This window comes from Periplaneta americana, chromosome 2, assembly GCF_040183065.1.
Source record: "Periplaneta americana isolate PAMFEO1 chromosome 2, P.americana_PAMFEO1_priV1, whole genome shotgun sequence".
Taxonomy (NCBI): domain Eukaryota; kingdom Metazoa; phylum Arthropoda; class Insecta; order Blattodea; family Blattidae; genus Periplaneta; species Periplaneta americana.
The window spans coordinates 20,876,144-20,948,232 of NC_091118.1; the positions used below are offsets into that span (position 1 = coordinate 20,876,144).

Genomic DNA, 72,089 nt, shown 5'->3' on the forward strand with positions numbered 1-72,089 from the left:
GATGCAGAAGTGGGAGCTTTATTTAACTGTACAGAGTGGTAAGAGGCATTGTCCATTACTATAATGCTGTTCTGTGGAATGTTCGGAAGGAGTTTGTTTTCGAACCAATGTTTGAAATTAACGGCGTTCATTTCCTCATGGGGATCGTTGGTAGATTTTGACTTAAAACTGTGATAGGCTCCTGGTATAAATCCAGAGGAAGATCCAGCATGCACAATAATAAATCGTCCCCCTTTTCCTAAGGTCACATTCAGAGGAATGTCACCATTGTCACAAATCCATATTTTGCTCTTTGTGTGATTAATGTTTATCCATGTTTTGTCTAGGTAAACGATAGGGCAGCCGGTTATTCTTAAGTCACGCATCCTCCTTAAGAAATGAAATCGCTTAGCAATTATGTCGGGTTTCTCTATCAGAAGCTTCCATCCAAAGTTATTCTTAGTGTAACGGAAATTAAGTTCTTTTTAGTAATTCCCGCACCGACCATTTGCTGCCAGAAAATAACCCAGACTTATCGAGAGCATCACGAATATCTTCCACACTCTGAATAAAATCAGTCTTGTACAAGGAGTAAATATGCCTCTTGATGGTGGCCGCAGTGAATGAGTCTATATTGGTTTTCGTGGGAGTTCTTTGCGGCCGCTTTTTGCCCAGAGTTGACACTTTTCTTCCTGATTCATCTGCTTCTCTCCTTTCATTTAGGATACGGTAAACAGTGCGTTCAGATACTCCACACACAGCAGCAGTTCGCTTTGCTTATTGTAGGGTTTCCGACTTTCAAGGCATCATACTCCTCTACGAAAAACTTATGTACATTGCACACTATTTCCCTGTCGTCAGACTGCAGTGGCTTTCCTCTTGTTCCTACACCAAGAATCACAAACACAAGTAGGCCTAATATAAAGCACAACACGTCTAACATTTTAATTATAAAATGATTATAGGCACCTTCTCAAACTATACTGAAAAATGTTGTTAACACACAGTTGTAATAACATCCACCACTGACAACCTCTCCAGATGGACTGGTTTGGTGAGGGAGAGGGAGGAAAGAACGAGTAAATGCTGTTATACAAGTGTCTGTGTCCCAGGATTAGTTCAACTCACCCTCCCTGACCCTTCCCAAGACATCAGGTAGCTCTGCCAACATAGACCTTCCCAAGTATAATGAAATGGACTGTGATTGCAAGATAGCTCTGATTGTTCACTGAGGTCCAACCATCCATTGTATTAAGTTGGTAAATAGTGTCTTACGGTTGGGTAGGGCATAGGAGGGATTAAGCATTCTCTCAAACTCCTTAAGGGAACCCGTAGGTGAAATTTCTATATTCTACAGTTTTGGGGCTATTGATTTCAAATTTTATACACATATTGCTAACATCTAGTTAGGCATGTGTACAATTTTTCATTCAGATATGTGCAATGATTATAGAGATATTGATTTTTTTAATTTTTTTTTTTTTTTGGCGACTTTAATAATTTGCCCCTCATGATGCAAATTTCAAAATTTCAACATTTTTAAAATTGATTTATATTCACCTAGTCATGATAGATAAATTTATCATATCATTTTTTTTGTACAATCTTTAGTCTGAGGAAAAAAAAAATTGAATTTTGTGTTTTCAGTTATAAAAAAATGTATATGATACTAAATTCAGTATCTGGAAAAGATAAGATACTAAATTCATTATCTGAAAAAGTACTTGTTCTACAAAAAATTGATATGATACATTTCTTTACTGAACATTTCTATACCACTGTTCAAAATTTGATACCAGTTTGACAATGTTTGCATCATGAGGAGCATTTTGAAAAAAAAAAAATGAGAAAAAATCAGTTTTAAAGTTTAATTGTATATTTTTCTAAATTACATACCTCAGTACTGCTTAGAACCCACCAGATTGATATGTGGGATCTTCTGCTATTGCTTTCTGTCTGCTTTTTTAGCAGGCAACTGTTTCGTCGGGATGTCTGGTATGAACTCTTTCTCGACTTCGCAGCCTGTTCCAAGCGACATTTGTCTTTCTGAATACCAAGTTTGATCGTAGAAGCGGCTGGAGTCACATTTCTTTCCCTGCTCCTCACACATATGCTTGCCAAGCATCCCATATTGATCTCACTTATACCTGATATTACACCAATTTTCAGTTTTTTCACAGATACAAAAACTTCTTTTGGGCACCTTCTCCAAATAACACTATGTAGACTCTCATTTGCATTTTGTGTTTTTCCTTGTGTGCACCTACTAAGTAATTCATCAGAAGCCAAATGCTGATAAACAGGCATTATTTTTGCCACAACATCTGGTCTCAGTACTGTTATTGCAAGTTATCTTGAACCTTACATCCCCTAAGTCTGTCTTTTGAACTGCTTGGTACGGCATGTACTCATCAACGTAACAGCACGACAAAGATGCCCCTCCCTCGGGTAACGTGACTCTTTTCAGAAAACATTAGTTCTTTCACTTTACGGCTCTCTACTGTAAAAGAACTTGGTTCAATACGGACATCGCCATCTCACGACACTCTGGTTTTCAGAGGAGAACATGGTTTCGTAGCAGGTTTTAATTAACCTGTAATGAGTAAGTATTTAAATATAATCGTGTGTACACTCCTCCTCTGTCATCTGAGCTGGGGACCGGCAATGGCGGAGTTACTAGAACTACTTCTGTACATTATATAGGTCTACATGACTTACACCTACAGCTGATATGTACATATTCTTATAACAATATTTTACAGGCTTATTATTTGAATTTACATTACATATTCATTATTATCGTTCATTATATGCTGTGCTGCGTGAAGAATTCCAAATCAAATATGTTCCCATTTATCCTCAATTTATCTTTTATCATTACTGCTCTTAGACCTTTTTTCCGTGCTTCTTTCAGTATCGGTACTAATTTCTTTCTAATATCCCTAATTTCTTTCGTGTAGTCATTATCAATGTTTATCTTTGATCCCCGCAGTCGCTGAGCATTAGTAATAATGTGTTCTTTGACAAAATAGCTGTTGAATTTCACAACAATCAGGCGATTCCTTCCTATGCATTATTTATAGCACTTTGTTCCAAATTTAGCCCAAAATATTTTGTAAGGAACTCCAGCACCAAATAACACGTATCTATAGCTCTTTCATAATAGTGTTCCTCCATTCCGTAAATTACAATGTTATTTACTTTACTTTCACTTTCCATTCTACTTACTGCAGCCTTTAATATGCATTGCTCTTTGATGGCATTTCTCAATTTGATTTCCACCTCCGTGTGTTTGTTAATCAGTGTGTCTACATCAGTAGCTACTTTTCTTAGGAGAAAACTTACACAAAATTAAGTAATCATTATTTCGTGAATGGCATCATCCATTCTGAATTATCTTCTTAATCGTAGGTACTACTTTCTGAACAAGATAGAATTCTTCGATTGTATCCCGAATGACATGTTGATCGAAGTCGTCCACTTCAACTTTACACAAGTCTAATTCTGGAATGAAATAATATGTTTGGTAGAACTATAAGAAAATAATAACTTGCAGCAGTAATTCATTATATCGCTCACAGTACACACACTATTGTACATAACTATTATAGCAATAATTACATACCTATTCTTTCCTGGAGTAGTATGAGGTTCATTCTGTTGTAATTCAATATTATTCTTAATTCTCTTCACGGAACTAATACTTTTGCCAGAGTATTTAACCGCTCTCTCATATTCCTTGTCAAGAGGTTCCAGCAAACTTTTGTTCAATATTTGCGATAATTTCTCTTTCTCCGCTGTGGATAACAGCGTTACTTTTTCTCCGCGGTGGTGTGATTTCACCATAATTACTACCCTGTGATTGCTGCTCCAGATTAACACTACTGGTACGCAGTGAAGGAAATAGCTCTATGTTTCTTGACAAGAGATTATGATGCGGAGCATGCGCAAACAACTCAGTTGACTCTACCCACGTTACGCCCTTTCTTCCCTCTGCCCCTCGGTCCCCGCTCAGGAAGTTCAAGATAACTTGCAATGACAGTACTGTCTTCATGGTCGATCCGTCATGTTTAGGCAGTTCTTCTCCTTTGCGAGAGCTCTGTTGTAAAAGCAACATGAACTTGTACCACCAGGGCACTTTGAATGTTGAGGCAAGGCGTCAGTGGACATACAATGAATAAACAATGTTGTTACGTCACTGACTTAACATATCGTATATAAGGTATAAAACTTTTGTATTACATATTTAATTGTTGGTATTAACGTTTTCGTCACTACATGCTACATCATCAGATACCATAATTGCATTCATAATATAACCTCTGTTTTTGATGTATATCCTTGATATCAAAAGTTAAAAGCTTAAACTAATATACATAAATAGATATAAAATTAAAAGTCTTCATCATTTAAAACAAAATTAATTTGTTGGGAAATATCATGCTAATGTGCTGAGTATGAAGACTTGTTTACAAAGCAGATTTAACTTTTGTGTCATATTTGGTTTTCAATTTCGTTATTTCAAGAGACCTTAATTTAAGTTGATTAAAGAGTGAATCCTTAATATTATTCGTGTTGACATTATGACTAAATGTAGAAACAAAAAGGGATTTGGTTCTGATTCTCTCTGGAGCCATTTCTATGTTGCTAGTATTTAGAGTGCCAACTTCAGGATCATGTTTCTTAAATTTTTTACGAGTTACAGTTTGAAAACCATCAGAGTCAACGTTATTTGATAATGCAACAGTGCTATCGTCTGAGCGCATGACAGCAGAGATTACCTGATTACTGTTATGTTGAGTAAGAGGAAATGAAGTACTTGGTGCTGACTTCGCATGATTGCGAGATTTTACAGTGTCAGACAAAACACTACTGAAGGATTTAGTAACAAGGTTAACAGTCGACTGTTGACCCAATCTAGAGACAATCTGATCAGGCTTACAAAGATAGGATTTTTTGATCATAATCTCAGCCATTTGTAATTTGAGGGCAGTATTCTCACTCTTTAACTCACCCATTTCTTTTTCCAGGTTTTTTACATGTTCGAGAATAACAGTTAAAGTATCTAGAATAGTCACACTGTTGAGCCTCACTGTCTCGACGTGAACAGAAAGAGACTCCGCACATTGTAGATTAGGTAGATCCAGTTGTCTAGTAGGCGAGATGATCTTCTTTTCAGCCTTATTGTTGGGTTTCACAGGAGTGTTATCACCATGAACCGTCTTTGCAGCACTGACACACTTTGCACACTTAAAGGAAGAAATGCCTCCTTCCATGAAAAAATCATATTCCACTTCACTCAAATTTAAACAGTCCAGATGAAATCTTAGGCCACAAGGCCCAGCACACTTCAAAAACTTTTGTCTGCCGAAGAAAGCAGCGTTACATTTTATACATGTATCTTTGCTAGCCGGCATTTTACGGCGTTAACTATGAGTGCGTTAAATGAGTACACGGACGAATGTTGTAATAACTGAACACTGTGAAAACAGCGGAGCTACACAAAAAGTCGACTGCTCTTCATGATGACTACAAGCCGAAAATGATGGTAATAATAATCATCATCATCGTCGTCCTTGCAGGTATTAGGCCTAGTGGTCTGTTACGGTCTCCATCCATCTTTTCAGGGGACGTCCCAAAGATCGTCTTCCATGTGGTATATATAGCGGAGAATTTGTCTTGGAAGTCTGGAACGGTCCATTCTATTGACATGGTTAAGCCATTTTTGTCTATAGTGGTTGAGATGTTCATAAATAGGTGTAATTTTCAATTCTTTTGTAATTAGTTCATTCCTTTTGTGGTCAAGCAAGGTGTAGCCGGCAACCCCACCACTGAACTTACTACTACTCGGCTAGCAACCGATTAGTAGGACATTTTATGTGCTTTCAAGTCTCCGAACAGAATAACCCCGACTGACACAAACGATGACAACCCGGCAATAAATAAGGACAAGAGATGGAAAAAGAAAAAAGAAAAATAATAATAATAATAATAATAATAATAATAATAATAATAATAATAATAATAATACTAATAATAATCTGTTACATATCTTCTGATTCAGGTAGGCTTCCACCGCTTATTTATCAAGCCAAAAGCTTTGCTTGTTTGTTTATTCTTTTATTCTTTCTCTTCTTTGATTTATTTTGTAATCTATTCATGATTGAAAACGCGGAATGTAAAAATACGAGTTCAGAACAACTGAATGGAACGACCAAAACAGTGAATACTTTGTCTCACCACATGCGTTATAAATGTGTCTGTGCTCCTTTTTATAGGTTTCCCGCCTATTATAGGATTGCTAATACACAGAAATGCCAATAAAATTTCCTAGTAGATACATTAATATACTGTCAGAAAAGTCCGCTATTTTCAAATGTAAAAAATGTTGTTTGACAATTTGAGGCAGGGCGAATGGATTTAAAGGGAAGCCAAACACTTACGCACAGCCCTTTAAATAATCTCGTGATGGCTATTGTGTGTTCCAATTATAAACAACAATTGAAGATCATTAAACTATAAAGTTCAAACTTAATTATTATGTATGTATGATTTGAGGCTTTCTCGGTGTTGGTTCGCTAATATGTTTTCGCGGGATATCAGCCGAGTTAAGATTTTGGAATGCTCCAAGCTTTCGACTGCTATCTCTGCAGCCATCTTCAGGGAAGTGATGTCCGAACAGAAAGTCGAAAGGTTATATAGATGTTAGGCTGTCTCAGGTGAAACGGGATTGGTTGGCGGATCGGCCAATCCGGGGCCGGGAATTGTCATCGCTCGTAAGCTCCGCCCCTCCCGGGATTCCTGCATGAAGTTTGGCGGGCGGCGAGCCCTGTTCCGCCGGTTGGAATCGGTTGCCGTCCTCGGTCCGTGATCTTCATGACCTTGATTGTAAGAGGGCCTGAGTTGGTCTAAGGCCGGTGTCCATGCCTGACTGAGCTGGAGTCTACTGTCTCTGTTAAAGTTGTTTTTCTCCAGCTTGATCTCTATGGCCTCCTTGATTGTACGATCCCAGTAGTGGCTTGATTTGTTAATGACCTTGGTGTGGTCAAACAGTATTTTATACCCCTTTTCTATGCTGTGTTGCGCCACTGCAGATTTTTCCGGGTAATACAGCCTCAGAATCAAAGAACATAAGAGGAACCTGAGGCTGTATTACCCGGAAAAATCTGCAGTGGCGCAACACAGCATAGAAAAGGAGTATAAAATACTGTTTGACCACACCAAGGTCATTAACAAATCAAGCCACTACTGGGATCGTACAATCAAGGAGGCCATAGAGATCAAGCTGGAGAAAAACAACTTTAACAGAGACAGTGGACTCCAGCTCAGTCAGGCATGGACACCGGCCTTAGACCAACTCAGGCCCTCTTACAATCAAGGTCATGAAGATCACGGACCGAGGACGGCAACCGATTCCAACCGGCGGAACAGGCTCGCCGCCCGCCAAACTTCACGCAGGAATCCCGGGAGGGGCGGAGCTTACGAGCGATGACAATTCCCGGCCCCGGATTGGCCGATCCGCCAACCAATCCCGTTTCACCTGAGACAGCCTAACATCTATATAACCTTTCGACTTTCTGTTCGGACATCACTTCCCTGAAGATGGCTGCAGAGATAGCAGTCGAAAGCTTGGAGCATTCCAAAATCTTAACTCGGCTGATATCCCGCGAAAACATATTAGTTAATTATTATGATAAAAACCAAAATTAGCATTCTTGAAGGACAAAGAATAATCTTTAACTAGTGCTTCAGATTTTGAGACTGGTATGAAAGCATGTAGTGTTCTCTTGCCACTTACTGCTTTTGCCCTCTCATATCGAGCTGCAGTAAGTCACATTCATTTTTATGTTCATCATTGGTGAAAAATATAAAATCAATTCCACTCAAACAATTTTTTTGGTGTCGTAATGGGGTCCTGATGTGGTTGAAGACTTGCTGTTGTTGCTAGTCTTTTAGTGGTGCCGCCAATCCCATCACAAGGGCCCTTCCCATGTGAAGTTCCAAAAAAATGCCATTCAGCACTTATGCCAAAATCTTCTTCGTGAAAACACAGATTTACAAAATTTTTTCGATTTTTGTATTGGGTACTAGCCCCATCAGAAAAATAAATAACTCTTTTCACATTTCCTATTTCTTTCTTCAGAAACCGTATTAATTGTCATTCGAAAAGGTGGACAGCATTTGTGTCATGTTTAAGACGCTCTGAAATTGGTACAAAGTTTTTATGTTTTAATTCACTTCTATCTTTAAAATAAATTACAAAGGGATGGAGTGTGACCTGATTTTTATTCCATTGAACACTCTGTACTGAGACTTGAATCGCGCAGGCATAATTTTCGGAAAAGTTAGAAGTTACAAGGCATTCACCATCCTGGAGAGCTTCTTTCTTTTCTACCAGAAACGCTGCTTGCTGCTGAGCAATAAATGTGTGAGGAGCTAGGGCTTCTAACTTGGTCGAAAGTTTATCTAAAAATTCTTCTACTGAAGAATGCAAAATTTCTAAATTAGTTCGGTCAACAGTTACCCATTGTTTGTAACTGACTACATCTATCATTTCTGTTTCAAATGCTTCCTGTAAATATTGAATTAAGTCTGCTGTTGATGGACAGTTTTTACACTTTCTGAAATAACAATCAGGGGATGCAGATCTGTGTAATTTCTCAGTGGCCATTCTAGATTGGCTGTCAATTTCGCAGTGTTTCCACCATCAATTAACAACTATACATTCTCATGATGAGCACACACACAGACTGAATGAGTACCACTGGCTCCAGGAAGCACACATTGTTTTGGTCTTAATTTCGCAAATTTTGAAAAACTAATTTGTATATCTGGATATTTAACGTTAAAAGCCCAAAATGTTTCTTTTAAATTTGATAACAATCTTTTCTGTTTCTCTACTTTGTGGCAGTCTTCTTTTACAGAAACGAAGTTTTTCTTTCCAGCCATGACGCAGCTTACATAATTATTAGTGTAATGGTCAAGTACTTTTTTCACTATGGATGTGCCTAAAGTTTTTCCACTTTTAGATTCTGGAGTTCAGAGAATTCCCCTCTCTGCAGCTAAGTTTTTTGCAACACTGATCATGTGATTAGATGCATCAAAGTGTTCCCTAATATAACTGTTTGGCCAGTTCTCAAATATAGTTAAAATCTGAATCTTAAGTTTTCTGTCAATAGTGTTCCTGAAACACTCTGCTAGCTTATTAATTATGTCACTGCTACTCTTCTCATCTGGTGTTGTTTCTACTTCCTTTTTCTCAACGCGAAAAATCCTTTCCTTATGCGTTTGTTTTATTTTCTGATATTTCTGTTAGGGATAATTGTTCTGTGATAATTTCTACTTCTTAATTGGTGTTTCCCCCATTGAGACCAAACTTTCATTCAACTTATCAATGTCCGTCACTGACACCTCTGAAATACTTGACGCACTACATTTATCAGTTTATATTACATAGGAGATCTTTTAGTGCTATCTTATGGCTTCTAATTCTCCATCACAGTGTGTGGAGTTATTTCCTAGAGAAGCATAAAAGCAGAAAAATTGGCATATTACTCTTGCACCTGCTGGACTTTTTTTATCTGTAAGTGACCCATGTGTATTTATATGGAGCCCATCTTGTTTAGGATATCTAATTAATTTATTACTCTGACCTAATATTTATGTTTATTGTTTCTAGCACCAGAAACTTTTGTAATTCTCCACTCTTTTCTTTATAAACTGGAATGTTGTTCACTTCGGTGACAGTCCTTACGTGTTACACATCCCCAGTGGCGGCTGGTGGTGAAAATTTATGGATGTGCATTGTCTAACCTTGATATAAATACATGCATCCCATACTTCTAAGCACATTAGTGACACTTCCAGTCCATTTAAAAATAGTTGATGAAATACGCAACTTAAGTCTATTAAATGATGTAAAACAATTACAAAACCCTGAATAACATTTGGATCACGTCACATTTGAATCACTTTCCTGTGAATAAAGTTCATTCTTCTCTCCTTCTTTTGTGAAAATTTATCAGTTACTTTTTCGTTGAAGTTCGGGATTGATCGTAGAGCTGAGACGAGATGTTATGGCACCAACCTGCGCGAAGTTTTAAATTGCCGGCCAGCAGGGTAGAGTAGTGGGGGTTGTTTGGGTTACAGTTTTCAAGCTCAGAGCGGCAGGCATATCCGTTTCATCTCTTTCTAAAAACATTCGTCTTACCTTAGTATCACCACTTTCCTACTCAAGAGTCCGAAGGTACCTAATGGAATTACGCCCGCTATTCCATCTTTATATTCTTATTCTCCGTCCGATTCAGACGACTGATCTGTGCTGGAATCAGATGTCCCTAAGTTTATGGAAATGTTCTCCAAAATACTGTCCATCACGTGCTCACTTTCAATGTAATTGTTCTCTACTTTCTTCACATAATAATACACTGATATCCATTCTTGGAAGAAGCGATTGCAGAGTCGGCCTCTGCTTATGCGTAGCGGAGAAATTATAGAGGAGACTTCTTAGGACTTCCTCATCAAAACTGTCTACAGCTGCAACAATCTTCGCCTTCGGCTGTGATTTTTCCGGACTGGAGAAAGAATCTGCTGTTCCTGCCTCAATATTTTTCCCTTCTTTCCTGATTCTTGCCAAGGTTCGCTTTGAAATACCAGTGGCAGCCAGTACTCTTGCACACACGCTTTTCAATGGAATTGTTATTCCATTTACAGCTCTTCTGACAAGAATTTCCATACATTGTATGCTATTTCATGTCTTTGACTATGAACTACTCTATGATTTCACACCTTAGACAATGCCATAATGAGGGCGCTCAGAAGGACAATGTTTTCAGTATTAGTAATAGCGGTAGTAGCTGAACGATCTGAACACTCGGAATGCTAGTAACCAATTAACCCAACACCCCTCCAGTTGAGTGTGAGGGAGAGTCCAAGCAAACGAACTAAAATGCGTCCCTCGCGCTGGTGCCATAACTTCTCGTCCAGGCTCTACAAGTTGTTTTCAGTCGACAACATTGCTAATGCTGTTATCTCTCTTGTGACATTGTGTTGTGGAGAAAGGATTTAGTCATTGTTAGTGTAGAAAAACATCTCTCCGCTTCACTAGTGGTCATGGGTGTGGTAGTCAGTACTTTGAGAACTTTCAGAGCTTCACTGAAATTGTTCTGAATAATGAATTCAAACAAATCAACAGCACAAGCTACATTCCAGAAGTCCTCACGCATGTACATTATTTCTAATTCTGTTCTTAGTTTGGAAGTATCAACAAATGGATAGGCTTGGCACGCTTGGAAGAGGCTTTCTTCTGGGAAATTCTTATTAAATGACATGAAATTTTCTGTAGAAAAGAGGTGTGATGCCATAAGATGGCCTGTGAAGAGGAAACATTCTTTAGCTTGCGCAGAAATCACATCACACACTTCTTTAGCTGTAACTTTTCTTGAAGCTGGAGTATCCTGGTATCTTCATTTTGTTGAAGACAGTTCTTCTGAAATATCATCCACTGTATTCTTAACGGATTCCACTGCAGATTAAAAAAAAAAGTGATTGTTCTCTGTTAAAAAAAAGTGATTGTTCTCTGTTAAAAAAAAAAGTGATTGTTCTCTGTTAAAAAAAAGTGTTCTCTGTTAAAAAAAAGAGATTGTTCTCTGTTAAAAAAAAGTGATTGTTCTCTGTTAAAAAAAGTGATTGTTCTCTGTTAAAAAAAAAGAGATTGTTCTCTGTTAAAAAAAAAAGAGATTGTTCTCTGTTAAAAAAAAAAGATATTGTTCTCTGTTAAAAAAAAAAGAGATTGTTCTCTGTTTAAAAAAAAGTGATTGTTCTCTGTTAAAAAAAAGAGATTGTTCTCTGTTAAAAAAAAAAAGAGATTGTTCTCTGTTAAAAAAAAAGAGATTGTTCCCTGTAACAGTGTCTGTTATTCTCATTTGGAGCTATTGATATAAAATATCCACATGTGGCATTTTGTGGTGAAAAATTTCAAGTCAGAATAAGAACACAGACTGCTCAATTTTAAGGTACTCATCTACCCTTAATTTTAAATTTTCCTTCAAAAACACTATTTTTTTTTTATTATTTTTATGGCAGACGGGCTTGCTGTAGCCATTTATTAAACAGCCAAAACATGATACAGTATTAAACAAAATTTTAAATTAAACTATTGATGATGTCTTAGTTGTCCGAACTCAGGGTTGTATTACTCGATTGTGCTTGGTAGACGGGCTTGCTGTTGTCTTAGCGATCCGTGCTCAGGGTTGTGTTACTCGATTGTGCTTGGCAGGCAGGTTTGATGTTCGTCTTTCTTAATGTCGGCTACCAGGCCTTATTAACCTTGAGGCCTTCCTCTTTGCGATTGAAATTGTTATTGTGTTTATATATTTCAATTGCCTCTCGGTGTAATCTTGCATAGAAAAGTGGAGTGTCACTAAGGGTGTCAGTGCCCTCAAACCTAATTTTATGTTCACCTTATAGCCCAAAAAACTTTTCTCCTATAGAAGAAGTGATTCAGACAAAGCAGATGTATCCATCCCATTGAATGTATAATTGTTTGTCAAAAAAATGTTTTAGTAGCAGTAACCTATATGTTAATTGTAGTTAATTTGAATTTTTAATTACTACTTTTTCTTTTAGAGGAAAATCTCTACAGACCATCTAAAAATTTGTATAGGGACAGCTATGCAATAAATCCTAAAAAGTTTGAAAACCATTATACTGAAGCATCTTTCACATAAGTAGAGCCAAAGCTTGTGTATCATGACCACAAGGGTTTTTGAATATCCAGAACCTGTCAACAGGCTTTCCATTAGAGAGCAGGTAGCGAAACACTATGACCATTTGGTATTGGGATGAAACATCTGAAGTCTAATTGGCCGTTACAGAGAGGAAATCAGCTTGTTGGATTTCTGTTTTAATTTCATCCCTGCACACATCAAGCATACATTGTAATAGATCATTCTGAATTTCTTTAGAGGTTCCGTTAAACACTGTTGCCTTCTTTTAGATGATCTTTTAATGATGTATCTAATTCAAATGTAAAGTCTATAAATACCAGAGTTCACGGAATTTTATGTCTCATCATGTCCTCTCAGGGCTTACTCAATTATCCCACAAAATGTTATGCATTCAATTATTTGTGAGACAACGGGATTTCTATTTATTGGTGAGAAAGGTAATATAATTTATCTAATGTCGTCATGTGAATGCAAGAACTAGGTAACTCGAAATTTTCGTTTTTTAGTTATCTCTGTTACAGCATAGCAAAAATCGCACAGACTGTAATGCAAGAACTAGGTAACTGATCAAACGATACCAGCGACATCTGTTTTCAAATGTATCAAATAGGTAAAAGAAAACGAGACTTATTTCTCAGTGCAATAAATAAGTAAATAGGTAATATCTCAAAATAGGAAAAATTGAGTTACCTAGTTCTTGCATTCAGGTGACGATATAATAAATAGTATATTTGACTTCCAATGAAAAAGTTTATATGAAACAAGACAAATAATTATATTAACAAGTTATTCTTCGGTTCTTTGACACTTCAATATGTTTTGATTTATATTCCTCCTGAATTAAGGCATCCTGCCTAGGACTCGCATTACGGAATGCGTGCTGGTTCGAGTCCTCATGGAGGAAGAAATTTTCTCATGAAATTTCGGCCAGTGTATGGGACTGATGCCCACCCAGCATTGTGATGCACTTGGGGAGCTATGATAGGTAGCGAAATCCGGTTGCGAAAGCCAGCTATAATGGCTGGGAGGATCATCGTGCTAACCACACGATACCTCCGTTCTGGTTGGATGATCGTCCACCTCTTCTTCGGCATGTGGGCGTGAGGCCAGCAACCGGCTGGTTGGTCTAGGCCCTTCACGGGCTGTAGCGCCACGGATTATTATTATTATTATTATTATTATTATTATTATTATTATTATTATTATTCCTCCTCCTCCTGAATGCATAATCAAGCTGTTGTTGATTTCATATTTTCCTAATACTTGAAATTCTAATTTAGCATTCATATACATTTTTGATTGCCCGTGTTTGTCCATTTCGTCCATACTTCTTTGTCATACGCAAACATTAAGCATGGAAAATAATACAGGGTGATTTACAAAGATCATGCAGTACTCTAGGATGTAATTTCTGGCATCATTATGATGAAAAAGTTCATATAAACATATGTCATATTTTTTTAATTGAGCTACACCTTCCTGAATGTTAAACATAAACGTAGATATTATGAAGGCTTAAGCATTTAAACGATTCACAACAATGGTACTGAGTGTTTATAAATTCATTAAAGAACATTCACGTTATTACTTACCTGAAAAATCTGTATTAAAGCCGGTTTTCAAAGACCCCACCTTCTGCTGCAATACACGTAGCCGCCCGAGTGTGAGCTGCGTGCACTGCATTCTCTAACTTCCACTGTTCGGATATATGTTGTACCGGTGTTGAGTTATCTCTACCTTGAACGTGATGTCACGAGATTTTGTGTCGCTGCTCTCAGCTATATTCTAACATACTGCTTCGGCCGCGATTTTTCTTGGCCAAATTTAAAATCTCTTCCCTGTCAATTTCTTCAGGTCACTGTTGACTCCAATTGCGAAATGTTTTAATTATGCTGCCCATGTCACAAACTCGCTGGAAGAAAGCGATGATGTCTCTGCACTCGAAACTATCCTACCCGGAAACCTTTCTGCATACTAACGTTGAGCAACACGCGAGTTGCATTTCGTCTCTCAATAAATTAAAATCATGTCCAAATATTCCGAGTTAGATAATCTCGGCATTGCGATACATTTAGTTGATTGGCAATACAAGCTTCACTTAAGGGTTTAGGTACAGCTTACAGCAGTAAAATTTTGGAAATATTCAACATGTTTTTCCTTTATTACTGGGTCTTGTACAATAATGAAAATTAGTATGTGTGAAACACCGTCCTTCTGCTATATGAAAAAATATTTTTACATTTAAAAAAAAATTATTTACATTTTTTTTTTTTTTTTTTCAAAATTTAGTTCACTGTGCAGTGACGCGTTTCCCACATAACTCAAAAACTATCCAACATTTTATGATGAAATTTTTTGTGTGTATTTATGGATGTCATATCTACAATATGATGCAAGATCACTTCTCTACCTTTGATAGATTGTCCGATAAAAAATAAATTCATTTTAAAAAATGGTTAAATATCAGTATTTTCTTCTAACACAAAATAAAAAAAATATAGTATTTATTAAGGAATTAGTTGAAAGAGCATGATATTGTAAACATGACTTTCAGCAATAAAATAAAAGAAAGAGAACATGAAGAAGTTAACAAGTTTTTGAGTTATGAGGAAAATGCTACATCACTGCACAGTGAACTGCCAACATTTTGAATTGTGAAATATATATATATATATATATATATATATATATATATATATATATATATATATATATATATACATGAATAATTTTTTTAAATCGTAAAAATATTTTTTTCATATAGCAGAAGAACAGTGTTTTACACATACCAATTTTCATTATTGTACAAGATACAGTAACGGAGGAAAAAAATGTTGAATATTTCCATAAATGTTACTGCTATAAGCTGTACCTAACCCCTTAAGATCAGAAGACTCAAACACACACTTCCACTGGATATTCACGTAATACTGGCATAAGACGACTGACTACCAATTATCCTCTACTCCTGTTGAAAGAAAGTCGAGAACAGCTTATGCCACAACTAGTCATGTTAGTGAGAAAACAAATTTGCAATACTTTTTATTTAATTTACACGAAAACCGCCTATTCTATCGAAAAACGAGAAAGGAAAAATATTTTTTTTTTATTAAATTCTCTAGCATTGACAGATAGCATAGTGATTATCCACAATGAACTTTTCGGGAAAAAAACTTTTTTTTTTTTTCCGAAAACTATAAACTTTTTTTTTTCCCCGAAAACTATAAACTTCCCACTGATATGGTATGAGACTTTTTTGTTATTCTCAATATGATCAATTTGTACTGTAAATCTGCAGGGTTTTTTTCACTTTCACCCTGTATGTGTATATATATTCAACAAATCTGTATTATCGAGAGCTTGTTTTAAACACCTCATAGCGTAATCTTGTATCTGTCATCTATATGCCATACTGCATGCACATCTACTTTATATTGATTGTGTTGTTTTGTATACATCCTTTATAACAAAAAAAATAAATGTTTTAGTTAGTAAAAGTTATGTATTACACTGTATGTTCATAATTATAAGCAATTCTATTGTAATGCACATTTTCTTACATAGTGTTAAGTGTAATCAATTGAGGACCGTTTTTGCAAAACTTGCTAACTGCAAAATTTTCAAGATTGTGATTTTAATGGATTCGTTAACATAAGGCAGGCCTCTACATGATGTAAAAGGCGTCTTAGTAAAATTGGATTATTTCTCTTCATTATAGTGTGTCAAAGTGTGATCGTTTTTTAAAAACTTGCTTTCTCCTATAAGTAAGAGTTGCAGCAAAATTTGCTTACTACAGTGTTTTGTCTCTCCTGTAAAATTTAGTTTTTTCAGTTAGCAAATTTTGCAAAAACAGTCCTCAATTGTAGAATATGTCAGCTGTATGATTATGCAATTTTATGTATACTTCATAATAAACTATTTTGTTTTTAAAATGCAATGCTTTTATTCAGACGAGAAAGAAATTTAATATTCCATGTTTAAAATAAAAGAGAAAACAAAACTGGAAAAGATTAAGAGTTACTGAAGAGTTTTACAAAAGCGGTTCAATGAAGGTTGATCAAGAATTTTTATAACATCCTCGTGTGATTTTTTGAAGTCATTTTAACATGTCATTATGCTCAAGTGTAAGTAAATAAATTAATTGTTACTAAAATCTTAATGTCTGACATAATTTGCTTAACAATGGTAAGAGTTTCAGATGAAACACAATAATTTCATTACCTAGCAAGCTAGCTCTAAAATCAGTTACATGAACACAAGCCAGGCATAACACATGACAATAGAAACAGGAACTCAACAAAACAAAAACCGCCTACTGGTATACCCAAAGATTCTACACATGCGATATGACCACAGATGTAGAATGATCAATTTTTACAGTAAAATCAAACAGTAAAACTTTGTGATTGCATTATTATTTCATTTTATATCTTTAATTAGTTGTATTTTCAGATGTTTGGAGAAAATAATAAAATAATATTGCAATTTCATATTTTAACAATTCTGTTGCACCCATAACATATAAATATTCGGTATATCCTTGGTCAAATGCAAGTCCAGGTTTATAAAAGGTAATCTTGTTCTAAAAATCTTAGATACAGAAAAAAAGTCCCACTCTTTCAGAACTTACCAATTAGCAGAGTTACTTAATGAACTACATGAATGTGCAATGCCAATGGAAAATGTTGTCACACCTGTAACATTCAGTCTTTCCCCTTCCCATTTTCTTAGACGAAAGATATGAATTTTATAATTATGGATCAACAACTAGGTAACTAGAGCTATAATAATAATAATAATAATGGCTTTATTTAACCTGGCAGAGTTAAGGCTGTAAGGCCTTTTCTTACATTCAACCAGGATTAAAACTTGCTTACACAGTTGAACATAAAACTGGATCAGAATTAAGTAATTACATACTGATACAATTTAGGTACATAATGAGGTCAAAAGAGGTAGTTACATAAAATTTACCTCATAAAATAAAAATAAACATAGTGAAATACATATTAATGTTGTTAGAATCAAATACGAATCACATAAAAACAGAAGCTGATAATTCAATAAAAAAATGTACACAGTAAAAATAAAAATAAACACATGAGTATACATATTAGTATTAGATTACAATTAAGTAGGATTTACATAATTAAACCAGAAACCGACATTTGAATAAAATGTACACAAAAAATAGATTAATAAAAAAAAACAACACAGTGGGATACATATTGGTGTTAAGTGATGAACACGAGTTAGATTATAAAAATAAGAAACAAAAAATAAAAATAAATACAGTGGAACACATTCCATTAAATATTTGCAACGCGTTAGGTCTGGCAACTCCTCATAAGATATTTTTCTAATTTACATTTAAAGGAACTTAAAGTTTGGCAGCCCTTGACTTCAGGCGGCAGAGAATTCCAGTGACGAGAAGTATCAACAGTGAAAGATGAAGAATAAAGAGATGATGTGTGCAGTGGTATTTCTAGCGTGTTATCATATTGTGACCGAGTATTTAAGTTATGATACCGAGAAAGACTGTGGTATATACCATAGCTTTTCCTACTGCCTACAAGATAAAGAAATTGACATAATTTTAAATCTTTCAGTCAATATAACTAAATATTTGTCATACCTGTAATAATGCAATGACCCACAATCAACAATAGGCACTTGTATTCCACATATAATGAAAGAGCATCTGTGAAATTTTTTAATTCCTTACAGTAAATTTTGTTACCTCACCCTGCTACGTGATGACTCCAGAGCATAAAACTTTGTGTTCTGCAGCTCGCGAAGAATACAGTTTGTTAGTTATAGCTCAGCGAGCATTTCAACTACAATTTGGATGTCATATCTCATCTGACAACAATATGTGGCCGTGGAATAACCAGTTTGAGATGACGGGGTGCTTGTATAAGGGGAAGAGTATGGGACAGCTGCGTGCATCAGTGACAAAGTCGAAAGAGTCAGAAAAGCCTTTTGCGCACAGTCTTAAAAAATCTGCATGTCAAGCCAACCAAGAACTACGATGGAGTTCAATAAGTAATTTTCCCAAAGCTATGAAATTTATTGTTATTAATTTACACCCTCCTACTTTACACATCCTTTAACTCCACCAGTAGCCTACTTTTCCACGTAAGCGCCTCTGATGTTGAGGCATTTGTCCTTCTGTGTACCAACTTCTGAATGCCCTCTTCAAAGGACATAATATGACTGGTTGCATGAAAACGCTACAATGCTGTTTTGCTCTGCTCATCATTCTGGAAACAGTGAACTTCCAACTCCTTCTTCAGCATTGGGAACAGATGAAAGTCACTAGGTGCCAAATCAGGACTGTAAGGTGGATGATCAAGGTGCTCCCAGTGAAACTATACAATTTGGCATTGTGTTTGGTTTGCAGTATGTGGTCGAGCATTGTCGTCAAGGAGGAGAACACCTCAGGTGAGGAGTCCAGGACTAAGGTTGCCAACTTTTTTTTGAAGAAAATATTGGAGATTAAGGCATCAACAAAATTTCATAGAAAATAAACAAATTATTCGGTTCAGTTTCTCCAGTAAAAAACAACTTTATTCTACACTTCGCCAGCTAGGCTTGAATTAAGAGTATTTTGAGACAGATTTTGTCTCATGTAATAGTTGAAGTCGACTGCAGTTTAGATGTTGTGCTCATATTTCGAACATTTGTACAATTATTGTTCAAAAGATAAAACACCCTCCTCTTTGTATGAGCATGTGTGCTTAAGGGAATGAACAAGTGAAATATTCAAATTATGCATTTGTGATGCTAATGGACTGAAATTTTTACCACAGAGTGCTGATATGTATTTAAAACATCCCTATAAATTTCATCAATGTATCTTAATTAGTTTTGAAGAAATTAATTATTTACCAATTAATACTAATTAATATTTAAAAAATGCTGCATGATGAACGCTTAACATTATGAATTTAAAAAAAATATAGAACAGTTCCTCTAACAATAATAAAACATCTATCACATGATTTTTAGTTAGCACTTCTTAGTTACTGAGAAAAAAATTCAAAACTGTGTGAGTGCCAATTTAAAGAAAAAAATTAATTTCATGCATCTTAATCAATTTATATCTTGGCAAATAATAAATATTTTAAAAATCCATGTGACAGTCTTTTTCCTTTAGGTAATGTGGGCTTGTGGTAAAAATTTCATCACTATTGGTTAAGAAATGCATCATATGGAGCAATTTGAACATGTTAAAATGTAATAAAATTTAAAAGGGAGAAAATCAAGTTTTAAAGTACAACACTATGTTTGAGTACTTACACATTATGGAAATTGCTTAAAACCCTCCTGCCTGATATGTTGACCCCTCCTGCTGCTTTTTCCTACTTTCAGTGACACTTTTTGACAAACGTAGCTTCTTCCTGCTTGTTTTGAAGTTCTCACTGGTTGAAGTAGCCGCTTGCTGCAGTCGACGCTTGTCTCTCCTATTGCCAATTTTGTATGCTGCAGGAGATAATTTCACTGTTGACACTAAATCTCTCATGGAAATGTTTGCTGTACAACCCATGTTAAATTCAGTCACAGCAGAAGTAACAGCCACTTCAAGTTTTTTTTTTGATACAAAAATTTCTTTTGGGCACTTCCGCCATATCACACTATGAACACTTTCATTCACATTTTGAGTTTTTCCTGCAGTGCACTTGCTAAGAAGTTCATCACTAGCTAGTCTACAGTACACTGGCATGATTTTAGCCACAACATCAGGTCGCAACACTGTCTTCATGGTTTTCAAGTCATGCTTCGGAACAGCTTCTTGCTTCGCAATGGCCCGGTTGAAGAAGCACCATGACTTTTCACCACTAGGGCATCTTGAATGCAGGGGCTTGTCATCCGTGGACATTGCATGGTCAAGTGTTGCATAGATGGCTTTCTTCATCTTGTTTACATCGGGGATATTATCAATAATGGCCTTTCTGTAGTAATTTTGCAGTCGAGGTATCATTTCTGCAGTCAGACTTCCCTTTTTTTTGCCTCCGATTGAGGAATCTGTCCCTCTCCATTCCCTAACAATATTCTGTAGACCTTTACCTACTCTCTTAGCAACGTGGTTCACACATTCTTCTTTTCTAATGTCAATGCCTTCACCATAAACTTGAAGCTGCTGAAGGTGATGGTGTGTTTTTGCATCCCCGTCAGACAATAAGGTTGTGTACCTCATATTACACAACCTAATGGACCGGGTCCAGAGAATTTCTGCAGCTTTCATCTCCATGGCATTTGAAGATCCATCAAAATTTTTCTCACAAACACCAGCATCTTTGTGACTTTGATACCACTGTTTATATTCGTCACTTGCAACATCCATTTTTTTTTCTGTCTTTTCACAAGTACTGCAATATTTTGACATTATTTCAAAATCTAACACTAGCCCTGTTAAAATATCTATGACTAAACCTAAACCATACTTTGATGTATGTCCACGCTTCATCCATGTGCCATCGTATGACACACCAATATTTATAACATCACTATCACTAATAGAACTGTCCACTTCCATGTGAGCTCGTCTAACTGCAGAGTGAGCATTTCTCAACACATGTTGTCTAACAAGTTTGTTTTCTTCCGTCAGTTTTATCAGGTGAGAGTTGAAGGATGGTGAGCTCAAACCTGCCATACCCATAGCCATACAATGTTGTTCCATAGCAGAGTGTCCTTTTCCCATGGTAACAAAGGCGTTGACCATTCTCCTATTTACATCGAAGGGAGGTCGAGTTGACTCAGTGTTACCTACCTTAGGACTTGTATACATTTCATTCAACACTGTGTTGCAATTATAACACTTCACTATCACTTTAAATGCAAAGCCTGATGGTTCAGTAAGCTCAGCTTTTGCACTATCCATTCCACATTCACCACATTTTACTCCTTTATACAGTTCACTCCACAAACTTACATGCACTAATGTGTAGTCTTCACTACACTGGGGGGCACTTATATTTGAATTCTCCTGCAAGTTGCCATATTTTATCAACTTTATCTCACTAGCACTTTGTTTATTATTTGTTTCTTTTGACACTTGATCTTCATTATCACCAACTAGGCCTAACACATTTTCTTGTTGCACACATTCCACAATAGTTTTGGCATTCTTCCACCTTATATTTGCTAAATTTTTAGCCCTATTAGCATATTTTGATCGTTTCTTGCCCTTATTATGAATGTCACTTAGTCTATTCATGTTTAGAAAACTAAAACTATGCCTAAAATGCTAAATGTTGAGTTATACACGTGGTCTTGAATGTTATTGTGACGATTCCTAACCTAATGCACTTATACTAACTTATTCACACTAATATATACAACTAATTGAATACAAAATTAGTGTAAAACTTTAATAACATCCTAAATAACACGAAATCAGCAAAACAAGTATGAATATTCACGTACAAACGCACAAACTCGAGAAGAAACGGTCCACAAACAATATTTTGCCGTTCAGTTTCAAAACGAAGTATTTGCAGGGCTGACAGGCAAGCTGATAGTATATTCAGGAGTGACAACAAACTTAATTTCACTAGATACACACCAGAAAAAAAACTAGCCCGCTTTATTCAAATTACAAAGCTCAACATAAACTTTAGAGCTGACAGCTCGTTTAAAGGGCAACGAAGCACGTGCAAGCAGAATTTAAACGTCATGTGACACGGTTTAAAGGGCTCCCAAATAAAAAATGAGGCCATATTATGAAAGTAGAAGGTTTAAATAAAATTATGAACATAAAAACAAAAATTTGTATTTTTTTCCATTTTTCCACATTTTTTACTTGTTCGTTCCCTTAAAACAAAACTAGCCAGTTTTTCGAAATTTGTAACATCAACACTGTTTGATTTTAGATGGGTGAGCACTAAAACCCATTTCTGGCAAGCATTACTTTCTATAAAGACTGCACATTTTAATGCATTTCTTGAAAAACAAAATTTATCATATAAACAATTCATTCACAACAAAATGAAATGTTTAGAATAAAGATTTTTACATTATGCAAAAATAAGGGAGAAACATGGTCGAAGAGAAGAATAATATGGGATCCGGGATACCAGTATTGTTAAACATTAGGGGGAAATACGGGAGGGTTGGCAGCCCTATCCAGGACACTTGTGACAGATTGCAGATTTGAGATGTTATAAGGTTGAACAGTAACAATCAGCATTTACTGTTTCTCGTTGTTCGAGAAAGTCAATAAAAAGAACTTTGGAATTCTGTTAGCATGACTTTCCCTCCAGAGAGAGTGAACTTGAACAATTCTCTTACTGGTGAAGGGGCAATGTTTCCATTCCATGGACGTCTCTTTCACTTCAGGAGTGTAATTTTAGAGACTGGATTTTAAAGGGGAAAATTATTCATCAAAAAAGGACAAAAAAAGGGGCCTTGCCTTTAGAGGCTTCTGCCATAAGCCTCGCACTGAAATCTCCATTACTGGAATGACTGCCAACAGTGAATTTAATATATGGAAGGATCGGAGTGAAACCAAGTGTTAAGATAAGCATAGCGGATATTTTAAGTGCAGTGCGTTCACTGTAACGGCTCTATCTCATCGCCTCATCGGATTCCCTATCAGCTGTTTAAAACATGACGTCGTACGATATTGACATTGCTGAAAACAGAGGAGTTTTGAAGTTAGGTCTATTAATCATGAGTGTTAGCGAATAAGAATTTGTAATTTTTTCATGCTTTTTAATTGACGAGGAAGAAACGAAAGAGATATTGGTTACATAATATATCTGTAAGAAACGACTTAATTACTGTAATGGGAATTCCTCAAATTATATAATTCTTCGCAGTTTTTTACAAGCGAAATAAGTTTTCCTTCTGCCATTTTGGCGCGACACTGAACATGGCACAACATAATAGTAACAGTTGAGCAATTAAAAGTGATTTTTATTAAAGAAGGTCATGATCGCACGCATCGGAAAAGTTGCTCATCCGAGAAATGTGGACGGATTTACCGAGAGCCGATGCCTACGATACGATGCAGTGAACGCGGTTACATAACAATTACAGCAAAGATGGTCTTTTTCCGATCCGTGTGATTCGTCCGATGAGTGCGATACGATGTAGTGAACGCTTACCTTTACAATACATTCGTATTACGAACTTGTAGGCCTACTGTTACTAGGTATGATAACTCAAATTTCTGGGGTAGACTAAGCCTCAAAACCGTCTTAAGAGTTTCGCCACTGCTATTCTGGCCAAATGTCCCGCGCCGTAGCGTCGTGGCCTACGGCATTCATACTTAGGACTCGCGGTACGGAATTCGCGCTGGTTCAGTCCTTATGGGGAAGGAAGTTCCTCAAGAAATTTCGGCCAGTGCTTGGGACCGGTGCCCACCCTGCATCGTGATGAATTTAAGGAGGTACGATAGGTAGTAAAATCTGGTTCCGGGAGCGAGCTATAGCGCTGGAGGGGATGATCGTGCTAACCACACGATACCTCCGTTTTGGTTGGATGATCGTTCATCTCTGCTGAAGCATGTGGACAACAGCAGGCTGATCAGCCGTGGCCCTTCGTGAGTTGTCACGCCTCGGATTTCGGATTCCGAACATTCTCCATCGGATTAAGCGACATTGGTCTGGCAGTTGGCATTTAACCGTCTGAAATTCCAACAACACAATCAGCCCAACCGGGATTTACGTCCACGTCTAGGCGCAATGTAGAAGTATAAGATCCGCTGGCTACCCATAGAACATACCGGTGCATACAGATGGTATATTTCACTGAAGGAAAATTATGAGAATATGGTAGGAACTTCTGTTAACATTAAGAACGTAATAAAGCGAAGATGATGTTGCGTTTTTTTTAGATAGATAGCTGGATTTATTGAGTAATATTATACATACAGATTTTTATATTATCATAATTTTCTCTAAAATCCAATGCACGGGTCTTCTGACCATACGTGCTTTGTACGACAATATTACCACATACTATAGTATATACAGTCACGAAGCTCAATACGTAGTAAATATGCATCCATAGATAGTTGCTAACCACTAGGATCGCTACTATCGCATCAGTACAGACAATGCGAAATAGTACCGGCACAGTCTATTGTTCCTAGCACCCTCACAACTCAAGCTTCGTGACTGTATATACAGAGTGATTTATATAGAACTGACATATTTCTTTCATTAATTGTTTGAAAACGAATTGTGCTAGCGACAACTTATTATACCTAAAATGTAGAGGAATTTTGGGAGATTATTTACCTCTATAGCAAATGTTGAAAATGTCCTCCATCCTGCATAAGGCACAACTCAACACATCGTTCCATGTTACTGGTTACTCGTTGGAGGACTCTGTTGTCAATAGCTTGAATCTCCTTTGTGATGTTGTGCTTCAGATCATCCAATGTCTGGGGACGTGTGGCGTAGACCCTGTCTTTTAAGTAACCCCATAGAAAGAAGTCCGGCGTTGTCAAATCTGGAGATCTCGGTGGCCACAGGTTCCTGGAAATTATTTGGTCGTCAGAGAAACTTTTCGCAGCTCTCTGACACATTGAGTAGATGTACCCTGTCTCCTGCGACAAACGTCTTAATGATTTTTTGGGTGACTGCTCCAGTCGTGCTCTTACGTCAACAACAACCGTGGGAAGCCTAGATGAACGATGCTTGCCCTTTTCACTCACCAGAGATCCAATTGTTTCCAATTTGTTTACCAGTCCCAGTATTGTGTTTCTTTTGGGAGGATTGCGATCACCAAATTCTCTCTGGTATGCCCTTTGAGTAGCTGTAATTGAATTCGTAATCCAGTATTGCTTCACAAGGAAGAGTCGTTGATTTAATGTGTACTGCATTTTCACGTTGACACAAAATGTCGAAAACAGCTGCCAACAATAGGAATAAAACATAAACATCTGCGCATCTAGTGCTGCCAACAATAGGAATAAAACATAAACATCTGCGCATCTAGTGACAAGGAATCGAAACTCCAGACCATTCTGCTTAATTTGGTGCTAAAATTGGGTCAGTGCTGCCAACAATAGGAATAAAACATAAACATCTGCGCATCTAGTGACAAGGAATCGAAACTCCAGAACATTCTGCTTAATTTGGTGCTAAAATTTGGTCATTGAATGAATTTCCAACGGAATAATTAAAGAAAGAAATGTGTCAGTTCTATATAAATCACTCTATACTAAGCTGTGATATTGCGTTGGAGGTACTTTTTACAATTTCAGATTTTTAAGGGAGTACACATGATTTTTAAAACTTCCACAATTTTCATCCAAAATGTATGAAATTTAAACTACATAAACAGGCCAGAATACTAGCTAACTTTTTGAGCTGTCTAAATAGAAAGTCACAATAAGTTGTTTTAAACTTCATGAATTTACCGTTTCAGCATATTTTAATCTAAGTGCAATATGAATATGCCCCGAAGAAACTTAATATTAATATTTCATACAAATAGAAATGCTAATTAAATTTTATTCATCAACATTTAATTGACATCTAAGAAATTTCAGACGAATCTGACAATGACTATTGTGCAAGGAGGTTTTCTTTATTCAGTAAACTGCTTACAATTTAAAGTCGAGAAAACAGCATTAAAAAAATCGAATTAACATTTCTTTCAACTCACTCACGCACTGTATCTTTGGCCACGTTTGATTTTATGGCTATATACTTTAAAACAGTCTGTAATATATTACAAAAAAGAAAGTAGATTTTCTTAATTTTGCAGCATTATTTCATCATAGAGTCTCCTTAAATTAATAGTAGGCTTAATTCTATTTATTTCTAAAAGTAATACTGTACTTATAGGGTGAATAAGTTTGTGCACCCCTGAGTGCGTTCAGGCAATGGGGCTAGTTAATTTCTGTTCTACGTGGAAGGGGTCGAATGTAAAAGACTGGATATTAGAATTGGGTCAACTTCCGACTTATTATATTTATTACGATTATTTGTAAGTTTGTGAGTTTTAGAAGGCAGACATATATATATAAATGTTAAATAGCTGTGTTTGAAATTATTTTCAACAACATATACAAACATTTAAAGCTATTCATACCCTATATTATACGAAAAGTATGCTAATTTTCCTGAACAGCTATATTCTACGTAATTTCCGTTAGCAATCTCATTGGCTAAATCGAATGGCTTGCCGTTACTACGTGTTACCGAACCCTGGACTCGATTTAGTCTAACGTACGTCTTAGAGGAGAGCGGACGGTCCTGGGTTTGGTAAGGTGGCTGTTGAGTTTCCAACTTGTAACCGTGTTTTGTAATTATTCTGGTTTAATTCAGGTGGAGTTAAAGAATTATTTCAAAGTAAAATTTAATTTGTAATAAAACAAAAATATAAAGAAATAATGGTTATAACTTTCAATCAAGGCAGCGATTTTCTATTGTAGGTTAAATTATATTTTTTCTTACAGTCTTCCTAATGAAGTATTAATTTAAGAGAATGAAAATAGGCCTATTAAAAATCTATGCGGTATGGATAAGCTGTATATTTGAAATATATCTGCCTTCATTTAAAGTGATTTTTCGTTACAGACGAGAGAACCATTGGACTGTAGACTATTCTGGAAAATAGTGTTACGTCGACATCCATTATTTTACTCCTGAACTCCATTTTTGTTAACCGACATTTTATGCAGCCATGTTGGTTTCCTTGTAGGCTGTTTCGAATTAGAGCAAACCGACGCAAGTTAAATACACTTTAATGTAAAAGAAAATTGTATGTTATAGACATATATATTTCATACTGTTCGGGTAGGATTCTGGTAAATATCGTATCCTCGAACGTCATTTCGTTAATACGACGTATGGAAAGAGGAATCAAGTAAATTAAATTGATTCATGAGATTTGTCTTAAATGTTTGAATGCAACTCGAAATTTTATCGTGGTTCTTAAATAGTCAAAATGGCCATCTTTTGTATAAATGACACAAGTGCAGTAAAAAGTAGGAAAAATATATGTAGCATGTAGTTGCTAATTTGGTGAAGGTAGTCTGAATGTCAGCCATTTTGTGTTCGTGTGTCGGATAAAATTAACCGTAGTATGTGGAGGTTTAGAGTATTGTAAGAAAACTTGGTGGCTGAGAAATTAAAACTTACTGCACTTCTGCCGTTATGAAAATGTGGCTCAAATTTTTTAGTTGAAGATAAGATTATTCATAATATTTTAAATTGATACTGCACATAAAATTAAATGAAAATAACAAAGAATTATTATTTTGGAAAGTTTTATTTTTTTAAAATATATGCACATAAATTTCCAAATTTGAAATAAAATTTAAAGTATAGGCTACATTTCTCGAATTGTTTCTTTGTCTGTTCCAGGCTGAAATCACTGTCGCATTCAAAGTACGAAATTTGGAGCAAAATTGAAGCGTTTTAGTGGGACTTCCTTCGATAACATGCTGAAAAAAATGTTTTTAATTAGGTACCGCAAAATTTATTGCAAGAGCGCATTTGACTGTCTTGGTGTACCGTATTTTCTGGATACAATATTGATACAAATGAAACAAATATCATTAGTAATTCATGTAGATTTTCTCTATATATGTTGAACGAGGAAGTGGTAGAATCATAGCACAATATCAGTTAGGATGTGTCATTGGAATAAAAGTTACTCTGATATGGCCAACCAACGTGTTGTAGAATGATAGAACATAAAAGACCTTGATGCTTGAAGACTTCAGGAAAAAAGCGCGCAAGTCAAATTCCTAAGGCATATTTCACTACGGGTCGATTTCTCCACTTGCAATTAAAAAAATACAGTGTGGGTAATGAACCCTATTCTCTGGTCTGGTTTCTTCAGCGCACTTTCGACAGTAGGAATATTAAGGGAGTGCTTTTACCTCTAAAATAAACTTTTCTGGGATCTTAGTAGTAAGCTTTTCCTTCTTCTCATGAGGTCGAGAAAAATTAACACGATCAGAGTTGTCCTGCGTCGTTCTGTTCTCCAGGATGAACAGTCTGTAGATGTCGAAGTCTACAGAATTGGATAGGGTGCCTTGTAAAGAAAGCGGGTTGTGTCGACATAGCATGTTGTTGCGTGTAACCTTTATTTAGATATTGAGGACGTTTAATTCTTTATTGAACCATGACTTCCTTAACATAAGTTCTGCGCACTTCAATGTGTTCACACGATAGGTTTAGCTAAATACATCTGCATTCCCGGACTCCGAGGAGTTGAGAAGTGTGGCGAAAATAATTAGTTGTAATCTGTAGTCATGTTCTCATTAGACGATGAAATTAAGTAGGCTTCATCACATATTATGGAAATGATGGTAAAAATGTGTAACCTGTACAAAGACTTGGGCCGCTGTCACCCGAACGCCGCAGCGTGGTATAGTGGTTACAAAAAACTAGAGAGCTTAGTTAACGGGTGGGTCTTACGCAAACACTGCCTACCTTACTTTTAACTTGTATCCTTTTCTACTCATTTTATGGCTTGCTACTGTTAACCATGGCATTAGAAACATAATTACGAAATTGTAAATAGGATACGTATTGGGGACGGTAGGATTCAAAACGGCGAAACTGCTTCAAAATGGAAATTATAATCAAACCCATTAGAACATGTAGACATTTAAAAAATGAAAATAGTAATATTTACCCACTAATGTTCATTTTTGTTTTATAATTTTAATTTGTACTCGCTAGCTAGTTAAAATAAATAAATAATAAATAAGTAAATAAATGTTAATATGGCGTCACAACCGTTTTAGATTTTAAAAAATAAATGCCGACATGTGATATAAAATAAAAAAATCTCGAGTATTAAAACTAACCTTCGTAAACCAAGCCTATGCTACAGCAAAATTCGGTGAACCCAAAAATAGATTAAATTGCAGAAAAAAATTGCCTGAAATAACCAACAGACTGAGCCATTCCCCAAAAAAAACTCTAAATCTAAAATAATCTGAGAAAAATACACTAAAGAACTAGAAGTGACGAGCCGTTTGCACATGTCTTAAAACTGGATAGAATAAACGCGGTTGGGATAATAGTTGAAAGGTCATCCATTAGGCGTAACTGCTTGTTAGTCCAAGAAATTTCTGCACTTGTCGTTATTAAGCTGGTATTGCTAGTGTTGCTAGTAATTGAGATTGGGCCCATACTCGGACTTATGGTGTCTAATGTGGAAGGATGGGTTTCTTAATAGGGTCAAATTGTATGTTCACATTTTAGTAATAATTATAATAATACTTACTGGCTTTTAAGGAACCCGAAGGTTCATTGTCGCCCTCACATAAGCCCGCCATTGGTCCCTATCCTGAGCAAGATTAATCCAATTTCTATCATCATATCCCACCTCCCTCAAATCCATTTTAATATTATCCTCCCATCTACGTCTCGGCCTCCCAAAGGTCTTTTTCCCTCCGACCTCCCAACTAACACTCTACATGCATTTAATAATAAGCGGAATTTAAAAACCGCAGGCGAACAGATAAGTGAGATGAATTGTAATGGAATTATTGGAAATTAATTTGGTAATCTAAGACTCAGTTCTTACTCTGTAATACTCAAAGTATCTACGTGTTTGTTGTAGCAAGAACTTCACGTAATTTCCGTGTGCAAGGCTCTGGCTGAACTACACGGCTTGGCATTGAAATGTGGTGTTGGTGCAGCGCACCAGTGGAGCAGAGTGTACAGTAAGGTAAGGACTTGAAATAGTCTATCTTGAACCAAGTTCCGTAGGTATATTGGTGAAACTAGCGCTAAGGTACTTACGGTGAATTCGGAACTGAAAATCATTGAATTTATTAGTGTTTTCTTTGGAGGTGCAGTTGATTGTATATGCAAGGCATAACAAAAGCCTAACGTAACCTAACCTGATAAAGATCCATAGATATATGCAAGATGTAGGTATACCTCAGCGCTAGTTTAGCCCATATATTTAAACGTAAATTATGAATCTGTTCTAAGAATAAATTACAAATTTATAATTTACATAACAATAATATAAGAAGCGAGATTTAAAAAATCAGAATCTAATATTTTTTGGTGAATAATCTAAGCTACACCATTCGATAGAATGTTTAGTCACCAGATAGTTAAGAAAATGAAAGCACTCTCAGAAACAGGATGTGAGTAATGTTCAAGCTATTTCGGCAGCTAGTCCAAATTGTCTTTTGTTTCATAGCATAATATCGACTAGCAGATATCTACAGCAATAGTACAAACCCAGAAACAAAATTTGGACCACCTAATTTGACCAAGTTCCAGATACAACGCATTGCGCATGAGCAGTAAACAAAAGCGCCTAAATGTATGCTACATAGAGGAGGAGTGCTACCAAGATTCGGCCCATTTTAAAATTCTGAATCTGTACAAAACATCCGCGCTTTTTACTCCATATTTCAGGGCTGCAAACGTACGGAGGGGATTTGTCACTCCGAATAAGGATTGCAAAATAGTTCACTTCCGCATACAGAAGTTACGAGTCTCTGACATCTGGTGCATGCGCTTCTGACTTTTGGTATTTATTCCAGTGATCTCTGAGCTATGAGTCGCTGGTCCCTGCCTTTTGCCTAAGTAATCCCTCTAACCTTATCAAAACCCTCGGCATATTCCTATTGCAGATAATGCTTAAATATTTATATTCCTTTTGTAATACTAATTGATTTGCTCTTTTCGTCTTTCAGATGTTGCCACTACTTCCGCACCTATTACAAAGAAGCCTAAAGAAAAAGTTTTCAGCTCGATGTAAGTTGTTAGTGATTTATAATGGTGCAGTAGAACTTAACACACAATAATTTTTCTTTCCCCCATATATTCTCTGCTATTGTCTCCCCTATTTATTTCTCTGCTATTCTTTCCCCTATTTATTTCCCTGCTATTCTTTCCCCTATTTATTTCTCTGCTATTCTTTCCCCTATTTATTTCTCTGCTATTCTTTCCCCTATTTATTTCTCTGCTATTCTTCTATTTCCCTGCTATTCTTTCCTCTATTTATTTCTCTGCTATTCTTTCCTCTATTTATTTCCCTGCTATTCTTTCCCCTATTTATTTCTCTGCTATTCTTTCCTCTATTTATTTCTCTGCTATTCTTTCCCCTATTTATTTCTCTGCTATTCTTTCCCCTATTTATTTCTCTGCTATTCTTTCCCCTATTTATTTCTCTGCTATTCTTTCCCCTATTTATTTCCCTGCTATTCTTTCCTCTATTTATTTCCCTGCTATTCTTTCCTCTATTTATTTCCCTGCTATTCTTTCCCCTATTTATTTCTCTGCTATTCTTTCCCCTATTTATTTCTCTGCTATTCTTCTATTTCCCTGCTATTCTTTCCTCTATTTATTTCTCTGCTATTCTTTCCCCTATTTATTTCTCTGCTATTCTTTCCCCTATTTATTTCTTTGCTATTCTTTCCTCTATTTCTCTGCTATTCTTTCCTCTATTTATTTCCCTGCTATTCTTTCCTCTATTTATTTCCCTGCTATTCTTTCCTCTATTTATTTCTCTGCTATTCTTTCCTCTATTTATTTCCCTGCTATTCTTTCCCCTATTTATTTCTCTGCTATTCTTTCCCCTATTTATTTCTCTGCTATTCTTCTATTTCCCTGCTATTCTTTCCTCTATTTATTTCTCTGCTATTCTTTCCCCTATTTATTTCTCTGCTATTCTTTCCCCTATTTATTTCTTTGCTATTCTTTCCTCTATTTCTCTGCTATTCTTTCCTCTATTTATTTCCCTGCTATTCTTTCCCCTATTTATTTTTCTGCTATTCTTTCCCCTATTTATTTCTCTGCTATTCTTTCCTCTATTTCCCTGCTATTCTTTCCTCTATTTATTTCTCTGCTATTCTTTCCTCTATTTATTTCTCTGCTATTCTTTCCCCTATTTATTTCTCTGCTAATCTTTCCCCTATTTATTTCCCTGCTATTCTTTCCTCTATTTATTTCCCTGCTATTCTTTCCCCTATTTATTTCTCTGCTATTCTTTCCTCTATTTATTTCTCTGCTATTCTTTCCCCTATTTATTTTTCTGCTATTCTTTCCCCTATTTATTTCTCTGCTATTCTTTCCTCTATTTCCCTGCTATTCTTTCCTCTATTTATTTCTCTGCTATTCTTTCCTCTATTTATTTCTCTGCTATTCTTTCCCCTATTTATTTCTCTGCTAATCTTTCCCCTATTTATTTCCCTGCTATTCTTTCCCCTATTTATTTCCCTGCTATTCTTTCCTCTATTTATTTCCCTGCTATTCTTTCCCCTATTTATTTCTCTGCTATTCTTTCCCCTATTTATTTTTCTGCTATTCTTTCCCCTATTTATTTCTCTGCTATTCTTTCCTCTATTTCCCTGCTATTCTTTCCTCTATTTATTTCTCTGCTATTCTTTCCTCTATTTATTTCTCTGCTATTCTTTCCCCTATTTATTTCTCTGCTAATCTTTCCCCTATTTATTTCCCTGCTATTCTTTCCTCTATTTATTTCCCTGCTATTCTTTCCCCTATTTATTTCTCTGCTATTCTTTCCTCTATTTATTTCTCTGCTATTCTTTCCCCTATTTATTTTTCTGCTATTCTTTCCCCTATTTATTTCTCTGCTATTCTTTCCTCTATTTCCCTGCTATTCTTTCCTCTATTTATTTCTCTGCTATTCTTTCCCCTATTTATTTTTCTGCTATTCTTTCCCCTATTTATTTCTCTGCTATTCTTTCCTCTATTTCCCTGCTATTCTTTCCTCTATTTATTTCTCTGCTAATCTTTCCCCTATTTATTTCTCTGCTATTCTTTCCCCTATTTATTTCTCTGCTATTCTTTCCCCTATTTATTTCTCTGCTAATCTTTCCCCTATTTATTTCCCTGCTATTCTTTCCTCTATTTATTTCCCTGCTATTCTTTCCCCTATTTATTTCTCTGCTATTCTTTCCCCTATTTATTTTTCTGCTATTCTTTCCCCTATTTATTTCTCTGCTATTCTTTCCTCTATTTCCCTGCTATTCTTTCCTCTATTTATTTCTCTGCTATTCTTTCCTCTATTTATTTCTCTGCTATTCTTTCCCCTATTTATTTCTCTGCTAATCTTTCCCCTATTTATTTCCCTGCTATTCTTTCCTCTATTTATTTCCCTGCTATTCTTTCCCCTATTTATTTCTCTGCTAATCTTTCCCCTATTTATTCCCCTGCTATTCTTTCCTCTATTTATTTCCCTGCTATTCTTTCCCCTATTTATTTCTCTGCTATTCTTTCCCCTATTTATTTCTCTGCTATTCTTCTATTTCCCTGCTATTCTTTCCTCTATTTATTTCTCTGCTATTCTTTCCCCTATTTATTTCTCTGCTATTCTTTCCCCTATTTATTTCTCTGCTAATCTTTTCCCTATTTATTTCTCTGCTATTCTTTTCCCTATTAATTCTCTGCTATTCTTTCCTCTATTTATTTCTCTGCTATTCTTTCCCCTGGTTATTTATGTACTTACCTATTTCTCTTCGCTCCTACTCCTTAATTGCTTCTCTAATTGCCCTTTTCCATAAATTTACATCTATGATACTCCTACAGTTAAGTACCACTGATGCTACTCCCAACCACAACATTGATTCGCATGAATGATCTAATTCACTCAATCACACTTCTAATTTCTCTCTCTTTCACTTCTCATTTGTTGAGCTATTCTTCCACTTTATTTCTCTTTAATTAATTGTTTCTACGATATTGGACAAGACATCAGAGACCTCGGGGTTATACGCCACTGTCTTCGTGACTATACGCCACTGACGACGTGACTGTAAGACACTGCTCCCTGGACTAGACGAGACTGACTTCGGTTACGTTCGTCGCTGACCTCGAAGACGTGCTACTCTGACTACAGGTACAGACATAGCCACTGTCTGCTGACATCTGTTATATTACGAGTGTTCTTGACATTTAAAAATGAAATTTACGTGTAAACGTACCCTCTGGATTACGGTGAAAGATGGCGATAGAGTTGTAACACAATACTTCCTACACAAAATGAACACTGCACATAGTCGCTTGTATATCACATTTTACGAGTATAATGGGGGAAATGTAAAAGAACTTACAAATAAAAAACAGAAGAAAAAGAAGGCAAAATTCCAGGCATGTTCCTATGAAAATGAGGGCACAAGACCGCACGAACTGAGGAGGGGGAACCCGTGTTTGTGCCCCGCGGTCGGGGTTTATCTGTAATAACCGACTACCCCCAAAAGTTACCCTTTTTAACGCGTTAAAGTCACTTGGGTGGAGGGTCGCGTCCACTTCTGTTCTGCTGCTCTAGAATATTTTTCGTTATCTTAAAGTTTGCTTTGATTAACCGTCACTCTTGGCTAAGTTTTTAATGCATAAACATTCCATTTATAGCAAACAACGAAAACCAAATCTATCATTTAAATATTAATTGTTAATTATTCGTATTTTTAAATAAACTTTTGAAAATCAATTGGCCACGTTTCTTTGTCAGTATGACTCGAGGAAAATACGGAAGAGGTTTATTATTTCATTGTGGGTATAGGGAGAACTTGATGACAAATATATGATTTCGGCAAATTTTTAGATAACTAAATAAAAATAAATTGGTCAACACCTTACATTTGTCAATGGCAAAAGTGCAGTAGAGTAGTCTGTGCATGACAACTTTTCTGGCCAGTTTTGTGAACAGCATTTTAATGTTAGTCAATGTCTGTGCGGTGTGTCAGTGTTGTAGTTATGGTTGAGCAGTGTTGTTAAAATATTGGTGATGGAAGTTATTTTAGAAATAGATTTAAAAAATCAGCTGAATTGTAAATGTGATCCATATGTAAATCGTAATTAATGTTTGTGGTGGTGGTGGTGGTGGTGGTGAAGAATACTTACCATACTGCACTTTCCCCATTATGAAATGTGACTTTTAAATTTTAAGTAAATAGACATATATGCGTCTGTTAAATTTTTGGTTTATGGAAACTTGTGTTCACACTTACATTCTGCAGGAAAGGTTACCTACAAATAAATAACATTTGAGTGAAATTATATTCTAAAATGCTACAAATGCAATAAAAATGTATCTTACGTTGAAATTAAATATTACCCCTAATCAGACGGGAACTTGCATTAGACAACACGTTAAGTGTGGAAAACTGTAACGCATATTAAACAACACTAATTTATGGTTTGTGATCGAAATAGGTGAAAAGTTGTAATTTCAAAATTTTATATGTTTCGGTAACTTCTACACAAATTTGCTGGTCTACATGTTAATTGTCAGGTGTTACTTCACCTTCACTAGGTGGAGATACTTACAAATGGCTTTTAAGAAACCTGCAGGTTCATTGCCGCCCTCACATAAGACCGCCATCGGTCCCTATTCTGAGCAAGATTTATCCAGTCCCTACCATCATATCCCACCTCCCTCAAATCCATTTTAATATCCTTCCATCTACGTCTCGGCCTCCCCAAAGGTCTTTTTCCCTTCGGCCTCCCAACTAACACTATATGCATTTCTGGATTCGCCCATACGTGCTACATGCCCTGCCCATATTAAACGTCTGGATTTGATGTTTGTAATTATGTCGGGTGAAGAATAGAATGCATACAGTTCTGCGTTGTGTAACTTTCTCTATTCTCCTGTAACTTCATCCCTCCTGTCTCCTGTAACTTCATCCCTCTTAGCCTCAAATATTTTCCTAAGAACCTAATTTGATTGTATTTATATGTATAATATATAATTTTAATTAAATCTTGGTATATTCTTGGCATGAATTGTGACATTACTTATTTTTGTCGAGGATTGTTGCTGAGAGATATCTGAAATTAGAAGAAGAGGATCAGCACCAAGGGACCAGATTGTGGTGAACATCATTCTTCATCTCCTAGTGTTAGTCGGTAAGTTGAGTTAATAGTTCAAATAATTTCTTAAATCGATTACCATTATATTCTAAGAAATAAACTATGTAAATAATGTAAAATTTTAATCTTTGAAGAAAGAACGGTATAATTTATTGCAGAATAGTGAGATGAATCCAATTCAGGATTAAAATAGTTTCTACAGAAATTGATAAATTGATAATATTGGTAATGTTAGTTGATGTGCATTTAACAAAACTTATTTTTGTAAAGAAATCGAAGTTCAAATTTCTGGTCCTGGTTTGAATTCGTAAACTCAGAACTGTGAAATAAGTTACACAAATAAAAATAGATTTGAAGTTTGCAGATTAATAGAAAGCAATAGCTTTTTTGTACTCTAAAAACAGAGAATCATGATCTCTTCAGTTTTGGGCTACAAATTTAGGAAATATTTCAAAGTGCGAAATAAATCTATTCTCACAATGCTAAAAACTAGATTTGTTACTTGTGAAAATTTCACTTTTATGAACAAAGGATTGCATTCATATTATTAAGTTCTATAATTACAGAACTTTTAATACATAACTGCCATTCAAATGTTTGAAAAGTGTAAGCAATCTGCAAATGGAAATTTCTTAACTGATTTACTAATTTGAGTTGCGAAAAGAATTTAATTAAATTTTATTCAAATTTTTAATTCACGTAAGCTTCAGGTATTATAACACATACATTGCATCAAACTTTCAATGTAGCTTAAAGTATAACATAATTCAGCCTATAAAAGAGTTAATCAGCAATAATACACCTTGAATAGCCACAAAGTGCAGGCTTGTGAGTTTTCGAATCGTTCACTCAGAATGCATATTTCTGAATTACATTTACTCTCACTACAAAACTTCTAAGAATCAGGAACTGTGAACACAAACTTAACTTTTTGACATTAATTCATATGCCAGAAAAACTTAATTACGGTAGAAATAAACTTACACTTAACCCTTAACTTGGCAAAGCTTCATTTCTCACACTAGTTTATTAACCTCTTCCCTTACTATTTATTTTACCAGTTTTGTGAAAAAAAGGGTCATATTTTTTTATTTTCGTAAAGAGGACATTTAATATTGCAGAATCACTGTACATCACTAATTTTCTTACATACTTAAAAAATCACTATGAAGTAGACAATGGAACTCAAACGAGTTAACTCGGGTTAATAAATTTTGACACATGTTAGCAACCCGAGTTAACTCGGGATAATAAGGGAAGTGGTTAAACCTTATCGGACCGTAAAGAAAACGACTATCGCAATGTCCATATTTATATGTTGTACAATGTTATAGTATTGTGAAATTTTAATTTTTCTACCAATTTTTTTTCTATTGTTCTATTAAAATTATAGCATATAGCCTATTAACCTGTTGTATCCTATAGGACACTTTGTTAATTTAAGGGTTAAATAACAGCACATGAAACATGGATGCACAGCAGATATCTTGTTTTAATCTTTTGGCATTGCCTCAAACTGTTCCTTCACTCTGTTTATATTTGTTCATGTATTGAATTTTAAAACATTTTCCTTGTTATCTCAAATCTAGGCAAGATGTATGACTGGGCAGATAATATGGTCCCTTAACAAGAGGCTCTTCAGGAAGCTGTATCTGGAGCCGCACTAAGTTAAGTATCAGATGAGAGATTTTATACTTTTCATTGTGGTTGGATAGACGAAAGTTCAATTTCCAGCAGCGTTGACGTATATCAAAAGTTTCGATCTAGACAGTTCTATGGTCAGGGTTGTGTTGCAAAAGAAATGGTATCCGTTTTTGTTCTGTTTGATATATTTGGCTACCCAAACAACTGGTGCAAATAAAACAGGCAAGTCTTCACACCTTGGGAGGGACAATCTTAGTAGTTCAAGAACATAGAAAGTTGTACGTGTAATATGCAGTTAGCAAAAACATTTTTCGGAGAGCAAAATGAATTCTTAAATTATAATAATTATAAAAATTAACGATTTTAACAAGTTTTTGAGTAGTACAGATATTTTTTAAGAACTATAGCATTTGACAGCTTTGTGTAGTTCACTCTACATGAACAAGAGACTTCGTGAATAAAATAACACGGTGAAACACGAGTTCAGGATAATTTATGTATGTCTAAAGTGTTCTAAAATAACGTTTAATTGAAATTATTTTACACTCGAAAATAACTTTCGTCTGCTCAACCTAACAAAATTGAATATTATTGTACTTTACATACTGTACATAGCCTATAAGCGCTTTTTTTAATTATTAGTTATTAACATACTCAATTTATATATCCATTTCTCGAATTTTGTATTCTACTTTCCATGAACTGCGAACAATGAATTTTCCATTGTTCTCCTGGATAATGTGATCCGTATCTAATTGTTGTTAAATTTCAAAATGTTTCCAAATTATTATTTAATTTAAAATTCTATATAATTGTAATATGTAACTCACATAATAAACTATACATGCGATCAAAGCAATAATGAAAATGAGAAAATTTCATCGTCTATTTCGTCATTGTCATTTTATGTAACACTGCTTTGCCCTAAACAGCATTAGATCCAGATGTCCATCTGAAGATTTGGAAGTCTCGAGTTAACTGTATTGTCACGATTTTCTACATTTTTTCGTACACTGTGATTATTTTTTTTAGGAATCTTGTAACCTAATATACCAATCAAAATTTTCCACAATTTTATTTCTGAATCCACGTAGCAACGTGCATACTTCGATATTTAATTGAAGTCTTTAAATTTATAACAATGGTAACATTGGCACATATGAGAAAGCGATAATACGTAAATTTTATTTATTTAGTTGGACGTCATTTGTTTTCTGAGTTTGCTTATTTTATTATGTTAATGTTAAAATGAGTTTGTATTCTCCTGTGTAAAATGAATTTGATTAATTTTCTCGAAATTTCGACACTGCAAAGATGTTTTCTTTCATGTGTGTTAGAATAAGAATTTTATGAAGTTTTGTATATGTGATGTGCATGTTATTTAAAGAAATTGTAGATTTAATAGTATTGTTCGTCTGAATTGTCTCACTGAGTGTTTATTATGATCAATAGTTTTCATTATTTTACTATTTCAGCAGTTTTTCAATTTTAGAAAATAAAAAATTTGTACTAATAACTTTATTCTGTAAACATAAGATGCAAAGGATTAAAGGAAAGGATTAAACTTTCAGGATTCTGTGACACATTTGCATTTTCTCGTTGATTTCTATGACAGTTTTATTTGGTACAGCCTATTTTTAATATTTGCCTTATACTGTCTTAATGTGAATTTATATAATTATACAAGTATACTAAATTTAGTATATCAATTTATTAATCTGCAGGCTAATTTTTATTACTATGATTATACTGACAATAATAGTTCCAATATTTTTTCACCATCGTGTGTGAAAAAAGCAAGAATTTTATATATAAATTTGTATGGTAAGTTTTTTTCGTATTCTCTGTAAAATATTCGATTTTGTGGATATTTTAATTTGAAGGGTTCTGAAGTGTTCATTATTTTTTTAACCGAGTAAGTTGCTTCATTCAATCAATGCTGTTCTGTTTCTGATGGTGCAAATGAATGACTAATTTAAACAAATTTCATTTGAGCATGCTTCTGCTAGTCTTCATTAAGTTGTGGGAACATGCATCTCATATGTCCAAGTAGAAATTATTTAGTGCATGTTTGTATCTTTTCAGAAGTACAAAATTCAAAATTGCGGTAATGCAAATATTCAGTTTTCGACTAGATTTATGACTGTTCTTAAAAGCATCATGTACCATGTGCATTGTCAACTTTCCTCTTGCGAAATTCATACTCAGGTATCTGTGAACTTGCAACTACTCGGATAAGACTGTCCGTAATGCCAGTTTCTAATATAAAAATTTCGTTTGAAGTAGTTTAGAAAAATAAAAACGTAATTCGACTCAAAAACTACTGAATTAAAATTTGAATTCGAAAGTTATTCACATGTCAAAATTTTGTAAGTCATCATGTATTATTTAGAATGCTCATGCCATGTTTTGTCTCGAAATTTAGATTGTGATTTCCCAAGAATTGCTTGACGTCAATATTGATTTTATTTAATTCTCTCTTCTGTGAAACTTGTGCCCTTCTTAAAAAAAATCGTAGAAATGCGAAGTGAAATGCGAAGTGTGTAGTGAAGTGAAACCGTGAACGTGTGATGCGAAATGGGGGAAGTGAAATAGTGAATAAAATGCGAAAATAAATCAATACAACTGAAGAAAGAATTGAGAAAACTGAAGAAAGGATTGAGAAAATTGAAGAAAGAATTGAGAAAACTGAAGAAAATTGAGAAATCTGAAGAATAGTTAATGAAACAAAAGATACTGAAGAAAATAATGGCAAAATGATACATAAATCTATGAATACAAAAGAAAATGAAATTAAATTAGCAAAGGATCGTAATCTGAAGCACGAAGAGGGGTACAAGGATTCTTTTTAAACAACTAATCGCGGAAATTTGTGGCCAGTTCTCTGGGAAGTCACATTCACAGTGTGGAACTGAACTAAGTTCCAAAGTTCTTTTGTATTTATTTAACCCATAGTTTAGTTGCCGGAACATAGGTACCCTAGTGGAGGTTTCAGTACCTCCAAGATCGAAGTTGCTTTACATAAATAAAATTCCAATTCAAATCATGGAGGATATTGATAAAAAATTCAGGCTTTTTCCACATGAACGTAATTTAAATTCTGGAACTCACTGATGTTTGAAAACTTCTCGGACAAAACAGTTTCACAGAAAGAATTGAGAAACATGTTCCCAATTACAATACTAAAATTTAACAAATGATTTGGTTTAGAATTATTTACAAAATTTCAATGTAAGAAATTATATTTATTTTTTACAGAAAATTTATTGGATGCAGAAGAGAAAATGGCCAAGCTCCATGTTTCCTGGTGTTTCATTGGGGCTCTCCGAATACTTAAAATATAATTCATTGTCTTTTACTTACTTTTTTAGGTTTAAGTTAGTGACATTGGTATTAATCTACAGGACTGGAAGCCAGTGATCGATTTTTACAGAATAGCAAAATGTTTTCAGTCCTTAAAAATTGCTCTATCAACATTACATCTGTAAGATTTCATAAAAATTTTCCTCTGTAATTTTTATATTTTCTGTATATTTTTGCCTTAATTTAATTGCATTTATATCTAATTGTTATTAATATTACTTATGACTTTTAAGGAACCCGAAGGTTCTCATATCTAGTTGAATAATTTTAAATCTGTTTAATAATCTTGACGAATTTTTTGATTGTACAATCTCTTTGTAATAGTTCCATTTTAACTGACCTTGTCTGTGCATATTGTTTTTAGACATGTAATTTAAACTATTACCGCCATCACATAAGCCCGCCATCGGTCCTTATCCTATGCAAGATGAATCCAGTCTCTACCATCATATCCCACCTTCCTCAAATCCATTTTAATATCCGTCCATTTACGTCTTAGCCTCACCAAAGGTTTTATTAATATTACTAATTTATTTTTGTATGTGTTACTAATTTACTATAACATTGGCTTACTCTTAACTTCTGGATTATTATGTGATTATCTTACTACGTGACTGTTTTCAGGGTAGAGTACGAACTATGTTACTTCTAATAAAAGTTTCTTCCTTTATTTTGGAATGTTATTAGCTGACGAATGTTGATGAAATTTTCTCACTGAAATGCCAAATTCATTTTTATCGCAACACCTTTTTTATTACTTACATAGAGTGCTAGAAATCTGGACCATTTGAAATATCTTAATTTGCTTTCACTACTAGCATAACCGTTACTAGGCAACCTAGCTCGTTAACTTCCTCAATCTGAATCTGAAATCGACGCACGTTTTTGTATTATTGGGTATAAATTTATTTAAAAGTGATAAATTAAAAATTTATAACACTTGTACAATTCCTATACCGGTAATTTTTTTTTTTTCATTGCTAGTGATAACCTCTGTACTAAACGGGTCTCAGTTAAGTTTGATTTCTGTAAGAGTCTGTCCTCGTATATTTAATAGAAATGAACTGCGCGTCCTTATTCTGATTTATAATTTAATTTGTGTTACAGATACGATGCCTCGTGGTGGATGCGTATTTCGCAATTGTATGCAAGTGGTTGTGAATCGCTCATCGCTTTTGTGTGAAGATTAAAATGAAAAACTAATTGCATAGAATATGAATTGAATATATGCAAAGAGTTTTGAGTTATGTATTTACTTGTGAATATAATGGACAAGTCTGCTAGTTTTTCTCAATATTTTATATTTCTTTTACCTGAAGACGTGAAGGGTCATTTATTAGCCTGAGAATACAGTGTGAATATAGGAAAGTTCTTGGTACTTCAGTAATGTGTTATGAATGATTTAGGCAGCAATAATGGCAGAATAAGATCATAGTGATCTTGAACTTCATCTTTGCTCACCACCAATCCCACTTATACACGCTTGATTTAAACCTGGTTTGCCTGGAGATAAAATACAGTAGTTGTAATACATAGTTAATCAGATCTTATGAAAAGCTTCAGTTCTTAGTACAAAGTGTTTTTCTAAAACTTTTAAATACATCGGACATAATACATTTACAAAAATTGTACAGGACTTTGGAAGATGAAATGGAACACAATAACTGAAATCATTGAAGGCAATACGGAAAACCAAATTCGTAATCTTCCAAAACACATTTTCTTAGAAGCGAAACTTACACGTTTTCGACAATGTCTATTTCCTATCCATGTATTTGATTAATGGCAGAAATCTTACCTTAACTATCTTGTTACTAATAATAAAAAATGGGAGTTTTAAATATCGAATGTGTTGAATGGCAACCTCGTATACAAGTATAAAAAATATGAGCGAAAGATTTCTCTCCTGATCACATATCAGATTGTTCATTTCCACATTATAAAATGGCAACATATAAAAGAGAAAAACGACTAGGATTTCCATTGTCGAAAATGAATTTTTGGCAACGACCGCTAGATGGAAGTACTGCTGCAAACTATTAATTAATGACATTTCATCAGGGTTATAATGTGACTTATTTTACAGTCGCTAGATGGCAGCATAGTGAAATTAATCAAAAGCTGTCTTGCAAGTGCATTAGACTGATCAATCTGATACATGTGATCAGGGATTTCACTTCAGTCCTATCAAGTAAATTTTCCGAATCCTCTACAAACACATCTGAAATCAAGGTATGAATACAAACTTCACAAGAAGAGATTTAAATATTCTCTTATGTCGAACATTTCTTAGCTTTCGATATATTAAAATGGTTTTCCGCTCTCCTGTAAAATTGATTTTTTTTTGGGGGGGCAAACGGTGTTGCTGTTAAACACCATAGATGTACATTAGTATATTACGATACAAGGTTGGGAAGTGCGTTTTACAAAATAGAGGAAAAGTTTGTAATGAACTTCACAAACTTGCATTATACAACATTTTTTGCATGATCATATTTTTAAAATTGCAGATACAATATATCTTGCACTGAATATTTAAAGCATTATTATTCCAAAGCCTTCGCAAAACTGCACTGTAATGGTAACTAAGTAACAATAAGCGCACTGTAATGGATCTATTTCAGTATAGTCTTATGTTATGAAAATGGTTTCCCTGGCAACAAGTTTCTGTGTGAGAATTCTAACTTTCAAGGCCTAACAACAATAGCTGTAAATACAACAAAACCACGGTCGTGTAAAAAATTACATTGCATTAAAGAGCATCTGAATTCTACATTGTAAGCTAAAAATTGAGTGGGTGAATGGAATAAGGCCCAATCCCAATCTGTTCAAAATGACAGATTTCAGCAAAACATGTGAAATTGTTGCAGTTAACCTAGGACTCTGTATATTTTCAAGTAGGAAGATCGATGTACAATATTGTAATACAATGCTAGGAAAGAATATATGATTTTTATGTTTATAAAGATAAATCAGTACCTAATGTTAAAGTTTTCAAAATTTACTGCAATTGGGATGGCTTTTACGCCAGTCACTCAATTCTATAATGAAAGAAAATGATGAAAGTTAAGCAGTGAAAGAGAAAGGTCGTATCTTTAAATTAGAATAGCGCTGTCATGTGGAAAGGACGTCAACCAATACATTCGTGATAATATTTTACATCTCTTTCGCAAGAAGAGACAAATCAAGAAGCATAATTATTTTTGGAAAGAGAAAATGGTAATTGAAGTATGTTTGTTAATCTTATCCCACCTACCTGATCTTCAATGAGAAGCACTTCGAGCTAAATAACCTCTGAGATTTAAAAAGTAAATTAAAGTTTGATTAAATGGAAAGCAAATATTCCTGTCAATCATGTAATGTCCATAATGATACTCAAATTGATTGGGACAGTGCCAGAGATGCCTAACCCGTAAATTTTGAAGCCTCTGACATCTGCACAGAATTACTGTAAATTAATATCGTTTCTCTGTACCAAAATATATGTAGGTACCTACTAGGTCAATATTAGATGAGAAATATCATTTGAGACCACATAATTAAAAAAAAAAAACGACGTTCGAGTTTAGACTTCGATATCTATTTTCGGTATACTTGTTGCTTAGCAACTCTGGCACTATACCACTCTTTCGTTTTCCGTACATTATTCTTTTATACAGAGTGGAAGTAATATAAAACTGTGCAGATTTGAGCAGCTTAATTATTCATGGATGGAGTACAACAAAAAAAATTATACCTTTAGTCCGAAACGAATAACTCAACAAGCAAAACAGTTTTTCCTAGTGTTTACTCTTTTACTTAAGTACCGGTACTCCCCATATGGTTCTGATTTCTACTCTTTATGATTAGAGAATGATTTCTCTGCAAATTAAATAAAAAATCAACACACAAACGTTATTCCCTGCCATTTGGAAGTCTGACAATTCTACTGCAGTGACTAAGGCTGTTATTTAGACCTGAGTTGGTGTGTGTATTCGTAAGTGAGCCGGAGATGCGCTTTGCCAAACTACGCAGAGTTTAAGCCTATGTATTAACCATGCACTTAGTTCAAAAGCTGTAAGAGTTTTTTTTATTTATTTTAATGTATCCTATTACTCCCTTAAATCTGTAGTTACATTACTTCCACTCTGTAAATGAATGTAAGTTGGTTCATACAATAAATTAACTTTTAAATTGTTGTGATTTTTAGTTTATTAAAAAAATTAATATAAAATCTTAATACTCTAATTTCAACTGTTGTTAAATGAATACATTATTTAAATTGTTCAGGTATTTATAATGTGTAACGGGTGGAAGATCTTCAGTGACGGTAACGCAACAGAGAAATTCTGAGATAAAATGAACAGAATTTTGTTGGCCATTTTGCGTTATATTTTTATTTATTAGGAAATATACTCTGCTTTTCGATAATTTCAACATGGCTGTAAACTATTATCCCATGCTAATTCATGCAAGCACTTCTTCTCTTCTCCAGAGAGGGGGAAAGATGTAGGTAAACAGACACTGCCTGTTGCACGCTTTACTCTGCGAAATGCTATTCGACCTACGTTATGCCTTAGGTTGAAGCACGCGTCTACATTTCGTGTATAGTACAGCTGTTGGCTTCATTGCTAAGATGAGCATTGGATAACATTTCGGTAACAGCATTGGCAAACAGCCAATAGTGATTTATTAATAATTCAAGTTTTAAACTACTCTGAAATCATTTGCGTAAAGAATTACCTACGCAAAATGTATTAGTTGAACTAGAGAACATTAATGTAAAGACGTTTATTGAATATGTATTTCTAAATTTTTAAAAGCTAGTCTAAAAAAATTACGACCTAAAACAATTGAGGAGCGTTTTTGCAAAAGTCGATAGATGCAGAATTTTTCGAAAGTGAGTTCCATATGGATATCGTATATTTTCTTCCTCCGGAATCGATCTATGAAATCAGATTTACCAAAACTTGATTCATACCGTATGTAGAGACTACCAAACCTTCCAGGTTTTTTTCAAAACTCGATAGATCCTGTCACTTAGTGTAATTTCTGTAAAATCTTGATTTCTGCATCTATCGACTTTTGCAAAAACTCTCCTCAATTATTTCTGGGAATTCTAATAGCAAAGGAACAAAATGTCAGAGGAATTCTGCCTCGACCATTATGCAAGGGATTTTCCCCTTAAAAGGAGTGTTACTGAACATCTTTCACCCTGGATATTTCCAAATTTTAGAGTAACTTGTTACGATGTGAAGATCAACTTTCACTAATTTTTTCTTTCCTATTTGAAAATCCCGCAGTTTTTTAAATAGCAAAATATCGTATGTTGAATTTATGAAACAACATTCAAAGACGAAAGAACTATCCTTTTTAAAAACATAAAATTACTTAGTCATACGTTAAAAAGTGTTAACATTTTAAAAAAGGTATATACCTTCGACAGACGGCCTGTTTCGACGTTATGTCACGGCTTCTTCAGTGTTTCCTGAACTACTGGTGATCTTGAATTCTGCGATGTGCATTTGTCGATGGTAGGGGTGGGGGTGTGTTGCTCTTATGGTGGGGGCTGGTTGTTTGTGTGTTATGACGTATCATGACGTCAAATAATGTGTGGGTATTGAACTGTAATTGTGTGTTAAGTATATGTTGTGGGTATGTTATTGTATGTTTATATATTTCGTATTGTTCTAGAATGTTTAACTGTGAACTTTTTTGGTGTGATGTGTAAAATTTCCATATCTGTTTCTATATTATTGTAGTCGTGATTATTGTTGATAATGTGGTCTGCATGATTTGATGTGATGTAGGGTTTGGTTATAGCTTTAATATGTTCATTATATCTTGTATGAAAGGATCTTCCTGTCTGTCCTATGTAAAAATGTGGGCAACTATTGCATTTTAGTTTGTAAATTCCAGTTGAATGATATTTATTTGAATGTTTAATGTGATTATTTAGATATTTCTGTGTTGTGTTATTTGTTTTGTATGCTATCTTGTATTTTAGTTTTCTGAATGAAGTTGCAATTTTGTGAGTATTGGTATTGTGATATGTTAATGTTATGTATTTATTCTCACGTGGTGTTTGTGTTGGTTTGTTCTGTTTTTGTTTTGTCTTTTTTATTAGTGTGTATTATGTTAGGGTTATATCCATTGTCTTGTGCTATATATTTTATTGTGTTTAATTCTTCAGTGTAGTTGTTATTGTTCATTGATAGCTGTAGGCACCTAAATGACACATAAATTTAAGAAAACTATGAAATTAGATATACTCCAATCACTGAATAAACAATTACAGTAAGAAATTTGCAGCGGTATTCCCAAATTCAGTGTATTTTTCTTATCTGCCAAATTTTTATTTTCTAAGTTCAATCATTCTTTCAAAAGACTCGAATGTGCAAAAGATATGTGCAAGTATTCATTTAATTCATGCAATAATGTTCAAAGAATAAAGGTGTTTGTAAATACAAATCTTGTTGCAAGCTGATGTGAAAATATCTTAATTCTAGAGCACGTCCATACACTAAATCAATTTTCATATAAAATATTTTGGGTTTTATACCCGCGTTCAATATTCGAGTTACTCTCGATTCAAAACAAGTGAATTTGGAGTAAGCCTAGACACTGGCTGCATGCACAACAGTAATTCACGTGTCTACCACTTGTACTGAATATTTGGCTTACTAATATTGTGGATTTGGAACGTAATTTGAATCTAATATTAATCAAATATTGTTAATATTATTGTATTCTCTTTTTATATATTGACTGTATTATTTAATTTCTATTTCTGTTGTAATTATATTCTGTAGTCTGATGTATTATTCTGTATTATATAAATTTGTACTTGACCATGTTACAGCATCTTCCGATGCATTTGGAATTTGATATTTGAAAATTTGAAATTGAAAATATATATATATATATACTTTTAAAAATTTGTAAACTTGAAAGGTATTGAGCTTACACATTTGTACTGCATTATAACGAATGCAAGAGAGTATTAGAAGATTTAAAATTTCGAATTGGTAAAATACAGGATTAATTTTTTATTTTATCTTGGTGTCAAAAGTGAGCGCACGCACAAACTTCAATTTACGTACCAAATGAAGAAATATAAACCTCTGCAAATAAGTACTTTGCTTTCACAGTGGGGAGGAAAGTCACTGGCGTTTGTTATATTTCAATATGATTCACTTAATCTAAGATGCATATCTAAAATGTAATGCAGCATTTAGCTTGCATTTTTCTGTTGGTATGATGGGAACACTGTTGGCAGCTAACATCACATGATTTGTGGTGGAAAAAACAATTTGCTCAAAGTGCTTAATCCTGTAAACTCATGACATTACTGAAGTACTTTCTTGTTTTTGTTTTGGTTTGTACAACTTACTCATAGGTACCTTGAATACAAATCTTAGGGTACCGTATATGTGTAAGAGCGAAATGCAATTTTCTAACTTGTCAAAATATAATGCAAATCTAGTAACAAAGAAATGTGTAATAGAATACAAACTATAATAAAAACCCTGTAATGTAATACAAGCTATAATAAAGACTACGAAAGTACCTAACCAAGAATTCATTTCCATTTTTATAGATAACAAAATAAAACACTCGAATTCATGGCTAAGGTGTCTGTGTTCGTAATTCATATCCCTTACGGATAAGAAGCAATGCCCAAAGAAACTAAACAAAACTTCAAGAATGTGAACCCCTTACTACAGTAAAACATGCTGTAGCCGAGCACCAAACTAATGAATTTAAGAATTTACTGAATCGAGCGTCAGCCTGCGTTTCGTCGCTTGTTGAATAATTCTTTCATCACACTGAAGCAGCACAAGTTATATTTACTCCGTCCTTCATACAGAGCCAAGAGTTCGAGCGTTGTGTAGCAGGTTCCATTTTCAGCTCCCTGTATATTTCAACTGACAAAATCCGTTAGAGAGTTGGGTACAGAAGACAACCTATAATCTTTGCACATGTGTGCTTTTTCTTACTATTATATCTCAAAAAACCTTTTTAATTTACTATTACGACTTAATTAAAATTGGCCTAATTTGAACTGTTTCTCTTCCTCTGTGTAAGATAAACTTTTTAATAACTGTACTAGATTTTCAAGTATCATAGCGAATATAAAGATATTCAGATAAAACTTGTAATAACTGTGTTAGATCTTCAAGTATAGCAAATGTAAAGATATTCAGGGAAACCTTTTAATAACTGCACTAGATTTGAAGTATCGTAGCAAATGTAGAGACATTAAGATAAACTTTTTAAAATCTACTAGATAAACTTCTTAAAATCTACTAGATTTTCAAGTGTCATAGCAAATGTAAATAACTGTACTAGATTTTCCACTATCATAGCAAATGTAAAGATATTTAGGTAAACCTTCTAATAACTGTACTAGATTTTCAAGTATCATAGCAAATGTAGAGATATTCAGATGAATTTTTTAATAACTGTACTAGACTTTCAAGTATCATAGCAAATGTAAAGATATTCAGATGAATCTTACTGTACTAGACTTTCAAGTATCATAGCAAATGTAAAGATATTCAGATTAATCTTTTAATAACTGTACTAGACTTTCAAGTATCATAGCAAATGTAAAGATATTCAGATGAATCTTTTAATAACTGTACTAGACTTTCAAGTATCGTAGCAAATGTAAAGATATTCAGATAAACCCTTTAATAACTGTTCTAGATTTTCAAGTATCATAGCATATGTAGAGATATTCACATAATTCTTTTAATAATTGAACTAGATTTTTCAGTATCGTAGCAAATGTAAAGATATTTAGGTAAACCTTCTAATAACTGTACTAGACTTTCAAGTATCGTAGCAAATGTAAGGATATTCAGATAAATGTTTTAATAACCATACTAGACTTTCAAGTATCATAGCAAATGTAAGGATATTCAGATAAATGTTTTAATAACCATACTAGACTTTCAAGTATGGTAGCAAATGTAAAGATATTCAGATAAATCTTTTAATAACTGTACTAGACTTTCAAGTATGGTAGCAAATGTAAAGATATTCAGATAAATCTTTTAATAACTGTACTAGACTTTCAAGTATCGTAGCAAATGTAAAGATATTCAGATAAATCTTTTAATAACTGTACTAGACTTTCAAGTATGGTAGCAAATGTAAAGATATTCAGATAAATCTTTTAATAACTCTACTACACTTTCAAGTATCGTAGCAAATGTAAAGATATTCAGATAAATCTTTTAATAACTCTACTAGACTTTCAAATATCGTAGCAAATGTAAAGATATTCAGATAAATCTTTTAATAACTGTACTAGACTTTCAAGTATGGTAGCAAATGTAAAGATATTCAGATAAATCTTTTAATAACTCTACTAGACTTTCAAATATCGTAGCAAATGTAAAGATATTCAGATAAATCTTTTAATAACTGTACTAGACTTTCAAGTATCGTAGCAAATGTAAAGATATTCAGATAAATCTTTTAATAACTGTACTAGACTTTCAAGTATGGTAGCAAATGTAAAGATATTCAGATAAATCTTTTAATAACTGTACTAGACTTTCAAGTATCGTAGCAAATGTAAAGATATTCAGATAAATCTTTCATGTACGCACTAGATAGATACCTACTATTTGAACCAATGGCAAAGGAATGTTTTTAAGTGGTCTGCACCAACAAACAGTTGTAGCAGCTGAACTGTGTAATAAATCCTGTTATATCCCTTGACCCTACAGGTTGAAGTCGGGTCTGGCAGTCAAGGCAGCCCTTTGCGTTGTAATTGTAAAACGAAATGTAATTTTGACTGTGTCTACAGTCATTGTTAGGCGTAGACATGAAGTATGGCACATGGCCCAACAATGTGGTGCGAATTCTCTCTCAAAATTATTCCCAAACTTCTTGATTTTGGATATAAATGTAAAGTGTTAAGTCGAAGTAGAACCCAAAACAATATATTTCCTCCTTTAAGACTATGTCTGAGGTAGTTTTGAAATGGACAGCTTGGATAATATTTTGTAATACTGATGGAGTCGTTAAATTTTTAAATATACTCGTATATATTTCTCTTTTCCAAAAGCGAGTACTAGAATTTTTGTATTTCAGCTACACATTTTAGTCTAAGAGATGGCCGAAGATGGTGTTTTTGCCGCCGTAGGCGTTGGTCTCCGTGCAGCATAGGGATCGTTGTAATAATTTAACACTCAGATGAATACATTAATCAGTCTCTTCATATGCATAGGTATACTCGATAGTAATGTGTACTGAGTTTGCAGTAAGCAAAATATAATATTAATACCTAATTAAACAATATTGTGTGCGATAGTGTCTGACATGTAATAGGAAGTCATTCCGTAAGAACAGCTCCTAAAAGTTGAGGTAACTACTTCCAGACTACACTGCAAGAAGGAAGGCGGTGACGTGTATTATAGCACAGAATATCCTGTGCTGCTACTCGAGTTAAAGGGCTTCAAATATACACAGCGAATCCTAATGTCTAGTGCATTAGAACTACCGACCATTATAATATTAGAAACTGTAGGCTCCAGAATGAACATGAACCTCGTCAGAGTACAATGTGATGCATATCTTCCAGGCGCACAAGTACGTAGATCGACGACTTCATCTCTTCAAAGAATCGAGGAGGCGATTTCTGAAATCAGGGGTTTCTCTTCATGAGGGCAGAGAGGACGCTGCCAAGGAGTGCTCAGACTACAGCGGCGCAAAGCACATCAACAAGAAGAGCAATATAAAAAGGACAATTTCGCAACTGTTATCAACTGAAAATTTTAACACGTAATATTCCCAAAATGCTCAATTTTATTACGGGGATTGTACTCCCCAATACATCATTATAAAAGTTCGTTCAATGAAAACAATGCAAAACCAAATTGTAAATGTATACAGGCTGCCACAAAAGTCAATTTCCGTGACAGATGTTCAATGTGTCAGCCATTATTTTCAGTATATTTTATATAACGACGTCCAACAGATTTACAAGTACGTGATATGTAAAATTTATCATTATTAATACTGTGAAATGCATGTTCACGAATGGTAAATCCCCTATTAATGTGACAGCAATATTGAGAGGAAACTAATTTTGGGGACATTCTGTATATAATTTAACAGGCGAAGTTGTTAGTGTTCCGTAACATTGTGACCTACTGAACATATTGGGATAAGTGGCTTAATGTAATGTATTGTTCTGAAGTGAAAAGAGAGACTACTGACTGCCAATCTGTGGGGTTTCGTGGTTTTCTCAGTTGTTTCGTACCTGCCCACTAATATGCAATTTCGAATGACATCTCGCTCTTGTGATAATATGTTTTAATTTTTACTTATATAGTTAATAATAATTTCAGGTAACCTACACGATGTATTACTATCAGATATACAGGCCAAAATAACACGGTGCGGAACGGAATTGGTTCGAATACTTTATATTAATAATTAACTTTTATTCCCGTTATTCGTAACTGCTACGAGAGATCTGTGGCAAAGTGTTGGGTATAATGCACGTAGTTTTTGTATTTAAAAGTTCGAATCCTACCTAAACAACGGAACTATATTGTATGTTTTATTTTTAATGAGTAACTGCAGAAAAGCGCGCAAAAAAACAAATTCTAGTCGCATATTCGCAACGAATTCTACAGCTCAGGGATAAAATAAATGGTACGAATTCCATAAAGAAAGTTATTAATACGAACAATAGTTTTCTTAATATTTTATTACATTTCTAGTAATGAATATTTCAATCGATATATTTTATGAATAGAACATCATGTAATTTTATTGATGTTGTTATATTTATTACACATAGGGATTAGAGACGCCTCGAACCTGGAACACTGTACCTAGAACACTGAAATAGAAGGCATTTAACCACTTAAGCTACGACAGCACATCGGTCCACTGCTTCTTCATTGCTATATGAGGCACGCTGGTAAGTTTCTACCTAAACGTTATTGTACATATAGACGCTATGATTCGCTCATTTTGTGATTAACTTTTATTTGGTTATTTTTCAGCTGTTATGTTAGCTCCGTGCTAAAGTCTCGGGCATGAAATGCAGTGTTTTCGTATTTTAAAGGTTCGAATCCCATCTAAACCATAAAAACAATTTTTTTTCTTTATATTTATAATACGTAACTACCAAAAAAGGCGCGAAAAAAGCAAATTTTTGGTTGTATATTCGCAATTCAGGGCTAAAATAAATGATACTGGATGCATAAAGACAGTTATATTAATTTTAAACTTTTCATGCGTATACTTCACAGTTTTATATATTTTTAACAAGAATGGTTATATTTTATATTAACAACGTCACATGAATTCATTCATGTTATTATATTAATTACACATACGGATTAGACATGTCTCGAACCTGGAACATTTCACCTAGAATACTGAAACACAACACATTTAACCACTTGAGCTACGACAGCACATCGGCCAACTGCTTTTTCACTGCTACATCAGGCGTGCTGCTATGTTGCTACCTATACGTTATAATACATATAATTGGGAACGAATCTCCTTGCAAGATAAGAGCAAAATTTAAACCCTTAATCAGCATCGCTTTCTTTAGGTAAGAACACTAAGACATGGTTTGTTCAGTTTATTCTATATTTCATTGGTTCGAACCCCGGTAAGGAAAAAAAAGTAATTTTTTTTTTATCTTTTATATATTTATCGAACAATTGAAAATCAATCCCTTTACAGGATAAGAGAAAAATTTAGACGCTCAACTAGCATCGCCTTCCTTACCCGAAAGCGCTAAGGCATGGCTTGTTTAGTTCATTATTAATTTCATTGGTTCGAAACCTGGTAGGAGATAAAAAAAGAAAGTAAGCTTTTTTTATTACTTACATATTTAATTAATAGTTGAAATTCAATCGCCTCGCAGGATAAGAGCAAAATTTAAACTCCCAACCAGTATCCCTTTCCTTAGCTAAAAACGCTAAGGCATGGCTTGTTCAGTTCGTTCTGAATGTTATCGGTTCGAAACCGCGTGTAGAATAAAAAAAAAAAAGGATAATTTTTTTATTCTTTATATATATGTAATGAATAATTGAAATTCAATCGCCTCGCATGATAAGAGCAAAATTTAGACCCTCGACGAACATCGTCTTCTTTAGCCAAGAACGCTAAGGCATGGTTTAGGTAGTTCGTTCTGAATTTCATTGGTTCGAAACCGGGTAAAAAATAAAAAAAACTTATTTCTTTTATTATTTACATATTTATTACATAATTAAAAATCCATCGCTTCACAGGATAAGAGCAAAATTTAGACCCTCGACCGGCATCGCTTTGTTTAGTCAAGAACGCTAAGGCATGGTTTGTTTAGTTCGTTCAGAATTTCATTGGTTCGAACCCCGGTAAGAAAGAAAAAGTAAATTTTTTTTATCATTCATATATTTATCGAATAATTGAAAATCAATCCCTTTACAGGATAAGAGCAAAATTTAGACGCTTAACCAGCATCGCTTTTCTTAGCCGAGAGTGCTAATGCGTGGCTTGTTTAGTTCATTCTGAACTTCATTGGTTCGAAACTTAGTATGGAATAAAAAAAAAGTGACTTTTTTTATTATTTATATATGTATTAAATAATTGAAAATCAGTCTCCTCACAGGATAAGAGCAAAATTTAGACCCTCGCTCTGCATCGCCTTCGTTAGTCGAGAACGCTAAGGCATGGCTTGTTACGTATGTTTCCTTTACTTTCATTCAGCTTTCATTGGTTCGAAACCTGGTGAAAATAAAATACACGAATTTTTTTGTATTTGTGTAAAATAATACTATATATATATATATATATATATATATATATATATATATATATATATATATATATAAATGTAAAATATACACACACACATATATATACATATACATTTTTATATACATATATATACACACTAAACCAGTGGGGTGTCTTATATACGTACATATATATATATATACATATACGTATATATATATATATATATATATATATATATATACACCCAACCAGTGTGGTGTCTTATTATTACCTTTGAATTATCTAAAAATCACACCTCAGTGTCAACAATCACACCCCTGCCGGCCTTCGGCCGGCAGGGGTGTGATTGTTGACACTGAGGTGTGATTTTTAGATAGTTCAAAGGTAATAATAAGACACCACACTGGTTGGGTGTGTGTATATATATGTATGTATATATGTACATAAAAATGTATATACATACATATATACACATTTGTATATACATTATATATACAATTTTCATTTATATATATATTTCACACGTATATATATATATATATATGTATGTTCCACACATATGTATACATATATATATATATATATATATATATATAGATTTTGAATTTGTTTATATATACATAAATATAGTGTTACTTTACATAAGTATAAAAGGTTTTATATACTGTAGAACGATTTTTTCAGTTTTATTACAGTTTCACTAGGTTTCGAATCAGTGAAAGCAGAAGCAATGAGAACGTTTTTAACAAACCATGCCTTAGCGTTCTCGGTTAAGGAAGGCGATGCTAGTCGAGGGTCTAAATTTGTTTCTTATCCTGTGAGGCGATTGATTTTCAATTATTAATTAAATATATCAATAATAAAAAAATTTAATTCTTTTTTTCCCATGCCAGGTTTCGAACCAAGGAAATTCAGAACGAATTAATGAATTCAACAAGCCATGCCTTAGCGTTCTCAGCTAAGAAGGGCGATGCTGGTCAAGGGTCTAAATTTTGCTCTTATCTTGTGGGGCGATTGATTTTCAATTATTCATTAAATATATCAATAATAAAAAGTTTGCTTTTTTTATGTCAGGTTTCGAACCAAGGAAATTGAGAATAAACGAACTAAACAAGCTATGCCTTAGCGTTCTCGGCTAAGGAAGGCGATGCTAGTTGAGGATCTAAATTTTGCTCTTATCCTATAAGGCGATAGATTTTTCAATTATTCGTTAAATGCATCTGTAACAAAAAAAAAAAATTACTTTTATTTTTTCCAGCCCAGGTTTCGAATCAAACGAATTTAGAATGAATTAATGAACTCAACAAGCCAACAAGCCACGCCTTAGCGTTCTCAACTAAGAAAGGCGATGCTGACCGAGGGTCTAAATTTTGTTCTTATCCTGTGAGGCGATTAATTTTTGAATAGTTTATTAAATATATTATTAATAAAAAAAAAACGACTATTTTTTTATTGTTTATACCAGGTTTCGAACCAATGAAATTGAAAATAAACGCAACAAGCTATGCCTTAACAAGCTTGGCTAAAGAAAACGATGCAAACTAGCTTTCAAAATTCTGCACATATCTTGCAATGTGCTCGCCTTAATGTTATTAGTTGGTTAAGGATTTATAAAATGTTGTTCTGGTGTAGATAGGTTTCGAACTTCACCAACACACAATACAGTGTTCAGAACCAGACACTTTACCACTGAGCTATCAAACTAACTACGAAAAGCGCGAATGAATCTTAATGACAATGTATACAAACAGTTGCTTGTATATATACACAGTATAGTGTGTAGGCAGGAACATAGCAGCACGCCTCATGTAGCAGTGAAAAAGCAGTTGGCCGATGTGTTGTCGTTGCGTAAGTGGTTAAATGCCTAAATGCCTTGTCTTTCAGTGTTCTAGGTAAAGCGTTCCAGGTTCGATACATGTCTAATCTATATATGTTATTAATATAATGAAACGAGTGTATATGTATGATGTTCTTGATATAAAATACAACCACTCTCGTTGAAAGTATGTACAATTGTGAAATACGTGCATTGAAAATTTAGAATTAATATAACCATGTTTATGCATCAGGTATTATTTATTTTAGCACTGAATTGCGAATATACAACCAAAAATTTGCTTTTTGCGCGCCTTTTTTTTGTATTTACTTATTACAAATATAGAAAAAAAAACATTTTTACGGTTTAGGTGGGATTCGAACCTTCAAAATACACAAACACTACATTTCACGTCCGAGACTTTACCACGGCTCTAACACAACAGCTGAAAAGTAACCAAATAAAAGTTAATCACAAAATGAGCTAATAATAGCGTCTATATGTACAATAACATTTAGGTAGAAACTTACCAGCGTGCCTCATATAGCAATGAAGAAGCAGTTAACCGATGTGCTGTCGTAGCTTAAGTGATTAAATGCCTTCTATTTCAGTGTTCTAGGTGCAGTGTTCCAGGTTCGAGGCGTCTTTACTCTATATGTGTAATAAATATAACAATATCAATAAAATTGCATGATGTTGTATTAATAAAATATATCGATTAAAATATTCACTGCTGGAAATGTAATAAAATATTAAGAAAACTATTGTTCATATTAATGGCTTTCTTTATGGAATTCGTACCATTTATTTTATCCCTGAACAGTAGAATTCGTTGCGAATATACGACTAGAATTTGTTTTTTTGCGCGTTTTTCTGCAGTTACTCATTAAAAATAAAACATAGAATATAGTTCCGTTGTTTAGGTAGGATTCGAACTCTTAAAATACAAAAACTACGTGTTTTATACCCAACACTTTACCAGCAGTTACGAATAACGCGGATAAAAGTTAATCACAAAATCAGAGCATAAATTGCGTCTATATGTATGATAACGTTTAGGTACAAACTCACCAGCACGCCTCATGTAGGAATTAAGAAGCCGTTAATCGATATGTCGTCGTAGCTTAAGTAGCTAAATCACTTGTCTTTACGTGTTCTATGTGTTCGAGGTGCAACGTTCCATGTTCCAAACATATCTAATTCACATAAGCAATTAATATAATAATATACATAAATTTAAATGATACTGTTGTGTTAAAATATAAAATTAAAGTTCTTACTCTATAAAATTATGCGATATTGTTGTGTTGTTTTTAATAAATTTATTGTAATTGCGATAAGTAATATTATACAGTATTATTTGAAATTTTGTGTTTTTTATTCTGTAAAATGCGGTTTTTGTTTAGGTCTAAGCTATAAGGTTGCCGCGTTACTTCGTACATCGAAACTATACGATTCATAGACGAACAGTTCTGTTTTAATATACGATTATAATGTTTCACGTATATTTTTAATTGAACTCTTTAAGAAACCACAAAGGAATACTTTTTCCAGGTAATAGGGAGGATTTCGTACAGTATAGCTTTGGTGAATATGTGAGAAAGTTGAAAGTGTGCACGGGATTTATCAGCTGTAAATTGATATATGATAAATACGTAAATGTGTCGAGAAAGACTAAAAAATTGCATAAGGAATCGTTTCTAAAGCATACAGATTGAGGAACAACGGACTTTGAAATAGATGATGTGTAGACAATTACGTGCGACGTTATTGGGTTTTTGTCCCTTGATAAACAACGGGATAGAAGCTTCTGGACAAGAAGACAAATAAGTGGTCATACTTCTGGACCAGAGAAGATCCTAGTCCTGAGGATACCAGATGACAGGACAACAAATGCGTGAGCTCTATCGTCGAGGCGAAGAGGTAGGGATGCAAAGAATGTAATATTTGTAGTAATATAATATTTTTAATTATGTTATTATTATGGTAATATCTTTGCTATTAGTTGTAGCTCATACGTAGGTAGACAATCGCAAAAATTTGAGATTTGTGCAAATTAATAGAACGCCTTGAAATCAATTTCGTTCCGCACCGTGCTATTCTGACCTGTATCTCTGATAGTATTACGTAATACAGGTTACCTCAAATAATTATTAACTATACAAGCTAAAGCTAAGAAATTACAACACACACAAAGTGAGATATGATTCGAAATTTTACACTAGTGTCCGTATACCAAACTTAAAACAAAGAAATATAGGAAGACAACGAAACCCCACAGATTGGCAGTCAGTATTCTCTCTTTTCACTTCAGAACAATATATTACATTAAGCCACTTATCCCAATATGTTCAGCAGGTCACAATGTTACGGAACACTAACAACTTCGCCTGTTAAATTATTTACAGAATGTCCCCAAAATTAGTTTCCTCTCAATATTGCTATCACATTAATAGGAGATTTACCATTCGTGAACATTAATTTTACAGTATTAATAATGATAAATTTTACATATCACTTACTTGTAAATCTGTTGGACGTCGTTATACAAATTATATTGAAAATAACGGCTGACACATTGAACATATGTAGGGGAAATTGACTTTTGTGGCACCCTGTATACACTTACAATTTGGTTTTGCATTGTTTTCATTGAACTAAATTTTATAATGATACACATTATTATACAACCCCCGTAATAAAAGTGAGCATTTTTGGAATATTGTGTTGAAATTTTCAGTTGATAACAATTGCGAAATTGTTCTTTTTATATTGCTCTTATTGATGTGCTTTGCGCCGCTGTAGTCTGAGCACTCCTTGGCAGCGTCCTCTCTGGCCCTCATGAGGAGAAACCCCTGATTTCAGAAATCGCCTCCTTGATTCCTTGAAGAGATGAAGTCGATCTACTTGTGCGCCTGGAAGATATGCATCACATTGTACCCGGACGAGGTTCATGTTCATTCTGGAGCCTACAGTCTCCAACTTTATAATGTTCGGTAGTTCTAATGCACTAGACATTAGGATTCGCTGTGTACTGAAATTACTGCGAAAAGTATAGGTAAGCTGTTGATATAACGGCAGGTTTTCTTGTGTAGGATGACAGTAGTGTGCGATCAGTCAGTCAGAGAATGAAGTGTCTACCATGAGACTACGCTGTCAACACTGACTAGCCTCCGGTACAGGAAAGATGATGTGTAGCTAAGAGGAAGTGAGCCCAAAAACACAAATACATAGTTTGAAATGTGGCTACACTGAAGATGCTCCACTGCACGGTTTTGAAAATGTCACACTCTGTAAACATGATATCCCAGGTTTGTTTGTGTGAAGAAAATAATTTTTGAACACTGGTTTTCCATAACAAAAGCTTTATTAACCACAACCACAGAAAAAATTGTACAAGAATAAAAAAAAAAAAAACTAAAAAAAAAAATGGAATAGAAGACAACTTTGAACAGGGCAAGGTGCCCAAAATTTGAAGCGTTCTGTGCTATGGTGCACGTTACCCGCCTTCGTTCTTGCAGTGTAAGTGTCAACTTGAAAGAGCTATTCTTAGGACGTGACTTCTTAATCCATGTACAAGTGTATCCGACACAATATTGTTTAATTATGTTTCAATGTTACATTTTCTTTCGGCAGACAATTCCTACACATATTATATGACAAGAGACTGATTTATACAGGTTGGAAGTGAAATAATCTTGCAGATTGAAAGTGAGAAAATATGTTTTGCTCTTACTTCAACTTGATTCGTTATATTTATTGAAAGCTTGAATAGTAAACGTATATATTACTTTCTCTGATTAAATGCACGATTAATTAGAAAACTGAGTTGAGAGTTTCAGCACTTTGACAACATCGCTAACACACTGCTCTTTCTTCTAGTAATACAGATGTAAGAGGTCAACTAACTCAGGTCAGTCTACCTTAGTGAACTGCCATCTCCCTTTCTGGGTACTATGTTGCAATAGTGAGTGGCTTGAAATTAGTGTTTTTGAAATTAAATTTACAATAAAACCGTCCACGCTATTGAAATACGCCAGAGGAATAAATGATTCTTTATTACTTTTTTATCGATACAAAGTCACGATCCTACTTGCAATAGTTACCGAATCAGAGTTAAACATCTGTATCATCTGTATCATTTTGACCCTAAAGGTTAAAGACACCCTGTATAAACAATATTCCTAAGCAAGATATGCATTTCAAATCGAGTAAATCCTATTGAAATGTACAAAAATGCCAGAAGCGTTCCTCGCCACTCCTGAAAGGAATTCTCGTCAAGTACATACAGTATTTATTGTGGATTATATTTATTTACTTCACACGTTTGTGCAAACGTTAATTTTTAACATGGATGTAAAATAAAATAATTATTCGTTTAATATACAAATTTATAATATTTAAACTCCTAATGCTCTTTTGTACTTTTTATAATACACTACGAATTTGTAACCTTGATATATTTTACAATTTTTGTAGCTATATTATGTCCGATGCAGGTCTATTTGAAATATTTAAAAATGTACTTTGTAATAGGGACAAGTTTTTCATAATCTCTGATTAATACTGTGTTATAACAATTGTTGTATCTTCAGACAACCAGATTTAAAATCAATATTGTAAAAGGAATTTGTGGTGAATAAAGATGAACTTCAAGACCACTCTTGCTTCACTGTACCATTATTTCTGCTTACATCGTATCAAGAATTTTCACACTATTCTCAGGCAGATATATGATTCTCATGTGACTTCAGGTGAAAGGAATATAAACTAGTGAGAAAAATGAACACAGTCTTCACCACTATATTCACACATGTATTTTAAAGCTTTCTGTATACATTCATTTCATGTTCTATGGATTTACTTTTTCGTTTTAATCTTTCCGCAGAAGCGATGAGAGATTCACAACAATTTGCATCCTACTGCGAAATCCGCATCCATCACGAGCCGTAGTATCTGCAACACAAATTAAATTATGAATCAGAAAAAAGACGAGCAGTTCAGTTCTGTTAAATCTATGAGGACAGTCTCTTACAGAAATCAAAAATAATTGCGATCCGTTTAGTACCGGGGGTTGTCATGGGTAACGAAAAAAAATATCTACAGAAATAAATTGATAAAAGTTCTATAAATGTTTAATTTATCACTTTGAAACAAGTTCAGACACAATATAATAAAAAAACGTACGTAGATTTCAGATTGAGGAAGTGAACGGGCTAGGTTGCCTAGTAACAGTTGTGCTAATAGTGAATAGAAATTAAGATTTAATATTTGCAATATTTCTAGGAACATACTTATATGATACAAAATGTTGAGGTAGAAATGAACGTGGCATTGCAGTGAAAAAAATTCAACATTCGTCAGCTAATAACATTCAAAGATTAAAGAAAAATTTGTGTTAGAAATAACTTGATATTAACTCGTACTGCATCCTGAAAAGAATTACGTAATGAGATAATTATATATTAAAACTAATATAAGAAAAAATAATTCAGACATTAAGAGCGACCTAATATTATTGCAAATTAATCACATTTACATAAAACAAATTATATAATGTTAACAATTTAATAACACAAAAATACAATAATTAAATAAAGCCAAAAATATACAGACAATATAAAAATCACAGAAGGAAACCTTTAGGAAATCGTAAGAATTGCATTCTGTAGGAATCTAATACTGGCTCTCAGTCCTATAGATTAATACCAATCTAACTTATTCCTAAAAATGTAAGAAAATGACAATTAATTATATTTTAAATATTCGTCAGTAATTATTCTAAATCAAAGCATTTGTTAAATTTTAGTATTTTAATTGGGAACATGATTCTCAGTACTTTCTGCGAAACTATATTTTGTCCGAGAAGTTTTCAAACGTCAGTGAGTTCCAGCATTTAAATTACGTTTATATGGTAAAAGACTGAATTTTTCATCAATAATCTCCATGATTGGAGTTGGAATTTTATGTAAAGGAACTTAGATCTTGGAGGTACTGAAACCTCCGCTAGGGGTACCTATGTTCCGGTAAGAAACTACGAGTTAAATACATACAAAAGAACTTTGAAACTTAGTTCAGTTCCACACTGAATGTGACTTCCCAGAGAACTATCCACAAATTTCCGCGATTGGTTGTTTAAAAAGAATCCTTGTACCCCTCTTCGCACTTAAGATTACGCTGCTTTGTTAATTTCATTTTATTTTCTTCCATCTTCATATATTTTTATATCCATACTTTACGATTAGTTTCTTCGATACCGGTATCTTTTGTTTCATTCACTATTCTTCAGTTTTCTCAATTCTTTCTTCAGTTTTCTCAACTTTTCTTCAGTTTTCTCAATTATTTCTTCAGTTTTCTTCATTTTTCACTTCTTTTAGTTTCTTTTTGCCTATTATTCACTATTTCACTTCCCCCATTTCGCATCACATCCTATTCACTGTTTCACTTCACTACACACTTCGCATTCCTACAATTTTTTAAGAAGGGTACAAGTTTCACAGAAGAGAGAATTAAATAGATAACGTAACATTATCTTTAATAGCAAGATTGACATCGATCAATTCTTGGGAAATCACAATCAAAATTTCGATACTAACTTTGGCATGAGCATTCTAAGTAATACATCATAACGCATAAAATTTTTACATGTGAATAACTTTCGAATGCAAATTTTAATTCAGTAGTTTTTGAGTTCCATGAATTACATTTTACCTTTTCTAAAAGATTTCAAACGAATTTTTATAAGGCCTATTGAGATTTGTCAATACACATTTATCCGAATATCAGTAATTCACAGAGAGAATATGAATGTATTTCCAAAGAGAAAAGTTAACAATACGTACGGTACATGACGCTTCTAAGATCTGTGTCGAAATTTAGTCGAAGGCTAAATATTATTTTCATTACGGCAATATTTGTGTACTGAAAGTACGTAAACATTTTCTACTTTTTCGCGAACTTGAGATTCATGTTCCCACTACTTAACGAAGGCTAACAGAAGCATGCAACACTCAAATGAAATTAGTTTTAATTAATTATTCATATGGGCCAGCTGGAAAAAAAAAGTATTGATTATATGAAGCGACTTGTTCTATTTATAAATATCTCTCCAGAATCCTGCAAATTAAAACATTAAGAAATTTGAAATGCTATAAAGAATACGAAAATCTTAACGAATGTGCTTACAAGTCACAAATTATGCATTTTTTTCCTCGGAAGACTATACAAACATTGGAACTATATTTCAGTGTAATCAATTTAAGATCATAACGAACACTTTCAGATTATTATATTAAAATATATTTTATTTAAGAAGAAAACAACTAAAGTGGTATGGACACATGGTGCGAATGGGAGAAGAACGAAAACCAAACAAGTAATGAAGGCAATGAGGAAGGGAGAAGAGGAAAGGAAAACCAACGACGATGTATATGGAGAATATTGAGATGGCAAGGAAAGGAGGGAAAGGAATTGGGGAACTGAGAAGAATGGCGAGGGATAGAGGAATGGAGGAGATGGATGGAGGCAGACCAGACGCCGTGAGGCAAAAGGAAAAGAAGAAAATATATTTGCTACTTGGATTCAGAAGAAGAAAGTATAATATACTATATTATATTAAATTTAATATATTGTAACAATTCACAGTTAATGCAGTACATAGAAAATATGAAGACAAGGTTGTACCCGAGAAACTGAGAGAGAAAATGTAGAATTCAATTGTCACAAGAATCTAAAAATTCAATTATAGACCATGTATTTCAGAATAAAGGAATTATGTTTTCACGTTTACATAATGAACAATGATTTATTATGAACTTATTTTCCGCGATTAAAAACTGAAAATTTCAAAAAAATAAAAATAACTATCATATTAAAACACAAACAGTGAGATTTAATTCAGTTATCAGTAAGATCAAATTATGAATAATACTACTACATAAATCTAGAAATTAATTAAATAACACATCACACACATATAGATTAATACAAATTCTTACTCTAATTAATACATATATGAAAGAAATTATTATTTTTGTATCGAAATTACGAGAAAATTATTCATATTCACGTCACATAATAAAATACAAACTCGTTAATTTTAGAATTAATTTCAGAATATGAGAAAACACTGAAACAAATGAAGTCCAGGTAAATAAAAAATATTACGAATTATCTCTTTCTCACCCATGCAAATGTTATCATTGTTGTAAATTTAAAGTGTTAAGATGAGCTGAAATAAGTTATTTTCAAATATAAAGTAATTTCAAGTAAAGGTCATTTCAAAATACTTTTGCCTGACTAGAATTATCTTAGGAAGTTATCCTGTACTGTCTTATTGTATTCATGAAGTCTCTTGTTTATGTAGACTGAACTACACAATCAATGCTGCCAATTGCTCTACTTCTTAAAAAATATTTGAACTACTCAGGAACCTGATAGATAATTTCGTTCACAATTTTTATAATTATTATAGTTTAAAAATTCATCTAGTTCTCTCAAAGAATTTTCGCTATACTCATTACATCCTACGTTCAACTACTTTCCGGGATCAGGTTTGTCTCTCCCAAGGTCTGAAGTGTTGCCTGTTCTATTTGATCCAGTTGTTTCGGCTAGCCTGATATATCGGACAGAACCAAAAGGAGACTATTTCTTTTGCAATACGAATCTGACGAAGGTATTCTCTGGTCCGAAACTTGCAATATATTGTATGTCAATTCTGATGGCAACTGAAAATTCGTCTACATAACCACAAAGAAAAGTATAAAATCTCTTATCTGATACTTAACTTAGTTTCAATGCGGCTCCAGATACATCTCTCTGAAGATCCTCTTGTTTAGGGATTACTTTCTCTGCTCTGTCACACATGCCGCCTAGATTTGAGGTAACAAGGAAAATGTTTTAGAATTCTGTACGTGAACAAAATATAAAGAATGAAAGAACAGTTTGAGACAATGTAATTGCAAAATTAAAGCAAGATATCTGCAGAACACCCATATTTTTGTGCTATTACGTATTTCATTGTAAGTTTCATATTTCTAATGACATTCATTCTCAGTTACCTGAACGAACGTCAAAAAGTTGAATATGTTAGCAGTAGCGACCTGATTCTTAAGTTTTATAGTGAGAGTAAAGCATGAAGGCTGAACGAATGTATTGTGCCAGCACGATCTTTATATTGCCCCGAAAACTCTCACGCCTGCATTTTGTGGCTATTTGCGCTGTACCCATTCTGATCAAAAGATCTATGGGCTGTATTATATTATTATACTGTAAGTTATGTTCAATGTATTCTAAGTCATTTAACATTTACCAATTGTTCGATTTTATTTTTCTCCACTCATCTTTTTCGTGTTATTTAATTTTATAACAATTGTCACTAGAATAAGCTTACACATTTATTAAAGAATACGGGTTCCCTCCATTATCTAGCATATGCGCTAGTACCAATTTATTATGTGATTTCCCCTCCCAATACTTAAATCTGTAGGTTTCAGGAATATTATTTATACCTGAAATTCAGTTGATTTTTACTTAGACTATATACAGAGTGTATGGTAATCACTGCACCAAAAATTAAAGAGGTGATTCTATATGTTAAATATAATAAAACTTTTATTACACTTTTCCTTCGATGAAAGACCGTTGAACAGGAAAAAATAGTCTTTGTCCAATGTTTGCAGCGCTCTATTGCGGTAATGGTCCGAAAGAAATGGCTGATTGCTGTACAAGCAGATAGATAAAAATAATCTGAACAGTTAATGTCTTTAATATTTTTTTTTCCTCAAATTGAATCGTTTAGCTGTGAATTTAAACTGAATAATAGTTAAAATCGTTGAAATAAATCTTGCAACGCAGCGCACATCGTGTATCACCGACTGAGTACAGCAGAAGGGGAGAGGAAGGTAAGAAATGCAGGCTGCGCTTCCTTAGAGTTATTGCAGTAGCCGTGATGTTGCCAAATGCTTCATAGAAACATTACGATTTCCTCTAAAACGGTGAATGTTAGAGAAAAACCTTATTTAGATTTCTGAAATCTCTCCTCAAGATCTATTATCAGTTTCATTTTGGTGCAGAGGTTTCCAACCATCCTATAAAATTCAAGTATAGAGCTGTGAATTGATTTTGTTTTGGAGAGGAATATTTTTTGTTATATTTACATTAATTATTATTACCTACAATGTATATGAACCTGACAATTCTTTTAAGGGAAATTGGTACCAAACTAGTTTTATGATACGTAGGTAAAGTATTTTGCTGTCAAGGGAAGTGATGTAATTATGTTATTAAATAAAGAAAATATATTCAGAATAATTATATTTAAGTGTATAATATGACAATATATTGGAAATATCATGAACTCTTCTTTTAACAATTGAAGTTTCTGTACATTGGTATAATGTTTTGCACCTTCTGTGTAACAACGAACTTTATATTTTAAATAGCTACAAAAGAATAAATACTATTATTTGAATTCAAGTTAAAAGCTTGACAATAACTATATGGATAACCTTTGAAAAGGAAAGTAGCTGGTCCCGTGGTTAATTCGCTGACCTAAGTGCACTGCTGATTTGACTCGTGAATTTCCAGATGTAATTCGAACATCAAGTGGACACATTAACAATGCTTCAATATCTGAATAAAATAATTAATAAATTATTTGAATTCTTTTGGTAACTGAAATTAACAGATCAGTTGAGGAATTTCAAGCTGCAGACTATTCCTTTTTATGACACGTCTTGAAACATTTATATGGCCGTTATGTATTAAAAGTTTCGTAATTGTAGTACTGATTTAGAACTTACGTTAATATGAATGCAAGACCTTTCTTCAAAGGAGTGAAAGTTCCACACGAAACACACAGAGTTCTTTTAGCATAGATAGAGTAGGTTTATTTTACATTTTGAAATGTTTTCTGAATTTGTGTCCCAAACCTGAAGGAACCACGCTTGTCTGTTTTTAGAGTATAAGAAAACTATTTCTTTCTGTTAATCTATTTTTATTTGTGTAATTTGTCTCAATTCTAATTTTACGAATTCAGAGCAGCGCTAGAAATTTGAACTTCGATCTCTCTACAAGAATAATTTTGGTTAAATGCACATCAGCTAAGATTACCAATATTAACAGTTTCTGTGTAACAGTTTGAAACCTGAATCGGGTTCATCTCATTCTCTCCTGCAATAAATTGTTAACTACAGAATAGATACAAGGCAATCTCGTAAAACAAGTAGACCTATCACTTTCATAAATTTGCGTTATTTTATTTGATAGTATAATTGTTATAGTGTGTGACGAAGATCAAATTTATGTTAACACCTAAATTATACCATTCTTTCTTCAAAGTTTAAAATTTTTACATTTAAATAGTTTTCTTTCTTACAAAAGGATGGTAATCGATTTAAGAAATTATACGACTTATTAACTGAACTCACCGATTGCCATTACGAGATGAAGAATGATGTTCGCCGCAATCTGGTCCATGGCGCTGATTCCTTCTTCTAGATGCAATATCTCTCGGCAACAATCCTCGGCAAAAAATTAAGAGATTTGTCACAATTCATATCAAAAACATATTCAGATTTAATTAAAACTATTATACATTTAAATACACAAAAATAACCCTCGTAGGTTTTATTTTCACTAATCCTTCAAGTTACAATGGCTATTATTTGTGTTGCCTTCCAGAGTATTGCTGTCAAAATAATATTTCCGGAACAAATTATTAGGTTTAGAGAAATTTTGTGACAGAACTTGGCACAGAGCTGAAAATGATCTCCTTTGTGAGGTAAGTATATGTAGATACAAATTAAAATTTTCTGTTTATCAAATTCATTAATTTCCTATATAAAACCAAACTTCCTTCACGTCTAATCTTTGGAACAGTAGCAGTATCACCACCCAATGAAGAGCAGCAACACCTGACAATTAACATGTAGACCAGAAGATTTGTACAAGTTACCGAAACATATAAAATTTTGAAATTAAAACTTGTCATCCATCTCGACCACAAACCAGTTTTGTACATTTTCCATTACCGTGTTCTCAAATGGAAAGCTCTCGTCTGATTAGCGGTAATCTTGAATTTCAATTTAACATTCATTTTTATTACATATGTATTATTTTAGAATATAATTTAAATCAGATTTTGTTTATTTCTGACCACCCATAAAAATTGAGGGAAAGAAGACAGAGAGGACGGACACTGGAAAGATTTCTTTTCCCAATCGTACTATCAGAGACTGGAATGCTTTACCTGCAGACTTACTAAAGGCTTTACCAATAACCAAAAATGTATTTAAAAATAGACTTAAGGATTTTACTAATAGACGGTAGTATATTATACACACTATTTAAAGGGCGTAATTGATGACTTCTTATTTGAAGTGTTGTATCAGTGAAAAATTGTGTTGTATCAGTGAAGTGTGTTGTGTAAGTGAAGTGTGTTTGTCAGAGAAGTTTTATAGTTTATAATGACAGTGTAAAGTATATGAACAATTAAATGTTTTTGAAGTTAGTGAAATCAGGATAGTATCAATGAAATGTGTCGTAGTTCCAGTGAGTTGACAGCGAAATAAGTGTAGTGCTGAAAGGTACTTGTGCAGGTATGAACATATCATACTCGTGGGTTTTAGTTCGAACTTAGGGTTAAGATATAAATTAGATTTGCTTTAAATGTTATTTTGATTGATCGTGCTTCATTTAATTTAGGATAATTACTATTAATTATTATTAGTATCATTAATTTATTGTTAATTGTCATTATTGAGTGTAATTACCACGGCCATCGGGTATTTACCCATTTGCAATGTGAATACATACATACATACATTCCAGCGGAATTTAAATGTAAACTCAAGTTCCCGTAAACAAAAGAATTAACTGACGCATATACGTGGGCTATATTTACTTAAAATTTAGAAATCACATTTCATAATGATAAAAGTGCAGTATGGTAAGTATTTCTCACCACCACCACCACCACCACCACCACCACCACCACCACCACCACCACATTTAATTACAATGAAGATATGGATCACATTTACAACTCAGCTGATTTTCAAAATCTATTTCTAGAATAACTTCCATCACCAATATTTTAACAACACTGACACACCGCACAGACATGGACTAACATTAAGACACTGTTCACTAATTGGCCAGAAAAGCTTTGTCATGCACAGACTAATCTACTGCACTTTTACCGTTGGAAAATGTAAAGTGTTGGCCAATTTATTTTTTATAGTTGTGAAAAAATTTATCGAAATTATAAATTTGTCATCAAGTTCCCTCTATACCCACAATAAAATAATAAACCTCTTCTGCATTTTCCTTGAGTCATACTGACAAAGAAATGTGGCCAATTGATTTTCAAAAGTTTATTTAAAATTCTTCTATTATTCTTTAGCTAAATTACACCCAGAACTTCTAACATGTAATTCATTAATACATAACAAGAAAATTAGAAACGTGTTAATGTTTTCAATTTGATTAATTAGATTTAAACCTTGTGTATGAATTAATCAGCCTATATCATATTTATATTCTATAATTTCGGAATGTGTATTTTTTCATAAATTGTCATACTTTATTCACGTACGATGTTATTCCTCTTTGTGTTATAATTTCATTGTAGCTGTAATTTTAATTTTAGTTCCTATTTCATTTTCTATATTCCTCTTATATTAATATATTACATTATGTGATTTCACTGTAGCTGTAATTTTAATTTTAGTTTCTATTTTATTTTATTTTCTATATTCCTCTCATATTAACAATATATCTGAACTGCCGACAAAACACGAGTGCTGCTCATTCGGTCCTCACATTTTGTTAATATTACTGTATGCTCTTTTATATTGATTGTAATATTTTATTTCTATTATTGTAATTATATTCTGTGTAGTTAAATAATTAAATAATAAATTAATTAAATTAAATTAGGAATAATTAAAAATTAATATTTAAATTTCATATTTGGTTTTCATTGTTCGCTATAAATGGAAGGTTTGTGCATTAAAATTTTAGCCAAGAGTAACAGTTAATCAAAACAAACGTTAAGATAACGAAAAATATTCTACAGCACTAGAACAGAAGTGGACGCGACCCTCCACCCAAGTGACTTTAACGCGTTAAAAAGGGTAACTTTTGGGGGTAATAGGTTATTACAGATACTTTGAACCCCGGTCTTGGGGCACAAACACGGGTCTTGTGCTACCATTTTCATAGGAACTTAACTGGATTTTTGCCTTCGTTTTCTTCTCTTTTTATTTCTAAGTTCTTTTATTTCTCCCCGTTATACACGTAAAATGTGATATACAAGCGACTATGTGCAGTGTTCATTTTGTGTAGGAAGTATTGTGTTACAACTCTATCGCCGTCTTTCACCGTAATCCAGAGGGTACGTTTACACGTAAATTTCAATTTTAAATGTCAAGAACACTCGTAATATAACAGATGCCAGCAGACAGCGGCTATGTATGTATCTGTAGCCAGAGTAGCACGTTTTCGAGGTCAGCGTCGAACTTAACCCAAGCAAGCCAGGTCTATAAAAATCATGTAGACACAACAACGCTGTGCTTTATAATTCATAATCGGTAATCTTAGTAGATTCAAATTCGTTTACATGAATTCCTGTGAACACCCAGATATCTCAATTTGAACTGGTTTTATAATTTTGGGTTTTATGTTATTTTACTTCTATCATATTATGGGTTCGAAAAGTTCAAGATCTGACATTGGTTACAATTGTTAATACCAGTTTATCTCACATTTATCCTTATGTTCATTTGGATACAGAACGAGAAAAATTATTGAATGATAAGTTTTACTGCTCCGTTATAAATCACTAATGACTTACAAGGCAATGTCGTGCAGTCCAAAAGTCAGTTGATCGTAGGGGGCGTGTAGGGGCTCTTAGCACCATCGTCAGAAACGCATTGTCACAAGGTCAGCGGGGCGAGACTTGTACATGCATAGTTGAGGTCGTGCACCATGTCAGAGTCGATGTCAGAGTCGCGTGCACCA

General features: G+C 33.9%; 1 long non-coding RNA gene across 1 annotated transcript; it reads left to right on the forward strand.

The window, feature by feature from the left end:
* The first annotated feature begins 30,253 nt into the window (after nucleotides 1–30,253).
* Nucleotides 30,254–49,053, forward strand: LOC138715742 (uncharacterized). Its single transcript, XR_011336560.1, has 4 exons — nucleotides 30,254–30,362; nucleotides 31,351–31,411; nucleotides 36,433–36,529; nucleotides 38,083–49,053. It is a non-coding gene; the product is annotated as an uncharacterized lncRNA (long non-coding RNA).
* Nucleotides 49,054–72,089: the final 23,036 nt, after the last annotated feature.